The following is a 70,867-nucleotide window of genomic DNA, read 5'->3' as shown; positions in this document are numbered from 1 at the left end:
GGACTTAGTAGATTGTATTATGAGAGATACTGTTTGTCCTGATTGGGTGTTACTGTCCACTTGACACAACCTAGAGTCCCCTGAAGGGGTACCTCAGTTGAAGGACTGCCCCAGTCATAATGACATGTGGCCATGTCTGTGAGAAATCTCCTCGATTGATGATTGACGTGGAAGGGGCCCAGCCCACTGTGGGTGGCCACGATCCTATGCTGGTGGATCTGGGGTGGGGACAAGCTGTCTAAGAAAACCAGTGAAGCATGAGCTGGGGAGCGAGCCAGTGAGCAGAATTCCTCCATGGTTTCTGCTTTACATCCTGCTTGAGTTCTGGCCCTGACTTCCCTCTATCATGGACTAGAAGCAGAAGCCTGGTGCTATCATGACGACAAAAAAACAAATTAGAACAACATTTAAAAAGGAGAAGTTGACGAGGCTAAGACAGACATGTGTGCTGGGTGGGCACAAGGCATCATGTGAGAAAGAAACTCAAGGTAGACCTCAATATGGTGAGGAGATTTGAGAAGATTTGGAGGAGGCGAGGCACCAGCCCAAACAGAGATTTGGGGGAAAATCATCTCAGGTAGAGGGAAGAGCCAGCACTGTTGGCCTGTGGTCTCAAGGATCCACAAGGATGGATGCCAGTCAGCTGGTGCTGAGCATGAGGTGGCTCAAGGCTGAATCATGCAGTGCCTCGTGGGCTCCAGCAGAGGTGCTGTGTGCTCTAGTCAGAGTCTGGAAATGGCCCTTCTGGCTACCTGTACAGGACACAGACTGAAGAGCTAACTAGGAGACTCCTGTGAAAACCGCAGTGGTACTGTGATGGGCTTTGTGATAGAGTCAGGCAAAGGGCAGGGACAGGGATGAGCAGAAAAAGCAAGATTTCTGCCCTCTGCCCCGCTGCCCCAGGACTGGGGGGCGGGGAGAATTCCTGCCACTATGAGAAATAGAATTGCCTTCTCTAGTGGGAGCCAGGGAAACTGAAGAGAAAGAAGCCCAGATCTGTCTCATTCCCAGCAGCTAAAAAAGCATCTTCATCTTGTTTATTAAAATGTACTGTGTGTGTGTGTGTGTGTGTGTGTGTGTGTGTGTGTGTGTGTGTGTGTGTGTGTGTGTGTATGCAGGTGTTCTCAGAGGTCAGAGGTGTTGAACCTCCAGAACCGGTCTTACAAGTGGTTGTGAGCCACTATGTGGCTGCTGGGAACAGAGCCTGGGTCCTCTACAAGAGCAGTAAGTGTTCTTAAACACTGAGCTATCTCTCCAGCTCCTTGGTTTGATTGGTTTTTGGTTTTTTTTTTTTTTTGGGGGGGGGGTTGTTTTTTTGAGACAGGGTTTCTCTGTGTAGCTTTGCGCCTTTCCTAGAACTCACTCTGTAACCCAGGCTGACCTCGAACTCACAGAGACCCACCTGCCTCTGTCTCCCAAGGGCTGGAATTAAAGGCATGGGCCACCACTGCCCGGCTTGGTTTGGTTTTTTAAGACAGAGTTCTTGCTATGTGGTCTAAGCTAGCCTTAAACTCCCTCATACTCCTGCCTCAGCCTCCAGAGTGCTGAGATTACAAATGTGCACATCACCACACTAGACTGGCAGGGCTACTAAGGACTAAAGGCACCACACAAGTGTGGAGGTGGAGCCCAGGGCAGAAAGAAGACCATATTAGCCTCCCCTGTGGGGACCCTCAGCTATGTATTGTCATTTCACTAATATAAAAGATACACACCATCTATTTTACAAGCACTAATCAAATATGCAACACCCTTTACTGTGGAGGTTCATGCAAACAACAGGTTCTCACAGAATATTCTAGATGGTTTCTCCAGAACAAATGGCGTTGTCACCAGCAACTGAACATTGACTGATACTTTCATTTGTATTGCTAGGTGGAAAAGAAAGTGAAATAACAAAAAATATTTATTGGCCCTCCTCTCGTGTGTCAGGGATTTGAGCATCCTCTTCATGGTTTCAGGTAATGGTCCTGTTTCCTCATTTGTGTGTGCATGTGTGTGCATGTGTGTGCATGCTACATACAATGCCATAGCTATAGATATGGTAAACGTTGAAGGTGTGTCGCTAACGTTTTTCTCCACGACTTGTTCAAATCTTGACAAATAATGAAACAATCAAGCCCTGGTTACTGCATCCGCCACTTTTGTGTTGTGAATGTTCCCACCCTGGCCAATTGTGAGCCACTGAGCAGACGCGGCTGAACATGGGCTTGGGAATCAATGCATCACCGCGCCCTTATATAGAAGTTCCACTAGACAGAAGCAGGACATATAAATAACCCCAAGAGCATAGAAAAATAGTAAAAATGTAGTGAAATAATTAGGAAGTAATGAGTTCTGAGTATTTATTGCCTTTGTGTTTAATACAACTTGTTCAATTGTAGTTTATGTAATTTAGTTTTTAGTGGTAGCTGTGTTGAAAACCAGCTTTCAAAATCACTGGAAGTCTTACACTTGACTCATGACCGTGCAGAAACCAGCTCAGTGTTACGCCTGACTACGTGGTATACAGAGAATCGCTCGTCCTCCCAGCTTAGGTCAGGAAGTTAGTACTAGCAAGAACGGAAAAACTAGAGGCCCAGGGGCAGGATGAGCTGTCAAGCCGCTGCATCCTGAAGTGCCCGGATGGGTTCAGGATGTGACAGTCGGGGGAATAGTGAGGATCTGGCAGCGACTCCTCATGTGGGGCGCTGCACTCCACACCCACCCTGCCGCCGTAGTCCCTCCTTCCGGACCCTAGCGGATCTTCATGGGGCTGGATCTACAGAGGGAAGTGCTTCCCTGAGTCTTATGTCTGTGGTTGATCAACACATGGGCCACCAATGACATGCCGACTGCATACCAATCAAGTAAATAACAGATCTGTCCACAGGACACCTGTAGGCTTAGGAGTCACAGACCTGACCTCAAATGCTGATTCCGCCACTAAATAGGGAAGTGGCCCAGTTTCCCCCAGGGTCCTAGCAGAGCAGTGGGATGTCTCTTTCCCAAGAAGGAAGACGTTGAAATTCAACCCAACAGCCTCAGGCACGGAGTGGAAGATGCTAGCGGAGAGAGCGGCGGCCCTGGGAGAAACGAGACAAGGACGGCAGATAAAGTCAGACAACCGAAGTGGGACAGAAGACCACTCACTTTGCAAGGTCTGCCATGAGTCACTGTCATGGCCGCAGGAGCCTCAGGAACCCAGATTCCAAGCCCGGAATGTTCTCTGGAGGGCCAGGATCCCAGCAGCTCTTCGTTCTTCTAAAGAAAAAGTGGAGGCTGAAGGGGCGACTCAGTGGTTAAGAGCACTGGCTGCTCTTCCAGAGGACCAAGGTTCGATCCCCAGCACCCCCATGATGGCAGCTCACAACTGTCTGTAACTCCAGTTCCAAGGGATCCAACACCCTCATACAGACATACATACAGGCAAAACACCAATGGACATTTTACACACACACACACACACACACACACACACACACACACACACACACACAATTTTTGAAAAAGTGGAGAGCAGTGTCCCTTCCCTTGGTCCTGTAGAGAGAGCCTCATGGTGTCTCAATGCCAGGACCACTGAGGTCCCCCCATGCAGGGGTGTGAAGCGCTCCAACGGGATCATTACTGAGTCATTATTGTTCCAAACAGTATTAATGGAAAAGCTTTTGTGAGCCGGGGAACATGCCTGCCCCCGGGGTGTGGTAGACTAGCTAATGTTCTGTGACGCCTCACAGCATGGAGACCACGCACACATATATTTTTCTCATTTGAACCCCACAACAAAGCGGTATAGGTAAAGCAGTCTTTTCCTCTGGTTTGTTTTACAAGCCAAGGATTGCAGGTTGAGGGAGGTGAAAGGTCTCCCCGGGCCACAGAACCAGGTAGCAAGGGAAGAAGAACTTGGACCGGTTTTGTATTTCCAGACCCCACCTTTTCTCTTCTCACTACCCACCCAACGGAGCTGGGATTCGGGTGGGTCCTTGGAACTGGGGTTTGTAGTGAGGCTCCCCCAGTGTGGCCTCGGCTCCCCGGGACAGTGGGCTCATATGACAGCCAACAGCCACTTCCAGAGCTGCTAGGGGACATTAGAGGAAGAGTACAAAAGCCTGGCTAAGCATCCAGCATAGAAACTATCAGTTTGCTATTCCAGAGGTTCCAGCAAGAGTGTGGCCCTCTATGTCTTGCCTGTCATTCCAGAGGCAGGAGGTGGGTACAGGAACCCCACCCCACCCTGGTTCTCAGATCAGAAGTGATTGCTCCTCCCTGTCCCAGATCCCCTCTGTCCCCCACAACACCTGGAGTTTCCTTGAGGGTGGGGTGCTGGACTCAGAGTCAGGATGTGTGCAGGTGGGGACTGACCGGGTCTGATGCTGGAGAGCAGAGAGCCTGCACCCTGTGAAGCGGTGAGCTCTGTTCTGGCTTTGGCCTTGGAGTTGACCTGGATGTACCTTGCCCCCAGAGCGATGATTTGGGAGGAAATGTGGGCTGTGGAGAACATGATCTGACAGACAACCAACCCTGCCTCGGTTTCTTCAGCAGCACAGTGGGGTTACAGGTAGCTAAAACCAGGTGGAATAGAATGTGGCCGTGTGGGTAAGTATGCCTTTCTCCCTTTTCAAAGGAGGCCAGAACAAGTTCCAGGGTGAGCTCTTCCCATCAGGCAGGACTGTCAAGGTTGCGGGGTGGTGGGGAGGTGGTGGGGTGGTGGGGTGGCAGAGTTGGCAAGGTGATCAGGTTGCAGGGTGGTGGAGTGGCGGGATGGCAGGGTGGTGGGGTGGCGGGGTGGCAAGATCGGGTGTTGGAGTGGTGGGTTGGTAACAGGAGCATTTGGAGGCCTCTTCTATCCTCCAGAGCAAGTGTCCCTCCCTGCCTGTGGCTCCCAAACTTCAGACATTACAATGCTCCGTTCCATGGCTGCCCACATGCCCAGCCTCCTTCTTGTGCCATTGTCCTGTCCCTTCACCCTTCCCCAGGGTCATCCGAACCCTTGATGCATGCGGACATCATGAAGCCCTCAGAAACTGACCTCCGCACATGCTGGCACACACAGGCCAGGCTGACATTCTAAGGCTCAAGACTTGGAGGGTTCCACTGCTAAGGAGTGTCATGTCGCCTGGGTCCTGTGTTTTGATTTCACCCAGCTGCGCCTGTGTGCATTTAGACTAATCCTGTTAGCTGGCAGGAGCCGGGCCACCGCTGTTTATCAAGAGTGCTTGTGCAGTTCAGCTTGATGTGCAGCCTCCTTCCTGAGCACCGTGGAACACGGCCGAGTGACAGTCTCTTCAGCTCTCCCCAGCCTGGGGGAGAAGTGGAGGGCCGTGAAGAGATGACTAGGCGCCCCTAGGCGCCCCGACTCTGCCCTGCAGAAGGAGGTGTAACATCTACCCACCCACTACCCTTCTCTGCCGCCCTCATCAGCCCCTGCCCGGAACCACACTTTTACCACACCCAAGAGACTCCTGGGCCTGAGAGGTGCTGAGGGGACCCTGTTACCCCTTCCTTGGAGGAGCTGGTAACAACATCTGTCCACTTATAGAGGTATGCCCTGCAGGTGAAACTGGTGTTCTTAGAAGCATTCTGCCCTGCTGTGTTAGCAGGAGCCAGCAGTGAGGATAGCCTGCTGATACATTTGGAGATGGTCTGGTCCCTCTTAATAGCATGTCCTTTGACATGTACATATGACCGTTCATTTCTTCATCTGCTAACTGGGATAATCTGCCCCTCATCCATTCAAAGGCCAAGGCCTACAAAACAGGTTCCTGTCTGTCATTTGCACTTTGTTTAAATACAGGAGCCCAAGTACCCCAAGCTGATTTCAAAGTCAGTATATAGCCAAGGATGACCTTGACCTGTCTCTGCCTCTCATATGCACCGCCATGCCCGGTCTATGGAGTGCTGGGATCAAACACAGAACTTTGTACACAATGAGCAAGCACTGTACCACCAGCCTTTTGTGGGAGACAGGACTTTGCTATGTAGACCAGGCTAGCCTCAAATTACAGCAAACCCCCTGCCTCTGCCTACAGAGTGCTGGGATGGTAGGTGTAAACCACCACGCCCAACTTTCCTTTGTAACCTTATCATGTGCATTATGCCCACAGTGAGTTGAGGGTAAGGGACTGACACCCTCAGACACCTGGTAGGAAGACTGAGGACAGAGGGTCAGCAACCATCCAAGGCTAGACTTAGTCTCATTGCCTCCAAGCCTGTCACATAATCTTGAGGAGACCTCAAGGTCATTTATGACCGTCATCTGCGCAGGGTCATCACGGTGTGATAGCCTCTACCTGGAGGCAGTGGGTGGAACAGAATACTGCCCTCCACAAAAACTGATCAGAGAAAGTGTTCATGGAGGGGATCCTAGCAGCAACAAGCACCCCACCACTGAGGGATGCCTTCCTGACAGAGACCATGAGTGTCACCAACAGGTCTGGAGTCAACACTTAACCCCGCTCTTCCCCGGGTGTACTCAAAGGCACCTCCTCCCAGAAGAAAGTTCCAAGTTCCACTTACACTCCACCCGAAATGACCGTGAGCAATACCACCACTCCCCAGTCTCCACCGCTCCCCAGTCTCCACCGCTCCCCAGTCTCCACCGCTCCCCAGTCTCCACCACCCCACAGTCTCCACCGCTCCCCAGTCTCCACCACCCCCCAGTCTCCACCCCCCAGTCTCCACCACCCCACAGTCTCCACCACCCCACAGTCTCCACCCCCCCAGTCTCCACTGCTCCCCAGTCTCCACCACCCCACAGTCTCCACCGCTCCCCAGTCTCTACCACCCCACAGTCTCCACCCCCTCAGTCTCCACCACCCCACAGTCTCCACCCCACAGTCTCCACCACCCCACAGTCTCCACCGCTCCCCAGTCTCCACCGCTCCCCAGTCTCCACCACCCCACAGTCTCCACCCCACAGTCTCCACCCCACAGTCTCCACCACTCCACAGTCTCCACCACCCCACAGTCTCCACCACCCCACAGTCTCCACCGCTCCCCAGTCTCCACCGTTCCCCAGTCTCCACCACCCCACAGTCTCCACCACCCCACAGTCTCCACCACCCCACAGTCTCCACCGCTCCCCAGTCTCCACCACCCCACAGTCTCCACCACCCCACAGTCTCCACCACCCCACAGTCTCCACTACCCCACAGTCTCCACCACCCCACAGTCTCCACCCCACAGTCCCCACCGCCCCACAGTCCCCACCACCCCACAGTCTCCACCACCCCACAGTCTCCACCACCCCAGTCTCCACCGCTCCCCAGTCTCCACCACCCCCCAGTCTCCACCGCTCCCCAGTCTCCACCGCTCCCCAGTCTCCACCCCACAGTCTCCACCACCCCACAGTCTCCACCACCCCACAGTCTCCACCGCTCCCCAGTCTCCACCGCTCCCCAGTCTCCACCACCCCACAGTCTCCACCGCTCCCCAGTCCCCACCACCCCACAGTCTCCACCACCCCACAGTCCCCACCACCCCACAATCCCCACCACCCCACAGTCCCCACCACCCCACAATCCCCACCACCCCACAGTCCCCACCACCCCACAATCCCCACCACCCCACAATCCCCACCACCCCACAGTCTCCACCGCTCCCCAGTCTCCACCGCTCCCCAGTCTCCACCCCACAGTCTCCACCACTCCCCAGTCCCCACCACCCCACAGTCTCCACCACCTCACAGTCCCCACCACCCCACAGTCCCCACCACCCCACAGTCCCCACCACCCCACAGTCCCCACCACCCCACAGTCTCCACCACCCCACAGTCCCCACCACCCCACAGTCTCCACCGCTCCCCAGTCCCCTCCACCCCACAGTCTCCACCGCTCCCCAGTCCCCTCCACCCCACAGTCTCCACCCCACAGTCTCCACCGCTCCCCAGTCTCCACCCCACAGTCTCCACCGCTCCCCAGTCTCCACCCCACAGTCTCCACCACCCCACAGTCTCCACCACCCCACAGTCTCCACCACTCCACAGTCTCCACCACCCCACAGTCTCCACCACCCCACAGTCTCCACCGCTCCCCAGTCTCCACCCCACAGTCTCCACCACCCCACAGTCTCCACCACCCCACAGTCTCCACCACTCCACAGTCTCCACCACCCCACAGTCTCCACCGCTCCCCAGTCTCCACCGCTCCCCAGTCTCCACCGCTCCCCAGTCTCCACCACCCCACAGTCCCCACCACCCCACAGTCTCCACCCCACAGTCTCCACCCCACAGTCTCCACCCCACAGTCTCCACCACCCCACAGTCTCCACCACCCCACAGTCTCCACCACCCCACAGTCTCCACCACTCCCCAGCTTCCACATCTTACACTCAGCTCAAGTTCTGATACAGCTTTATCTCTCCCTTTAATAGCTTTCTTTTTTAATCATTTATTTAAATTTATCTTGTATGCATTGGTGTGAAGGTTCAGATGCCCTGGCACTGGAGTTACAGACAGTTGTGAGCTGTCATGTGGGTGCTGGGAATTGAACCCAGGTCCTCTAGAAGAGCAGCCAGTGCTCTTAACCACTGAGCCATCTCTCCAGCCCCCTTAATAGCTTTCTTGCTGTAGAATACCATATAGTTCACTCATTTAAAATGTACAGTTCCAGGCTGGGAGGTGGCTCCATCAGTAAAATGTTTGCCTGAGCTCACACTTCCAGAAGCCGCATTTCAAATGCCAAGAATGCTGGCTCATGCCCATGATGCCAGCGATGAGGCAAATTCCCGAGATTCTCCTTTGGGTTGTGTTTTGGCTATTTGTATCTTCCCTAGCAGGATGGACATCCAGAGCTTTTGTCCATATTATATAATTGGACACTTGCCTTTTACTAGCGAGCTGTGTTCCTTACGATTTTTGGATTGCAAGCCCCTTGGTTCGGATTTGATGTCTAGCCGAGCCCAGTCCCGTAGTTCAGGAGGACAGTCACAGCTCTGGCTTAGAATGACTTGGGCTCAATTTTTCCTTCAGATGCTGAACACTGGGGTGTTTATGATAGACTCATCTACGGAGCAGGAGGAGCCACACATAGCAAGCAGCTTATACAAGGCTCCCGAGTCTGCTTGGTGCTGGACTGTTTCTTTGTTATTTTTATTTTTCATACAATATATCTTATCATACTTTCAACTCTCCCAACTCCTCCCAGATCCTCCATATCCACCCAATTTCATATTCTTTCTACTCTCTCTCAAAACAAAACAAAAACAAAATGAAAATCAAAACAAGACAAAGAAAACCAATTAAGACAAAGAAATACCAAAATAAAACAACACACACAACACACACACACACACACACACACACACACACACACACACACACAAAGTGGAGTCCATTTTGAGTTAGCCAAGTACTCCTGGGCATAGGGCCTACCCTGGAGAGCAGTTGATACCCCAGTGTCAGTCCATTGAAGAAAACTGGTCTTCCCTTTCCTAGTAGGCATCAATTGCAAATGGCCTGTTTTTTAATGGCTGGGACTGTTTCCACCTCCCCTCTCAGAGCTGTGGCTTTGTCTGGTTTGAACCTTTGAAGGTCCTGTGTGCTGTCCCAGTCTCCGTGAGTTCATTTATCTACCAGTCCTGACAACTTCTCCCCTTCCACGGAAGCAGATATGGAACCACATCATCCCTACTTGGCAGGTAAGAAAACCGAGCCACTGCGGACTTGCTAGGGATGGTGGTATGGTAAGTGGCAGAACTGGAGCCTGAACTCCTGTCTGTGAAACCTCAGGGAGGGGTCCCAAAGCAGACAACCAGTGAGTCAGTGAATACCTTCCCCGACGGAGCCCCCACTGCCTCGCACAGTAGTCCGCTCTGCCGTAGGCCGCCTCCAGCAGCCACGGAATTCTTCATTGTTGAGCAAAGACTATCTGTCCCTATCATAACCTCCTCCCATGGGGCCGGGTTCAGCCTTCTAGAGGACACCGGGTGACAGACAGGTGACACCGGGTGACTGACGGGTGACAGGGCAGATTCTTCCCTACTCACACTCAACCACGCCTGAACCGGGCTGAGTCCAGGGAGTGCTGCTTCCCACAGGCCTATGGAGAATACCCAATGTGTGCAGAGAGAGCGAGGGACATGAATCCAGCCTGCAACAGGAGATGGGACTCTGGTCAGTGGTGAGGTAGCCCTGGAAACCTGGCAGCTGCCAGCCCACTTACCAGGACCAGGGCCCAAGCCTAAAGTAGTGGAGATCATGGCTGAAGGCAGGGGTGGGGGGGCTGGGGAGGTGGGGGGCGGGTACTCACAGGGTTTGCTCATGCTGGTCACACTGCAGTCCTGAACTTGCTTAGCTTTTTGAGTTGCACCACTTTGGAGCCAACCCCATCTTGACTTTGAGGCACATATGACCCTCATCTCAGTCTATGGGGCCAGGATGATCTTAGAGGGGACAGTAACGAGCAGTGAGTCAATGCCTAAGTGTCCTAGAAACACCCACCCAAGGCAAGAGAGACCCCCAAGCCCCAGACCAAACCTCCAACACCTACAGCCTCGCTTTCATCTCTGTAAGATCACTCCTGGGGTCCATGGCAAGGGCCCACATGGGAGTTCCTCTCCAGTCCTTGAGAATTCAGGCTCAAAGAGCATGTAGTCACCCCCAGGATTGAATGGGCAACAGGCCAGGCCAGGCCCAAGCTGCATTCTGATAGCAGCAGGAGTTCCCTTTGCCTTGGGGAAAATCAAGTATCATCGGTCCAAGCTGTACCTGCAAGTCCACATCACATCTGAAAGCCTGCGGCTGGAGGACCATCAGGGTGGCCCTCCCTGGGGATCCAGCCTCTTCGAGGAGCTTTGCCACCTGCATTGCTGTGAAATGGGTTAGTGACCCAGGCCTCACTCACCAAGGTGTGAGGATCTATGGGTTTTTCAAGCTGGTCTCCAAAGCTTACACGCTATTGAAGCTATCTATGAAAAACCCAAAATTATAGACATGAACAACAGACGATGAACGGTTGCTACAGACCAGGGAAGAGGGAGGAAAGGGGACATTGTGGCTTGGATTTTTTTTATATATTCATTTTTGTTCCAATTTTAATTACCTGTATATGTGGCTTGGCAGGGAGGGGTACACGCACATGGGTGCAGGTGTTCTAGAAGGACAGAAGAGGGCGCCAGCTCCCCCAGAACTGGAGCTACAGGCCGTTGTAAGCTGTCTGACATGGATGCTGAGAACCACACTTGGGTTGTCTGCAGGAGTACGAAACACACTGAGTCATCTCTGCAAACCCTAGTTTGGATCGTGACCATCCCCGAAAACTTAGGCACTGACAGTCTGGCTCCCAAGCAGCAGCGTTCGGAGTGGGACTTTGGGGAGGTGACTGATCTTGAGGGTTGACCTCATCAGTGTTAATCCATCTCATCCAGGTTTAACTTTCTCATCACAGTTTAACAGGCTGTGGGAAGGGGGTGGGATCTTTAGGAGGTGGGGAGCCCTGTTGGAGGAAGAAGGTCATTTGACCCTGCCCCTCTCCCCCTTAGCCCTCGTGAGATGAGCAACGTCCCCCATACATGAGATTCTAGTCTCTATCACAATTGCTGCCACCCCCAAACCCCAAAAGAAGTATCCAGGGACTGAAACTTCTGAAACCATGGGCCAAAATAAAGTTCTCCTTTTTAAGCTGGTTTCTCTCATGTGTTTTGTTACCGCCATGAAATGCCAACTAACATGGGGAGCCTGTGAAAAAGTGATCCTTTTCCAGCGGGATCCTTTGGTGAGAAAGTTGCCCTGTGTCTCGGCCATATCAACATCAGCATCCTGGACACGATCTTGTGCTGTTTTGCAAAATGTTAATATTGGAGGAAAGAAACCAAGGGCATCCTGGGTCTCCACTGTTTCCCATGGTGACCTGTGGGTTGTCTCAAAACAAAATGTTTAATGCTTGTTTGTTTTTTAAATGGGAGTTACTGAAACAATGTCAAGCAGGGAATAACAATCTACGACAACATTGCCTATTCCCCAAGGGCTCCTTGACAAGATATGTGTCCTGGGAATTTGTGTCAAATAAAACCATCATGGCAAATGAGGAGAGAGGCCAGGTAGGAAGAGCCTGACCATAGGTTTAATATTTTTATTTCTGTGCCTGCCATGAGTGCTTAATAAATGTAGAGGGGGATGAATGAATGAATGAACGAATGAATGAGTGAATGACAGAGTCAGTGACCTGGTGATCGCTCAGGAAATGAAGTGGGTCTAAAGTAAAAGGAGTTGGGGACTAAGCCAGCAGCACCCTCCAGCCTGGGTGAGCCAGCCCAGGTCCTCACTTTGCCTCCTGCATCCAGCACTGGGAGCAGGCTGTGTGTGTGCCTATGAGGACAGCAGAGTGATGCACTTTAATTAGTGCGAGAGTAAATTACATCGGACGAACAGAGCCCCGGCTCCTCCCGACGGCGTGGGGAAAATGGAAGCCTAGCATTTCCAATTTAAGGTTTAGTTAGATAATGCCTATTGGTGCCAGTAGATTACAGAGTGGATATTAAATCCTGCAGGATTTGGGTTCGGAGCGTACAAATGGAATCCATAAGTAGAGGAAAGCAGCCGGAAGGAGCTGGCCTGCTGTCCTCAGCTAATGAGGAGCCTTGCTGTGGCAGAGCAGCTGGCAGAGAACTAAATCCCAAAGTGTCCACTCACAGACGGGTCTGGAGGATACAGTCGTCACGGAACGGCTTTCCTTACTTGCTCCTGAGCAGGCTTGAGTGGAAAAGGGATGGAACTGAGGAATCTGCATCTTTCCCCATTTCCTCCCTCCAAGGCAACTCCTATGCTACCTTCAAAACACCTCGAGCATCTACTTGGATTCCTGTGTGAGCTGGAGGATCCCAGGCTTCCCCTGGCATTGCATTCCCCATTGGTTCTCCTAGACCTTACCTGTCCCTCACCTCTCACCCTCAGGAAAGGTTACTCTCCCACACCCCTTCCCCGGGCCCAAAGCGGTACCCGAGACACACACACACACACACACACACACACACACACACACACACACACACACACACACACACTACACTGCACAAATGGCGTCTCCATCTGATTTGTATTTCCCTTTCAGGGTACTTTTGAATACATAATATATTCACAGACTTCAAAAGGACCTCAGGAGAAAGTCCCCCTGCTGCCCTGCTTTGTGACTTCCAGATCTACCCTGGGGACAGCTATGGTCCTGGGTGCCTGTCCGGGAGTCATTCTCCTCAGCCAATCCAGTGTGTCTATGCTTTTCCCCCTTCCTTGGCAGAACAGCAGGATTCGACAGACACTGTTCAATCTTCTGTCTTCGCTTCGAAACTTTCTGCAGAGGTGGTCACTATGCAGAGGACAGTCTCGTGTTTCCGCTTGTTTCTAAGCCAGCCTCTGCTCAGAGAGAATGGGAGCAGTAGCCAAGGATGGACCCCCGGGGTCTTACTTTTCTTTCAGCTGGTGCACAGTGGTTCCTCAGAATCCAAGAAGGCCTGGTTCCAGGATGCAGTGGATACCAAGTTCCATGGATGAGCTAGTCCTGTGGAGAAAACAGCATGTCCTTTATACACAGCATCTAGATGACTTTCAATGCCTTAGACGATACAAACGCTATGGAAATAGGTGTCAGATGCTATTGTTTAGGGACTAATGACAAGATAAAAATGCCTACACATGTTTAATGTAGATGCCGTTTTTTTCAAGTCATTTTCTTTCCCAGTTGCTCAGATGCCCGGGTACAGATTCTGCAGATCCAGTGAGCCGGCTGCACCAAGGTTGATTGGCATCTTTTGATAGCCTCTGTGGTATTCCTGGACCAGCAGGCTTTGGGCAGCAAAAAATGAGCCGCCTCAAGAATGTGGACCCTGGGCTGAGACAAGGACACCAGCAGGGCGCATGGGCCTCCCCTAGAGTGGAGATGATGTCACACACGCTCAGCGTGAAGGTTCAGGCTCAGGGAAGGTGGATGGAGCAGCTTATTAGTCTGAGCAGGATAAACTGTGTAAATTAATTACCCCCGCCACCCCTGCATGTAGCGGCTGGCCCTGCACTCTGGGAGAAGCCTGGCCTCTGTCCCTCCTGCAGGTTGGTTCTCCTGCCAGATGCAGCTCAGGGGACCTGTGGCTACATGCCCATGGGGGAAGGAAGGGCTCAGGCTCAGGCTGGCCACAGCAGGCACAACCGAGCAACACGTAGGAGACAAGCCAGGCCTTTGCCGACGTGGGGAAAGTTCAGTTGCCAATGCATCGCTGCAAAAGCCGTGAGCAGAAGCCAAAGGCGAGGGGAGGAGGGACAGGGCCACCCTTGTCCTGTGCACCCCTGACAACAAAGAGCAAGGCACTTGGTGCACCAGCGCCTGCTTTTATTTAACCCTCACACTGAGGCACAGTATGAGTCCCATTCTGCAGACAAGAAGACTGAGGATCAGAAAGGAAAAAAAAAGCATCTTGTTCTATTGACCCAACATGCTCCTTCCCATGCAGGCACAAGCAAGGGGTGATCTCTGCGATCTTATTCTCCTTAGCCCCTGGCAGTCCAGACAAAGCACCCCTCACCGGTGCTAGCACCCTTTGCACCTGGGACCTGCTCCCCCACTTGCTGGTCCTGCTTATGGTCCTCCACCGCCTGCAGCTACTTCCTGCCCAGCATGGGTCAGCTTGCTTGTCTGACTGCCCACCCACCTCCACAGTGGGGCTCCTGGACGATGTCTCTCCAGCTGTCTGGGTTCCTGAGGTGCTCTGCACGCAGCCTGTGCTGAGTCCTCCTCTTGGAGCCCCTCCCGTGGAGACAGCCACTGCACTTGGCCGTCAGAGCCCAGCACTTGCCCAGAGCCCAGTTCCGCATGTGGTTGTAATGGAGCCTTGATTCCTGATGGGCTGAGCCCTGTCCTCCTCACACAGGGAACTCGACTGCATGCCAGGCCTGGTTGGTCCCTCCAAAGCTTCCTGCCATGGCTCTCCACAGGGCTGTCTCCTCTTCAGAGAGCTCACCTTCCACAGCCTGGATTGAACTCCCTGCTTACCACACTCCATCAGCTCACCTCCCCCCAGTGAAAGCTTGATTCTGGTCTCTCCCACTCTGCAGCCCCCCACCACTCCCGTGCCTACCTCTTGCCATGGCTCCAAGAATGTCACCCCTTGGTGTCTGACAAGGATTGATTACGGTGCCCAGCCCCCACGATCCACAGACACACAGCTACTTGTGTAAAATGCTGTGGAATTTGCATATAGCCCACGCACATCCTCCTGCACATTTCAAATCTTCCCATTACCTATATCTGATACAATGTAAATGCTATGTAAATAAGTGTATTGTTTGGAGAATAATGACAAGGGAAAAAAGTCTCCATGTTCCGTACAGGTGCAATTTTTTTTCCATAACATTTTTAATCCGTCTTTGGCTGAATCTGCCGATCCGGAACCTCAGCTACAGACAGCCTGGAGGGCGGGCTACAATTATGAATGAATGGAGTTTTATTCTCTGGTCTCATGTCTGTCCACAATCCTGTCCCCTCAGTGAGACCCCTGTACATCTGTCTGACCTGGGCCTAGGAGATAAACCCATCGGGTCCCTCCCATATCTCTTAGCCATTGGTGACATGGCCCTCACCCTCAAAATCATCAGAAGCCTTCTGAACACAGGTATCCCTAGGCAGCCCCCCGCCCCCCACTAATGAATCAGCTTCCTGCAGGTAGGCTTGCAGCCCACCAATTCAGCTCCACCGAAGGTCTTCATGTAACAGTGGACCGACCTTACGGGAATGAAAGACTATGCTAAGGACTGACTGGCCATCAAGGAAACAAACAATAACAACAAAAAACAAAACAAAACAAAACGTGCGTCCGACTGATATTAATGTATTGATAACCATGAATGAGCACAGCAAAAGACCTTCTCCCGCTCCCTCCTTGTCTCCTTCCCTCCCCTAGAGCCCTATCCATCCATCCCGGTGAATCTCAGAGGCCCTGGACGTCCTTTCATCACCTGGGAAGAGTTGAGCTCATGTACCCCTGTAGAATCCTCATCTACCGGCCCCAAAGGGGCCAGCCCACAGTCCCCTCTTCTCTCCCTTAGCCTCTTCTGGGCCTCAGCCTTGGCAAGGTGATGGATTCCGAACCAGAAGTTGGCACATCCACCGAGTAATTATTGTTTATCTCCCTTGTTTATGTGGCTGAACAACAGCTCGTTTTCAAACTTAATAGTCAGTCCTCAGGAAGACAAAAACTGCCTCGGTCACTCTTGGGAGACGGCTTGAAGACGGGATGGGAAAGCAAAGTCGGCCAGAGGGCTGCAGAAAGGAACCTGGTATGTCCGCAGCCCCTGCTCAGGCCAGTCCTGCAGATGCCCCACTGCAGAGCCCCCCAAAATGGGCATCCTCTGCCCAACCTGCTTCCTCTGGGCCAGCTACAGCATGCCCTAGTGGGACAAGGGGCAAGCCCTTCACTCCTGCTCAGGCTGCGGGTTTGCCGTCCAACAGTACGCACCTCATCAAACAAGAAGGGCTGATTAGCTAATGATGAGGGAGTCGGGGAATCAGGCTGGCTCCCTTTGTGGAAGAACTGGCTGAGCAACCCAGGCCGTGCCGCGGCCCCCCCACCCACTCCCGCCGCCGCCGCCCCAGCCTCAACCTCAGCCTAGGCAGAGAAGCCCGGCTTTGTGCCTATTAACTATGATGAAATGCTGCCACCTGCTGGTCAGTTCTAGAACTCCAGGAGCCTGAGTCCAGGAGTTCTAGAGCTAAGAGATTGGTTCATCACCAAATGCAAAAGCTAAAAGAAGAAAAAAAAAAGAACCAGGTGCCGTAATCCCAACATGTGGCAGGAAGATGGTGAGTTCAAGGTCGTTCTTGGATACATAGTGAGTTTGAAGCCAGTTTGGGCTACAAGAGAGTCTCCAAAAAAAATAAAAAGTATTCTGAAAGGTAAAGTGTATGAAATTATGAAAGAATATATAACAGCAACCAGGTTGGGATGTTGTCATTGTTCACTTTGTTGCTTCAATGATTATAATAAAGTTACAATCTCTCGATTATTAATCACTTGTTTGCAAACAGGGTTTTGGTAGAAGTTCTTTTTCCGTGTAGATGGGACAACTTGTCCAAGGTCAAGCAATTGCCATGTGGAACAGCCAGGATCCTAGCCCAGGCCCAGTGGCTCTGACTCTGCACTCTCACCTGGCTCCTCCCATGCAGAGAAGCCCCGACCCATCACTGTACACCTCCCTGGGTCCCCGATACCCTCCTCTTCCACTGCCTTGCTCAGGAGATGGTTTGAGCTCCCGAGCCTACCCGTGTGTGAGAATTACTGTTCCAGGACATAATGGTATTGTCCCTCCGGGATTCTGCTCTGAGTCCTGGGGGCCCAGAGAGGCCCAAAGATTGTAGAGCCCCAGCCTTCTCTTCTGAATGAAAAGGCTTTTCCTGAGTCAAGGACTCAAGGTCTGGAGGTCTGAGTCTGGGATGGTCAGATCTAAAGGAAAGAAGAGGTAATTGGGCTGGGGAAAGAGAGCCCTGGGGATGGGCATCGGCTACCTGGATTCCAGCCCAGCCTCCACCCTAGTCCCCACCTTGACCAAGCACATCTCCCAGTCCCTTCCAACCCTCTTTGCGGTGACAGCTGAGGATGGACGCCAGCAATGACGGATCCAGTGGAAACGCTGGGAAAGGCTGGACCCAGAGAGGGTAAATAGCTCGTCCAGGTACAAGGAAAAGACGGCAGGGCCAGGATGAGAAGTCAGGTCTCCCAGTCGCCCAGCCAGAGCTTCCTATCATCCCCAGTGCAAGCCCGTCTTTCCTGACTGCTAATAGGCATTCCGTGTCCTACCCAGAACTGCCTACAGCCCAGAGTCTGAGAGGAACCTGAAGTGGTAAACATCCTGCTTCTGGGAGAGACACTTCCCCTGTGTCGGGACCTGCCACCGGTCTGTCATCTTCTCAGAGGGAGGTGGCCTGGGAACCGAGAAGAGAGGGTTCCTGGTTGCTTGATAGTCACAGCTCCAGAGACGGTGACAGTGATGGCCTGGGGAGTAGGGGTGTGTTCAATGACGCTGCCACCTGGGTCCCAGCAGAGGGCCCCGGGCCGCCACGCTGCCCTCATCCTCCTTGCCTTGTCTCTGGGCCGTGGGTGACAGCCCTACTGAGGGTAGGCAGTGGCTCAGGCCCTCCCTGACTTTCCCCTGGAGAACTCTGGCTCCTATCCCACCCCCTCCTCTGCAGCGGGCAGTGGGGGCCCTCCAGGACTGGGAGCCACCTGGGGGAGCACTGTTCTCAGAGCCTGGGCATCTCTGGAGCCTTCACTGCATCCCAGGTAAGCACAGGTCCCAGGAAAGGTCCATGGACTTCATAGCATTAAGGACACAGGAGGTGACCTGCTGGGCACTCCTTGGGGTCTGTTACTTAGCGGCAAGATTGGCGCTTAGGGAGCAGCAGCCAAGTGCAGGGAACGCTGTCCTCTCGGCTCTCATGGCATGGCATGGTCCCTTAGCAGTGGCCCGGGACCCCTGCCTCTCCTGAGCTCTTTGAACCTCCTGCGCCCCCCCCTTCTCCCTTCTAGCTCTCCTTTCTCCTGGTTCCCAGGGGCCCCTCATGGGAGGCCTGGCTACTGAGATCTGAAAGCCCCTCGAACCCCATAGGCAGAGGGACAGAGAAGGAGGAGGAGGCATGGTGCTGCCCCAGGCAGACCAGCTGAAGCTAATCAGCTCTTCACAGTGTGTGGTGTGTGGTGTAGTGCCCCCCCCCATTGCCATTTTGACAGCCTGGGGTAGGAGGAAGAGTAAGGACCATTAGAGCTAAGACGTACGATGTCCAGGCCCCACCAGGGGAAAGCTTGCCAAGTTTGTACTCTCTCTGCTACATCATGCTTCTGTCTGGTTTGATCACCTCTTCCAGGAAGCCCTCCATGACTGTCCCTTAGGCCTCTCTGGGGTCCAGGGATTTGGGTGGTGTCATTTCCTTCCTCTGAACCCCAAGCCCAGGACAGTGTTGTCCTAGGGGAACAGCCTCTGTTGTGGCCTCTGCCACCCAGGGCCCCTCCATGGAGAATATCCTTGGGCCATGCCTCTGGTCCATCTCCTCCACAGAGCTCAAGTCACTAGCTCGAAGCACCCATGGAAGACCCTAGCGCATGGTGGCAGAGGATCTGACCACTCGCAGTGGCTCTCGGGCGACTCAAGGACTCCCCTGGCCTCGACCTTTTGTGTTCAGTGTTAATGAAAGTGTGCCTCAGAAAGTTCCAGGTTTCTGTTCCTCAGAGACCCAGACTAGACCCAAAGGCATCATGTTTTCAAGATATAAGAGGGAGCTGGGTGGTGGTGGCGCACACTTTTAATCCCAGCACTCAGGAGGCAGAGGCAAGTGTGTTTGAGGCCAGCCTGGGCTACAGAGTGAGTTTCAGGACAGCCAGGGCTACACAGGAAACCCTGTCTCAAAACCAAAGGAGTAAGAGAGAGGATGACTGGACACCAGCTCCCCACGACCCTGAGGAGCCACCCACTCATTCATATCCGGAGAAGTAAAGAGACAAATGGTTTATTCAGGGAGGGGGAAAGCCCAAGCCAAAAGTACCCCTCCCCGCCCCTGCAAGCTGACCCGAGCGGCCCCATCAGCCCAGAGCGGGAGACAAGCCCCCAAACACCCAGTGCTGCTGCTGATCTGGCCCTCTCAAAGCCTAGTGACATGTGACATGGATGGGGGCTGACTCCCCTGATGTGTGTGGTACCTCCCAAGCGACACCACTCTTACCAGCCCACCTGCTGCCCCACACTGGGAAGAGTACCCAATTCCATATGAGTGAAAGTCTACGGGCAAATTTTCATGAGCGCGCTGCGGTCATCAGAGGACCCGTTCCCCCACCCCCAGCCATGGTGGAGAAATATCTAGGCTACGATCCTCTTGCCAGGCAGGAGGGCCCATTCTCCAGCCTTGCGGCCTCAAAGTAGACATGGTGGAGCCTCACAGCTGGACCAGGAAAAAGCCAGGATGCTGAGAGTATCCTCTAAGGTGTGGCCAGGCCACACAGGCTTGGGTGAGTGGGATCCAAGAGGACACACAGGACCGGTTCCTTCCTGACAGACTCGGGCTACTGATAAAAACGTGAGTCCAAGAGATGGGCACAGAGAAGTTGCCTTAACTGGGCACCTACCGTCCACAGTGGAGGGAAATGGTCACCAAGCCTGGACATGGTAGACCCCAGGCTGGGGAAACAGACTGGCACCAAGCGGACCTGGTGACCAGCTTTGGGAGAGGTTTACAAGAAAGGAGCCCAACTGTCTCTCACCCTGTGCTAGGCAACTTGGCCTCGCACATAGAAATCACAGTGACTGTATGTCATCAAGCAGAAAAGGAACCCATAGGGGAGCAGAGGAAGCCAGAGTGCCCCGGGGTGGGGTGGGGGGCTGCTAGAGGCTGTGGGAGGGCAGAGTGGGGCGGGGCTCCTGCCCCGCGAGTGCGCAGCAGCTTGGAAAGCGGGAGCGACAGGAGAATGGGGTTGCGGGGCTCCACGCTGAACTCAGGGGGCCTCGTTGGATCCCATCCCGCTGCCTTTGTTGACGTAGAATGGCCGGTAGTGAGACTGTGAGGGAAACGGAAACGGGAGTGATTAGCCAGGTGGTAGCAGAACTCCCTAACCAGCCTACCACCCTAGACCTCCCCAAGCAATGCTGGACCAAACCCACAAGCCGCTTGTGCCCTGTGGCCTGCAAGAGCTACCCACCTATCTTGCTACCAGGAGGCGGCCCCTGATAGCATCAGAACTTCTGGGTCCAAAGTCTAACTAGAGCCCATTCCTGTCACTTAGTATATGAGCTTGGATTTCATCCACTACGGACAATGTCCTCTGAGTGCCACCACGGCCACCATGTGCATAGGACTTGGTGTTCTACAAAACTACACAGCACCATGCCAAGGGCTCTCCGTCGACAGACTCAATTAGGTTTTACAACCATCCAATTAAATAGGCTACTGTGACCATGGCCACTTTATGAGTAAGCAAACCAGGGCGCAGAGAGGCTAGGCGACTTGCCCAAGTCACCCAGCTGGTGAACAGGGGGAGCAGGATGGGAGACCCAGAGGTTGGACTCCAAGATCCCATCATCCCCTGCCCCACCCCATTTCTTGGTCTCATTCTTGTGTCTCGGGCACTTCACATGTCGGCTTAGGCTCTCTACATGATTCTCCCTAGCAGATGGGGACAGAATGAGTGAACCGCTGCCCCAGCCCACAGTGTTCCCCAACCACCAACCATAACTGTGGAGTATGAGTCTCTCTGGCCAGAGGCATGAACAGCTTTGCCAACCTCCGCTCTGGGTCATGCATGTCACATGACAATTTCGGGGAAATCGGCCCTTCTCCTTTGGTCCCTTCTCCTTTGGTCTTCCTAATTCCTGCCTCGGGGCTCTGAGAAGTCAAGTCCCCTGGGCTGAAATGGAAGAGCAAAGTGGAGCTGTCCCTGGCTACTAGAGCACCAGTAGCCTCAGGAGGGTCTCGGGAGGGAATCAGCCCTGTCCCTAAGTGGGTCAGACATGGAGCTGCTCTGTGCCTCCCAGACACTCCTGGTCTGTGACTCCAGGAGGCAGGCCTAGGCAATGCCAGGGCAGGAGGGTTTGCAGCCCAGACCTGAGCTAAACCATCCATTCACAGAGGAAGAAACTGAGGCCCAAGAAGGAAAACTGAGCATGGACAGCGTTGTGAGGCCGCTCTAAGAAAGCAGGGCCTAATGCCAGGTTCTCCAGCCCTCAGGTCCATTCCAGGGCCCCTAAAGCAGTCCACAGGGTGAGATGAATGGATTTTCCTTTCAGAAAGCCTGGGTCAATAGCACATATGGATTGCAGGCCAGTGAACATGGCTGCAGTCTGAGAGGCTGGGGCAATGGGTGAACAGGGCTCTCATTTCCATCGCTCCCTAATTAGGATCGCAGTATGTGAGAGTTAGAAGGACTATGCAATCACGCGGGCTGAGGAATTCAAGTTAGAAATGGGAAAACTGAGGCATGGAAGATCAACTCATACACGATCGCATAGCAAGCTGGTGATGGCTGGGTCCCAATTGCCAGGCAGCCTGAGTCTTAGGCTGGCCTCTGTGCACGCTACACTGGCTTCCATCGTCCCAGCACTAGGTGCCAGTTGGACACCACAGCCCTGTCCTGCTGGAGCCCTCAGAGGCTGGAGAGCCTTCTCTATGGGGACTCAGGTCTGGGGGACAGGAATGCATATGATAGGGAGAGGAACGATCTTCTCCCATTATCGGCTTTCCACAGTCCTGCTGCTTCGATGCCCTTGGGCCCAGCTCCACATTACACACGCAATCACTTAGCTCCTCTCGCCCACAAATTAAAGAGTTTTTCCAATTAAACCAGCCCCAGCTGCTCTTTGGAGAACAGAGCAAATCCTGTGCTCTGACCTCAAAATGCAAAAGCAGCGGAAGCCAAGAGCTCTGGCCTCATCTCAACAAAGCCCTGATGCTACCTGCGTGGTAGGCTGCTTAGCCCTCTCAGGAACCACCACAGACCCTGGGAGGAAAACATTAGGGGAGATGAAGTCTCTGGTTACTGCCGTTCCCAGGCCAGGGTAAGATGCATCCAGTCTGCAGGGAACGGGGAGGGGGGGGCACTTCATCTCACCATCGTATTGTAAGAATGAAGAGCCTTGACAGGGGTATGTGGTTCTGAGGTGCCAGCAGGTGGTCTGGGTCCTTGGCCACACACACCACCAGTGCCGCTTTCTAATAATCCCAGCTTAAGGTTATTAGAGAGTAAATCCTGAATATAGGTTCCTAGTGTTCCAGCTCCCCCAAACACACACTATCACCCCTAATGGCCTCTATGTTATGAGAACTGGAAAGTAGCCCCAAGAGAGGGACCCACCTCCGGGATGCCTGTCCAGTGAACTAAGTAATTTACAATCATACACCTCTTGGAGACCAAGCCACCACAGATGCCCAGTTATCGCTTGCAAACGCAAACACGGGCTGTCCATGCTACAGATTCTAAACTGAGGTCAAAGGCCGTGTGTGTTTACCCAGGTCCCCTACATATAAGCCTGTGTGTGTCTCTCTCTCCCTTTGCTACATGCAGTTGCTTAGGCCATTGCCGCCTCCCGTTTTCCCAGCGTGGCCCAGAGAAGTTCTTCTCTTCCCACAGACCCTGAAAGCCTACACCGTTGCCAGGCCACTGGACATGCCCATGCTCCGCAGCTCCCCCACCCCCACCCCCAAAGTGCACCTTACTCACCAGCAAAGTCTGCTTGCCAGATTTCCAAGTCTGAGGCTGGGCCTTGGAAGCCTGGCTCCGGAGGATGGAGGGATAGCCTGGGAAGAAGACAAGATGCTCCAGTCAAGAGGAGCCTGAGCTGGTGCTCAGGGACCCCCCCAGAGAGAGCAGCACAGCTGCCTGCCCCAGAGTCACCCCCAAAGCATCATCTAGCCCAAGAGCAAGTTCAGCCACCTGCAGAGGTGTGCAGCAGCTGGGTTGGTGCAGTTGCCAACTGGAGATCCTGGGAGGCTAGCCAGAGGAAGGAGGCGGGCAAGGCAGACAGAAGGAGGCGCCAGCCAGGGAGACAGGGACAGACAGCAGGAGAATATTGTCTCCCAGTCCAGGGCTCTACTACACTGCTCGGACTACCACCCACTCACCCTGAGGGCTTACCACCAAAGACTCGTCCCTTTCCCAGAGTCCAGGACAATCCTTCAGTCAGCAGCCCCTGCCAGCACTGCCCAGAAGGAAGGACTCCTGGCTCTGCTGGGCTGGGCTGGGCTGGGGTGATGGGTCTCATTTATGGAGCTCCACTTGCGCCAAGTACCATGTGAGTGTCTGCCCCTTGCTTGGAGTCTCCCCCCCCCCTCCCCCCATCTCCTCTAACTCAGCAGTTAGCCTGAGCCACACGTGCCGGCCAGCAGCTATCAGGACTGGAAACCACAGCTTGCCAGATTCCAAAATCCATAATCCCATTCCCTCTGCCTGGCTCTGGCTGGGTCACAGCTCACTAGCAGCAGACCAGGAACCCACAGACGGGCAGCCATTTGCCGGTGTGGCTGTCACTCAAGGTTAGGACAGCAAGCCCAAGATCCCAGCAGGTGGCTCTCCGTCCTTGGGGAGCAGATGCTAGCCCAGGATGAAGCTACCTGCTGCCTCCCTGGCCCTCCTTCTCAGCCCAGGGACCTCTATAAAGAACTTAAGTGCACAGCACAGTGGAAACCCCACTCAGCCCACAGGGCAAACAGCAGTGGTTTTGGGAAGAACCTGGGCTGTGACTGGGAGAATGAGAAGCTGGGGAGATGAACAGCACCTGTCCTTGGCAGCCACTGTCCAGTGAGGCTGCGACTGCATGGGGTAAGCCGTACCACCTGCCACTTCCCACAACAGCCCTGAGCAAGAATCCCTGGGCATGCCCCTGCATCTAGCATCGTCTGGCGTGGGAGCTACCTGAGAAAGAGAAGATTCTATGGGTCCTGAGTGATGATGAAGACTGGGAACTGAGACCTCGCCTCTCAGTTTCCAGAAAGAAAAACCCGTACCAGCCATAAGAGCTAAGGGTAGGGACAGGGGTGGCCCAGGAGAACCATCTTGGCAGCAGGCAGAAGTCCAGAGAGAGTGAGCTGGGACCGCAGGGGCCGGGGACATGCATGTCTCTCTGGGGAGCTCTGAAGAAGAGGGACCAGGACACCCTTGAAGTGGCAGAGATCTCCCACAGGACGGCCCACCTGCCCTACTATGGCAGCGGAAGGGAAGGGATGGGAAGAAGGTGGGTACCGGGATTGTTTTTAAACAGCCCACTGCGGTCCAGTGGCTTGGAAAACTCGGCAGTGGCCTGTCCCAAGGTTGTGAACTGATAGGGGGTTTTCCCAGTGCCTGCTGGGAGAGAGAGAGGTGTTAGCAGCATGCGCCTACTATCCAAGAGGCCGAGACTCTAACACCTCACGGGGTGGGGGTGAGGTTGGGGTGGGGTGCTGTACTCTCCTGTGCCCCACAGCCTTGCTCAGACCTGGGAGCTGGAGCTGGCTTGCCCCCCACCCCACCCCATCCCCGCATTCCCTGTCTGCCTGTGGGCCTAGTAGAGGGGATGGAGAAGGGGATCTCTGGAATTAGGGCAACCTGTCTAGGCCATTTCAATCATCCTGGTGAGTTACTATGCTTGAGGGTAAGGTGGGCTCACTGAATCTGAGAAGAGGTCCTTCCAGGGCGGGCCTTAGCTGGAGGGGGCCCCCAGTCTGATGGGGAATGTGTGAGGCCCAAGAGCTGTTACCCTCTGTGTCAGGTGGCCTTTAGGCTAGGCTTGAGCAAGGAACAGGTAAGCTGGAAGCCAGCGTGCCAAGGTGAGTCCCAGAGTGTCCCAGGCCTGGCCCAGGGGCTGGTCTTCTCCTGGTTCCTACAGGCTGGAACCCCTTATTCATACCTTTCTTCATATTGGTAGCAGCCCACGAATCCTGTCCTCGATAGAGGCTGTGCCCTATCCTGGGCTGGACCACTAAGTGCTAAAGCCACTTCAGAGGCCACTGTTTGCTGTGGAGTTTTTTTTGGGGGGATGTGCCCCAGACAGCTCCTTTCTCTCTCCATCCCAAGAGACCCAGCCTCTGATCCTCCCAGGACAGGTGTTTCGGGTGTAGGGAGAGGTGAAATCCCTACCCATCCGAATTGCCTCTATGGCCTAGAGAGAGAGACAGACCCTGGGCCTGCTACACACAGGTAGTAGTACACACTACTACACCACTCACTGCTACACACTGCTTCAAGCCTAGATCCTCAGGGTGACCCCAACCCCAGGGGTGCAGGAGGGATAGACCATTCAACCAGTTCAAGACCTACGGGAATACGGTAAGTAGGGGTCAAGTATAGGAAAAGAAAGTCACACCCAAGAGGCCTGATCCCACTTCCCCAGAGAGGCGGTTGCAAGATGACTCTTGGGAAACCCTGGGGGGGGGGGGGGCTAGTAAACTGCTGGGAGTCAGTGGGTAAACAGAGTTAAATCAACTCTGTAGCAGAGAGGCTGGGAAAGTAATGCAAAAGAAGCATTTGGGCCAGGTGGTAGGGATGCCTCTCCAGTCACTGAGACCTGTTGTCCCAGCCCTTCTTTAGGAGCCTTATGTATGTCAACACTGCCCTAGCCCGGCCCCTTTCCCCGCCTTGGGATGCACCAAAGGTCCAGGCTCAGCCTCCATCTAGGTCAGAGGCCTCACCTCCAGAAAGCGAGGGAAGAGCTAGCCAGAGAGGGAACAGAGACTCAGCAGGGGCAGCCTCCAGGCAAAGCAAGAGCTCACCTTTCAGGGAGAAGGAGGAGTTGCCTTGTACAGTGGGCAGGTCCTCAGAGTTCTGAACAGTGGACGAGTACTCCCAGACTCTGGAGGTGTAGTTACCTGGCAGGAAAAGAAGGCACGTCAGACCCAGGTAGGCTGGCCTGCAGAAGGGACCAAGACAAGAGCAATTCCTTGACCCTTGGTCCCTCTGCCACCTGTGAGGTCAGCGTGCCCCAATGCCTGCTCACACTTGCCCAGTCGCCCCTGCTGTGGAAGGTGTATAAAGGATAGGTGTGTTCCTGCAGGCCACTGTCCTCAGAATAAGACACGGATTTGTACTTTCCAGTGTGTGTGGTGAGATGTAGAGTGGCCCACAGGAAGGGTCAAGAGGATACCTCTATCCACCTTTACACGGGGGTCCAAGGATCAAACTCAGGTCACCAGGCTCACACACCAAGGACCTTTACCCACTGAGCCATCTCGTCGGATCCTGTCCTCAGAATGGGTGATGGGAGAAGCCCTTAGCACAGTCCATGGGTCTTGCATGAACTGCTCGTTCCCACCCATTCCCACTCACTTCCTGGAATTCCAGCCAAGTTGTGATCTCACTTCCTCCAGCAACAGCGTCTTTCTTGCCTCTGGCTTTGGATCCAGAATGGTCCTTTACTTGGGATGTGCCCTTGCTCCCCATCCTGAGCAAATTCATAGAGCATGTCTCCATGTCACCTCCCTGAGGACCCCGTGTGTGCCTCTTCCTGCTGCCTCTCATCACCCTGCACATCCTGTGCCCTGGGTTGCAGTTGGCTGTTTAATTGTCCATCTCCTGTGGTGCTGGAGACATGCTTGTTTGGCCCAACATCAAACCGGTGCCTGGCAGAGCCTTATTCCTGAAGGTACTCGCTGCACGTTTGATGGATGCATGTGTTAACTAATGAGCAAATAAATCCAAACACATCCTGTCACTTGGGGACAGAGACAGTTGACAGAAGGCCTGGTGGCCTGTTCGTGGGGGTGAACATGCTAACAGACAGCTATGTGCAAGGAGGTTTCTGTGGTGTAGAGAAAGGGGAAATAGGGAGAAACAGCGAAGGCATCAGAAGACTTTGGAGTCCCCATTGATGAGGCACCCAGTGCTTCCTCAGCAGCAGAGAGCCTTGGGTACCCCCCAACTCAAGCTCCCTCTGGAACAGCGCCCACTAGCCCATGTGGTCCTTTTGTCCCTAACAGATGAATTGGGCGAAATGAGGCAAGTAACCACCCTGAAGTTGGATTTGGGGGCCTCCCCCAGCAAGAGTCAGGACGCAAGGATACACCTCTGCTGAGTCATATACTAGCCATGAAGTGGTTGCCGCTGTTGCTACTAACAGTGTTGCTACTGTTCTCTCCTATAGGTGCTTTCTGGGTTGGTCACAGCTGTACACCTTTTGTATATGGAATGAAGGATAGGTGATAGGTGGGCAGGTGTGCATGCATGTATGCACATGTGCCTGTGGAGGCCAGAGGTCAACATCAGGTGTCTGTGGTCACTTATCCACATCGTTGGGGACAGAGTCCCTTTTGAACCTGGAGCTTGCTGATTTGGCTAGAGTGACTAGTCATAACCTGGGATTCCCGCGCCGCCCCCCCCCCCTGTCTCCTAGCACTGAGATTCCAGGCACATGGAGCCATTCTCAGCTTTTGTGCATGAGTGGTAGGAGTCAAACTCAAGTCCTTGTGTTTTCGTGGCAAGCACTTTACCAACTAAACTAGCTCCTTGGCCCCTATAGATATGAATCTCAATGAACAGTAGAGAGGCCCAGCCATCGCCCTCTCCACCAGATGGCAGTGGCCTTCCAGTGTCCAGGGACCTATTCTTCATTGAAGACTCTTCCAAGGGCTGGATCTGGGTGGGTGTGCCTGGTGGAACTAGCCCAACACCCACGAGCTCCAGGACAGAATCAGGGCCCCCCAAACAGAGGCTTCAGGAGCACACAGCCCTGACCTGGAGCACAGTGGTCCCCTTAGCACACAGTACAGGAGATCCCATATTTGACAGCTCCCCTGGGAAAGGCACATCCCCACCCCACCACACTGCTGTCCTAAGGAGATGTGGTGGTGCCTCTGGGATTTCCAGGCACACCCATGTCAGGTCATGCCTTCCTTTCCATTTGCAGCTTAGATAAATCATTTTCGCTACTGCGTGGCTAGTACAAAAGTCAACTCAGGTCTGTCAGCCTTCAGTCCTGATACTTGCCGGGAGAGGCCCCCACAGCCAACCCCACGGTAGACACTCAACCCATTTCCGCTACTCATCCCTCAAGGATAAGAAGAGCAAATGGACTGGGTTTCAGTAGCTTCTCTCTGCCTCACCAATGACATCATGCATTTCTGCATTAGCCAGCATACATGTACACGCGTGCGTGTGCACACACACATACACACACACACACACACACACACACACACACACACACACACACGCACACACACCCTGTGCTGGGTAGTCAAGACATTCAAATTCAATCCATGGCTCAGCCCTGGTACCTGCATCCTATATTCCCTCCTGCACACCTACATGGGCCCCTGCCTACCCTAAGCTGAGCCGCCTCCTACCTTTTGTACCATACAGATTGTTGAAATTCTTCTGGTTGGTCTCCTTGGAGAGGCGGCTGGGCGATGATGGCTGGTAAGATGTCCGGCCCCCACCTGTGGAGCAGAAACATCATTGCCTGTGGCCTCTGACTTATTGAGGGGAATCTTAGACAGGACCCCAAATATCCCCCTGAGATCCCACTGGATCCCATCAGGAACAGTTCCTGGGTCTAGCCTGAGGCAGTCACAAAACTCATCACCCAAATGGGGACCCTTTGGGAAGCAGAGGGGACACTATTGACCATTGTCCCCAGAGCACTAGAATTCTGGATGGTTCTGAGTGTGCTAAGATGCTCAGTCATTCTACTTGGGAGCTTTGAGAGCAGGAGGCTGACAAGCCAACATGTCGTTCCTGAGCCAGTGCCGGTCTGAACTGGACTGCAGAGGCTGGGATCCTGGGCAGTAGGTGGAAAGAGAGGCCATGGCAGTGGTTGAGGAGGCCATGGCAGAGGCTTTGGGTCCTCACCCGACAGACCTAGCCTCCTACAGAAGACAAATGAGCCAGCTGGGAACTTGTCCCAGGTATCAGCACAGCCTGTGGCTTCTCACCGCCCTCCTGCATTGGGTTCCCACACAGTCCTGTGTCAGGGCCCTGCATAGTCTCTACCCCTCTTGCCTAGACACCATACACCACACCCACTGCGGGCTCACCCAGCCCAGCACCTGCCTGCCCGTTCTCTTTCCGTCACAGCCCTGCCCCCACCCTGGACCCCACCTCTGCACTGGCCAGAGAGCCCCTCCTTCCTGAGCCTGAGAACTAACTTCTTCAAGGGAGGGGGGCCATCGTCCCTGCCTAATCCCACTGACTCCAAACTTCCAGGCTTGGCCGGTAGCCTTTAGTGGCCCTGTTCCCCTGGTCCTCTTGACGTCTCAGCAGCTCCTCCCATGCCTCTCCTCCACCCTGAGCCTGGGAGCTGCAGGTGTCCTGCCCATCCTGTCCCTGCAGGGCAGGGACACCAGAGGAACCTGTTTCTTCCACCTGCAGATGTCACAACTGACTCATGGGGCCAAGCCTGAGGGGACAGGGACCAGGCTTGGTGGCAGGTGGCACTCCCCACACCTGGTGGTCAGCAGCGGGGCCACTCTGTCCCTGGCTCTCCCTTATGCAGGGAGAAGCAAGCAGGAGCCAGTGGGGTTGGGACTGCCCCAACAGGCTAGTTCTTGACTGGGGGGAGAGCCAAAGAGACCAGACTAGGACAAGGCAGAGATGGGCTTTTAAGGAGAGGGCTGCTGGAGATCCAGTCCGCACAGTTTGTCCTTTCATGGAACTGGCTAAGAGCAGAGCTCTGAGCAGAGAGGGGACAGGACTGATGTCAGAGCCTGGTTCACCCCAGGAATGTCAGAGGCGAAATCCCAGTACCCCTCTGCCGCCTAGAACTTCCCAAAAAGTCTGCATGTTGTTTTGAAAGGCGGGGTATAGAACTTCCTGTCTGATGAGCTCACTTCTCCCAATCCCTAGCCCTGCCCACTGCGGATTTATCCATCTGTCAGTGACCGCTCAGGGCCTCTGGCTTCTCTCTCTTGAGCTAAGCGCCTTCCCAGACTTTTCCCTGCCCACCCCAGCCTCAACTCTCCAGCACCCCGCTCTCCTCTCCAGGCCCCCTGGCTCCCACATGCACCTGCACACCCCCTCTACCCTGGGCCTGTGACCCGGTCCATCCATCCTTATGTAACAAGCACTGCTGTGGTCTGTTGCTGGAGTCTAAGAATGTTCAGATGATCCTGAGCCAGGGACAGGCAGGCCTGGCCTACGTCCCCAGGCTGTCTCCCTAGAGGGTAGGGCTAAGGAGGCAGGTGACTCCAGGGAAAAATACAGAGGGGCAGACTGGAGGCAGCACACAGGGACAGGAAGTAGGTGCCAGACACACTGAGTTATATGGTCACTCGACCCAGGAGGGACCTGTCTGAGAGGGACTTGGGACCTCGGCCATTGGTAACCTACTCTCCCTCACCCTTGGGTGTGAGGTACATGGAGTATCTCTTCATGGTGTCAGGCGTGCTCCACTCACTCCCGTAGCTGCTCGTGTAGCTGTTCATGTAGCGATGGTCACCACCTGGAAGAGAGGTGGGTCAGCAGAGGGTCAGATGGGGACGAGGAGCTGGCTCACAGGGAGAGCCAAACTCTCACGGCCTCAGAGAAGGTGGCAACACTGTGTCCACACCGGCCCTGCTCCTCCAGTGAACCACCTCCCAGACACACAGTCTCCTCCTTGCAAGGGCAATTGTGTGCACAGCAAGGAGATACCCAGTTCTGGTACCCATTTCTTGTTTGATCCGTACATCAACTCTTGGGCAGGTATGAGCATCTCCATGTGACAGAAAGGGAAACCAAGGCTCAGGAGGTGAGGGCAGTGAGTTGCCCCTGGTAATATGACAATCAAGGTAGAGTTGGGATTTGATACCTGGCCCCCCTTCATACCTCAGCCCAGCCACTGCAGGCAGCATTGGGTGGTTGACTGAGGTCCTGTCTTAGCCTCTGTGGTCCAGCGATCTGGCCAGCTGCGAGCTGCACACAGCTGCAGACCCTTAAACCCCAACTAACCTGTCTCTCAGTGCCCAACTCCGCCTCTTACCCTGGTGCCCTCCACCCCCTCTCGCCCCTTACTACTTCCTGACTTCTATTTCCTCCATCCTCCTCACTGTCTCTCAGGTAAGGAGTGAATGGCTTGCACCTATCCCTCATCTTCATCTCCATCACCAGCATCTAGCAAGATCCTGGCACACAGTAGACTAAAAGTGTTTGTCTAGCCCTGGTACCTCTAAATCGAAGATCTCTGGAGGTGGCCTGGTGCCTCTGAGCCCTGGGCCTGTGGGGGTGGGAATGTATGTACCTCTGGTCTGGTAGTCCAGCCATCAGCAGGGAGCAGCAGAGAGTCAATCCCAGGCCTGACTCATATGCCACCCATCCTCTCTCTCCTACAACAGATACCATCATCTAGCCACTAGGCCACCGTGACAAAAACATGACAGAGACAGAGGAGGCTTCCCCTGGGCCCACGGCATAGGTGCAGGGCAGCTGAGTCAGCACACCGAACCTGGCTCCTGGCTACCACCTCACTACACACCTTACACGGGACGCCGGACCACACCTGCACAGAGACACCAAGGCAGGAGCCATCATGACCTAGAAATGGGACAGCGAGCCGCCCGGAGGCTGGGTGGTTCCTACAAGGTTCACAGGCCACCCTAGCCCAGTTAGGACCGTCCTCTCGCATCTGTCCAAACCATACCCAGGTACTCCCCTGCAAGGTTTGCACCACAGAGACGAAGACGGTCCTTCCTCAAACCACTGATGCTGCTGATATCTGTGGTGGTGGCCTTGCTTGAGATGAGAAGGTACAGCAGCCGGACTAGCAGGGTGAAGCCCAACAGCAGCCCCTCCCCATCGGCTGGGGGCCCTTGGAAAGGCCGCTTTTCTGAGTATCAACCTGGACGTCCGCACCCAGCAAGGGAGCAGGGAAGGGGTAAGATAGGCAGGAGCTCAGCATACTGCCTGCGTCCTGGGAGCCCTCAATCACCTCAGCTGTCACCATCCCCATTAGGATCATGGCGACGTCATTAGGAAAAGGATGGCAGGATCTGAGTGTCATTTTTAAGCCAAATGATTGTCTTGCTAAAATGGCATATCTGTCCTTAGGTGTGATTGAGCATCCCCCATATTTCACAGGGACACTGCATGGTGTCATACACGGGTGGTTTCCTGCACACTCCTAGGCCCCTCTCCTCTGGGAAGAGTGATGTGCTCCACCCAGGGACACTGCATGGTATCATACACGGGTGGTTTCCTGCACACTCCTCTGGGAAGAGTGATGTGCTCCACCTGGAGACCAGACAGAATCATTTCCATTGTGTGTCGATGGCTAAGAGGCCTTAATCAGGCTGTTTTTGAAGACCTTGCACAGGACCTGAGCCACTGGGGTGTGGCCTTGGAGAAAGTACCTAGGCTTCAGGCCCTAAAGGGATCGGGATTGGGTAGAATGGGGCTTAATAGGGCAGTTCCTCAAGTTAGGAGGCTTTCTGTGAGATAATTCAGTTGACCTCTACAGGGAAAACATGACTCAGAGAAGGAGCTGATTTCAGGGCAGGTGAGTCAGAAAGACACGCCATGCCCCATCATCTCCAGCCTACCACCAGGCCAATTTCAGCCTGTGGGCTCAACACTATTCAGCACAGCCATGGTGACGGGCCTCACTCCAAGCTCAGATGGAATTCTAGGTTACTTCTGAAGCCTGCCACTCATCTGTTCGAAGTAGCAGCAGTATGCAACTGCTGGGTTAGACCTGACTATCACATGGAGATCTGAATGAAACCAGTCCTTGATGCTAATGAATGGCCCAGAGAGGAGGCACCTGTAAAGCAGTTCCCAGAATCTCACTGCTCTAGAGGCCTCTGGTAATACCTGCCAGTTCAGTGGGGGTGTACTAGAATCCCTAAACTCTAGTCTGAGCATGGTCCCATAGTTGAGTGAACGGGGACCATGAGGAGTCAGTTATGTAGGTTCCTGTCTACATCAAGCAGCAGAATTGACTGAGAAACACTCACAGCCTCAACCCCGTGGACAAGGGAGTACCCACCATTCTCCATATGGTTCCTCTCAATGAAGTTGCGGCTCAAATCAGCCTTGCACATCTTCTCAACATGGCGCATGCACACATTGAGCAGGTCATCCTTGAAGTTGCCAAGTGACTGTCCCAGACCCTCTCCCTCCAGCAGGACATGGTAGGTGGGCAGAGGTGGAGGAAGGGAGTAATTGCTCATCAGTGCACCAAATTCCTACCAAGAAAGAAAAGCAGCCATTGACTTTGCCAGTCTTTGTGAGTTATGGGGACCTTGGTCTACAAGGGAGCTCTCGGTTTAGCTGGAGACTCTGCTGAGAGCCAGAGGGCTGAGCTCTAGGATCAGCTCACTAGCTAGCCTTACTTTTCCTCACTTGGACAGACGAGTCAGCTAAAGTCAGCCTTGATTGAATTAGCATCCCAAGGAGTGACTCCACGGCTCCCCGCACTGGTGTGTACATAGCACACACACACAGGAGGTTGTGAAAGTGGCACAAGCTGTGTATGCTTGGGGGACTTTTGTAGACTAAAGAGGAACATGAAAATACTAGGAAAGTGCGGGTATTTCCATCTTTACTGTCCCACCCAATCCTGCCTCCACAGCTCCCTTCTCCTTTGCTGGAGCATCCCTCCTCCTTCTCAAGTCCTAAGCAGCCTGCAAGACCCTATCCGGACTCCACCGCCTCCACAAAGTTGTCCTTAGATTGCTCCAGCCCGCCGGCCCTTCTCTGAATTTCCATAGGCACTTATCTCCTGAGCCACACGCTTTATCATTTAATTACACACTTTTCCATATTGTTCTCTAATTGTACATGTCTTATCTTCCCAGCTGGATTGCAGCTGCTTGGGGGCAGAAACCATGTCTTATACTTCTCTATTCACCATGGCACCTGATAGAGTCCTGCATGCCCAGGAGTACCAAAACATTCTAGCAGACAGAAAGATGGATGCATGAATACACAAACAGACTAGATCAAAGATAAAAGAAATTTGCAACACTCTTATGCCATTCCTCCCTTACCCAAAGCAGGCATTACTAATTAATCACAGAACTCTTTCTTATCAAGCCTGGAGCACTGCTGGTACATAGCAATTGAACTTGGTACAAGGTGACATTTGTGTGCCGTCCTTAGAGTAGTAGAGAGTAGACTGGATAGAAAATTAAGCAGATGGAAGGATTAGTACTGAACGGATAGATAAATGGTGGGTAGATGGGTAGTGAGTAGATGAGTGTTGGTAATGAGTGGATGGACGGTGGGTGGGTAGGTGGGTGGGTAGGTAGGCAATGAGTGAATGGGTGATAGGTGGGTGGATTAGTAATGACTGGAGGGGTAATGGATGGATAGATGGATGGATGGTGGGTGGATTGATGCTAGGTAGATGAATAGTGAGCATACAGGTAATGGGTGAGTGGATGGATGAATGAATGAATGGTGAGCAGATAGGTAATGGGTGGGTGGATTGGTGGGTGGATGGTGAGTGGATGAGTAGTGAGTGGATGGGTAGTGAATGGGTAGATAAATGGATTGATAGTGGGTGGATGGGTAGTAGGCAGGTAATGAGCCTATGTATGGATAAATGGATGGATAGTGGGTCAATGAGTGGTGGGTAATACATGCATGGATGAATAATGAATGAGAGCCTGAGAAACTGGACGAGGTGAGTGAGAGGACTGAGAATCTGAACGGTGGAGTCTGCTACCTGCAGAAACAGCACCGAGTCACTGATGCTGTGCAGCTGCTCTCGGGTCTGCTTGTCCTCATGCAGCACCTTGGCCCTCTCATCCAAAGCATCCACGATCACTTTCACTTGGTCCACAGCATCCTGCTCCCGCTGCTCCAGCGCGGCTCTCACTTCCTCCTTTTGCTTCTCCAGGTCCCTCACCAGGTCCCTGAAGTTCTGCTCCAGGATAGCCTTCTCATTGGTGGTAAAGCTCTAGGTCCAGAATTGGGGGAGGAAGAAGAGTTGCATTAAAGAAAAAAAGAAAAAACTAGGTTTCCAACAGACTCAAAGAGCCCCCAGGGCCCTAACTTTGCAAGCCTTCTTACCCACAAATCTCATTCAAAGGCACCATTGAGGGATGCCACTTACTGATCACAATGCCAGTGTTTGGGTGGTTGATTTGGGTGGATTGCTTTGTTAATGCTGTCTTTTGAGACAGGATCTCAAGTATGCCAGGCTAGCATCAGACTTACTAAGTAGTCAAGGCTTTGAATTACCGGTCCTTCTGCCTCTACCCATTAAGTGCTGAGATTACAGATGTGTGTCACCACGTCTGTCTGCAGGTGTTTCTTATTGTCTACTCTTCCTTATCTACCGTGACTCTTTCCCCTGGGTGGGTCAACATGAGCCACTATTCCATGCTCAAGTGACTCTCTACAGGCCCAGACAATCTCCTTCAAGTCAGGGTATGCTTGCTGAAACTCCAACCAGAGCAAACATTATTTGCAAAGTAAATCAGTTGGCTGTTCCTGCAGCCAGGCTCCACACTCCGTAACTTCGTACTAGTTTGCAATTATCGAAGCCACAGCAGACATACCACTTACCAAGCTGGCCCAAGTAGAAAAGAAATGGCATGTATTTAGTAGCTGGGTAGTCTGGTGGGCAAAGCAGGCATTAGAGGACATTGGAAGACTCATTGAAGAACGGGTCTAGGATCTTTGTTTGCTGGTTCAGATGACAGGCAAAATCCCAAACGAGGAAGAATGGGGATCACTGTGGGCCAAAGCCTGGAGGTCTGCCTTCTCCCCAGCAAGGTAGGCAAGTGAGGGTGCAGCAGGGGAGCCTGAGGCTGCTCACCTTGATCCGGTCCTTCTCCTTCTGCCACTTCTCAGCCTCATCTTCAATCTCAATGATTTTTAGCTGCAGCTGCTCCTTCTGCAGTGACAGCTCAGTCTGCGGGGAAATATGGGGGTTGAAGCTGTCAGGAGCAGGGAGAGAGGGGAACAGAACCAGAGACCCAGACGGGTGACTCACCAGAAGAGCAAACTCGGGAAGATTCAACACTCCTCCTCATAGCCCTTCACTCAGCAAATGGTATCAGTGCCCCAGATCTGCTGGGCTTTGTGCCAGTGGCCAAGAATCCAGCAATGCATGGAACACCATACTTCTGTACTCTTGGACCACTAGAGCTGAGCAGCTCGGCCGTGTCCTTATAGGGACTAAGCCTCCTAGATCCTTCCCACCTAATGAAGGGCGGGAGGCTCTTGCTCCTTTCCGTGGGCCTGGGGCCATGGGGGAAAGAGAGGATCTACACTCAAGCCAGTCCCGCAGAGCCCTGCCCAGGGAGCGGCTTGCAACAGTAACCCAATGCAGCGTCTCTGTGGCATGACACAGGGCCTTGTGTTGCAAGCAAGAGCTGGCCTTGCCGCCGGCACAGACTCGGTTCAGGCAGGCACAGCTGTAAGCCTGTTCCTGAGAACGGGAACACATCTGCAGTATAGGCAAGACGGGGACTCTTCCCCAGGCTCTCTGAAGGAAAGCATACAGCGTGAGGGTAAGGCAGGGGAGGAGAGGACCCCTGTTTAGAGGCACACAGACTGTTGGATCCTGAGGCATCTGGAAAGTGGCTCTATCAGGGCACAGAGACATCAGCATTACATCCATGCTTGGCTTCCGCGTGGGGGAAGGTCCTTCTCTGAAAACCCGGCTGTAACTGGGGCAGATTGGAAGGCATGATGCTAAAGCTAAAATCAAGGATATCTCTTTTTTTTTCTATTGGGCCCCTCTGGAGTTCCTAAAGCCCTGTCTAAAGCATGGAAGATAAGGGGGTGATCATTCAGAGAAGTCTTACATGACTCAGAGCTCCCCACAATCACTGTGGTTTGAAACAGACTCTTTCCCCTTTTCTAGCCATCTCCCTAAGGAACCTATAAGAACAGCCAAGGTGAGGAAATCACAAACCATGAGGATGATGAGCTTTCCCGGCAAGGAGGTGTGAGCAGCTGGACCTGGAGCAACATCGGCTGCCTTTGAACAATTCACCAAACAGAAGGATGCCCACGGGGTGTCTGCAGCAGAGCCTGAGGGGATACCTGGACGCTTGCTACAAACCCCCAGAGCAGGGCATCTAATTGTAGACAGGCTCCCACTGGCCTTTTAGACATGGTGTCCAGAGGTGAGGAAGGCAGGGATGCGGGAGCCACAGAGACCCCCAGATAGGAAGTCCTGCTTCCATGGTCTGCCCATCACCTCCACACTCCCAGGCTCTCCGGGCAAGAAGAGTCTAAGATGTTCTGCGTAAGCACCTACCCCACCTCCAAAGTCTGAAAACCCCACGGCATGGAAAATGTCATCACCAGAGAGGAAGAGCGGCTTTCAAGAAGAAATGAGGTGGGGACTGGGCCAGGTCTCTGGAACGAGGCTTGGGAGAAGACAGTGAAGGGAGGGAAGAGAAGGAAGAGAGTAAGGCCCCACCCTCCAACTCTGCTCTCTGAGGGTGAAGAGTCAGAGAGGCCAGGAAACAAAGGCTGGCCGACCTAGCGATCTGAAGACTCTAAGGTGGTCCAGGCCTGAGCAGCAGATCTGCATCCCGGGGGACAGAAGAAGAGAGAGGATGGGCCCATCCCAGCAACTTTCCCATCCCTGAAGAATTCCTGGGGAGACCAGGGTCAAAGTACAGCCGGAGGGGGCCTCCCATCTTCTGCAGCTGAACCTTTTGAATTGGTTACCCCAGAGCTCACAAATAAGAATCCAAGATTGAGACCCCTAACCACCACCCACAGGCAGGCTGTGAAGTCTTACTAAGTTCCTTAACTTCTCTAAGTCTCAGTAGTATCAGCTATGCTATGGAGGTAACCTAAGCACCCACACCCACTACAGAGGATGAAGGAGAGATGGGAATCTGTAAGCAAAACTCCCAGAAAGCACCTGGCACAGAGAAAGCACTGAGTGAATAATGTCCCCATGGCCACATCTCTATGGCACCTCCCAGGTGGGGCAAGGCAGTAGGCGTGACAGGTGTGCTCAGGTGACTGTGCTGTGTTGGATGCTGAGGCTGGTCCATGGGATCTGATGGAGTCCAGATGTGGTATGGACACAGGATACAGAGGGCAGGCTGAGGGATGGACAGTGGCTGAGACATCCGACTTGAGATGTAAGATATCGTGAACACTTGGAAGTGGAGGACCCTGAGGGAAGCAGGATCGAGGTAGAAAAGGCTAAGGACAGAAAAAGTTCTGCAACTGGAAGAAGGTGAAAACCAGACTCTAGAGCGAGGGGTGAGCAGTGGCTCCAAGAGACGCCTCTCCGGGGCTGTAGGGCCAGCCCACAGCTGAGTAAAGGGCCCTTCCTAGAAGAATGGATTGGCCAGCCAAGAGGAAGAAAGGAGGTGCTGAGTCCAAGGGGTAGAGATCAGTGTGGCTTAAGCCAAGAAGCATCTAAGCCAAGGATAAAGAGAGATCAGCCCTGGGAGTCTACTCTGTGAAAGGGAGGGGGGAGGAGGTCAGGGGCCATCTGAGGTCTGGAGGGAAGAGTGGAGGTGTTGGCCAGCCACCTATGTTGGGAGGAGGAGGGGACCAGCCTGGACACGTGCAGGGGCAGGATCAGAAGTGGAGACGAGCTGTCTGCAGCAGTGGGCGGTGGGATGGATCAGGGCAGAGGAGAGACAGGCTCAAAGGAAGCTGGACACCGGCTGGGAGGCACCCGGTACCCGCTCCGCAGTCGGCAAGACCAGACCTGCAGGACACAGAAGGGTCCTGGGGCTGGGAGCAGGACCACAATAATGGTCCCTTCTCTCCCCTAGGAGAAGTCCTGCCCACTGAGGAGAGGGGTTCGGGTCAGATCTCTAGGGGGATGTGCCTCAAATCTTAGCGCTCGTCAGTTTTTTCCGTACAGGAATTAACAACAGGGTGTCCAAAGACGCCATAGCCACAGGAGGAAAGTCAATGGAGCTGTTGAGTATCTCCTACAGGTCAAAGCACCTGGGAAAGTCAGTGGTGTTAACCATGCTTTGAAGGTGCAGCCACCGAGACCTAGAGGGACCATGCAGCTGGCCTGAGTGTGCACAGTGAGAAAGACAGACGTAAAAACCAAGAAGCAATCACGGGGCACACTTCTTATTCTGTGGCCCTCAGAGGCACCTCTCGGGCAGTCTAGACAGAGATCTTGTCCTTCTCCCGTTTTCCCATCTCCTTGAAGCTGGTGAAGTTCAGCAATTCTCCCCTTTCTGCCTCCCCCCACCCACAAGAGCTCCAACTTCCTCTCTTCCACTCTCCCTCCTCCCACAGAATGTAGAGGCGAACCCAGATGTCTGCCAGGCCTCAGCTCCCCAGTGCTCCACCCCTCCCCATCCCTCCCACTCTTGCTTCTTTCGCTTTACCCTGCCCAGGCCTGTCCCTAAATGCTTCCTTTGTTCCCTTCTCCCACACTGTCTGGGGCCTCTCCTCTCTGATGGCAGGGATGGCCCTTGCATGCATGCATGCGTGGGTCACCCAGCACGGAAACTCTTATGGCCTTGAGTGAGTAGAGGTCCCCTGAGAGTAGAGGGGTAGTGGGCGCAGTCTGTGGTGCTCCAGCCTAGATTGGCCATCAAGTGTAGACATAATCAAGCACTAGACAGGTGGACCGGTAGGGCCCCCCGGGAGAGAAAATCTGACTGGCCAAGATCTTCCGTCAGCCTGAACTAACTGCATGGGCCCTGGGCTGTGACATTTGCCAAATGAGCCAGTTAATTGCCAAATTTGTACTCCCAGACACATGGTAATTACCTGGATAAGAATCTGAAATGCCGAATAGATTTCGTATTTCTATGCTCCCACGTCAAACAGCCCTGTATCTGTCCATGGACTTCAATGAGGTCCCCTTCTCACTCCCTCTGCTTCCTCACAGCCTTGGGTCAGAGGAAGATGCTGCCTGGGGTGAGAGGCTTCATCCTGGCATCTGCAGACCAGCAATGAACTCTGCAGACATCACCACCACCCATCTCTTAGCCTCAGCTTCCTGGTAGTTGAATTGGGCTACCTTCCCTTGCCCAGCTATACATTAGAATCCGTGTGACCCAGAACCTCCTGGAGCAAGGCCTGGGACTCTGTGTGTGAACAAGTCATGGAGTAACCCCAGCCTGCAGCCTGTTGTTCAGAGGCCCTTGGAGTTGATGGTCACAAGAAGACTCTTCCAATCCCGCTGGGAAAAGAGGTTTGGAGTGATGGAGAGAAATCCCAGCCCCTCTGCTCTGTTCCCCTGGCCTTTGTGTGAGTCTCTGCACCTCTGAGCCTGGTGTGGTACCCCACCACACCAGGCTTCATTTGTAACCATGCAAATGCCTAGCCCAGCCCTGGCCCACACATGAGCTCCATGGAGACTGGATCACCACCCACCTGCCTGGTTCTCACTTTCCCTCCTGTTTCCTGTCTCTAAATCTCTCATTTGATTGATCCCCTCAGTATGCAACTGAGCATGCCCCTGTCTCCTACTTAGACCAGACGTTCTCTTTGAAAATGCCCAGAGAGAGTCTAGGCACCCTGGCTTTTAGTCTGGCTCCTCTTCCTGGATCCCAGTCCCCAGTATCTGCCCAAAGAGCTTTCTTCCCCAAACCAGCAGGGCAAGAAACCCAAGGACCAGTGGCTGCATTAGCCACCTAGTGGCTCAGCCTTGCTCAGAGAGTTGGGCAAGAAGATGAGAAATCAAGCCAAGGGGCACAGTAAGAGAACTGAGCCAGATAATGTCTAAAATGTGGACAAGTCACTGAATACAATCCCCTTTAGGGTGACACTCCAGTTTGAATGTCATCAGGACATTGTCAACTCAGAGACCATGTCAAATATGCCTTAAAACAGGGCCATCTAGAGCAGGCAGCTATAACAGGAGGGACTTGGGATGGATAGGGAAGTCAGTGGGTAAATAGGATGTCCATGTCCCTCTTCATCTATTTCCTAACAGAGCTTGAGAAAACCCAGAGGGATAAGCTAGACCAGTGAGCAGTTCTGGGACCACTTGGGGCATTCAGAGTGGAGAGGGAAACACTGAGGTCCACTAGAGAAAGGGATCATCATATGGCACACCACACACACACAGTCTGTGCTCCAAGTCTGCACATAGACTGAGGTCCAGAGTGCCCGTGGCCGTGGGTGTCGCCTTCAGTTTTGAGCAACCACCCCAGCCACTGCTTAGTGACCTCACCTGGCCTCACCACCAGCCCGCAGAGCTGGTTCTGCCTGCTTCCTCGCACGAAGCCGTGTGGGAGCCGGTGTGGGAGCATTTCAGATGCCTTCAGAGGATGCCAGCATTGACACTCTGCTTCACACCAGTCCATCGTTCTGGGTCAAAGTCCCCCAAGTCCAACATCCCATAATAGCAGGCCCTAGACAGACTGCTTCAGTGCTGTCTTCTGGCGGCTCAGTCCCACTCCTCTCATCGATCCTTGTGTTGCAAGAACATACACAGGCCAGTCGTGTACACACACACACACACACACACACATACGTTACCCCAAGTTCCCACGGTAGCAGTCACTCCAGGATCCCATCCCCTTCCAAGGTGATCTCAACTATTACAAGAAGACCTAGGCGCATCTTTCCCCAACACTAACATTAGCCAGGTTCCTTCCTTTCCTTGGGTGTGCCGTAAAGAGTAGACTATGAGGCTGTGAACGCTCATTGGGTCTGGTACTCTCCTCTGCAGTTCCGTGTTTATGTGTCTGTACACTTGGGAGGGGTGTCCCATCTTGTCTGTCTGTCTGAGCCTCCACGTCCTTACCCACATCGCAAGCCCTGGAGGTCAAGGACTCTCTGAGCCCTCCAGCAGCCCCTGACTGAGAACAGCAAACTTAGAGCTCTTGGGGTCTCCGGGTCAGGCTGCCCACACCTTCCTGCTGCCCCAGACCCAGCTCTTCTGCAGGCCCTCACCGTGAAGCCAATGCATAGAAAAGAGACCCGTGTGTTCACCTGGCTCCCAGGGGAAACAGGACCTGAAATATTTGCTTCCTGGGCCCACTTTGTTCCCTTCTCACCCCCAGAGTCCTCACAGATGTTTCTAAGAATCCTGGGGCATCACAGAGATGTCTGTCCCTCAGTTTCATATGGAGGGAAATGAGCCACCGTCTTACAGCTAGTGACAGCCTCCTAGCAGCCAACCTGAGACTCTGCTGCCTCATTCCCAGTGCCCGCCATTCTGTTCTGAATTCCAAGTACAGTCCCCAGGAATGAGCGTCATGCTCCTGCCCTCTGTCTCCCATCATGAAGCTAAGAGCTGAGCTGGGGCCAGGAGATGCTGGGGTCAAGGGATATTGGGATTAGGGGATACTGGGGTCAAGGGATGCTGGGGCCAAGGGATGCTGGGGTCAGGGGATGCTGGGGCCAGGGGATGCTGGGGCCAAGGGATGCTGGGGTTAGGGGATGCTGGGGCCAGGGGATGCTGGGGTTAGGGGATGCTGGGGCCAGGGGATGCTGGGGCCAAGGGATGCTGGGGTTAGGGGATGCTGGGGTTAGGGGATGCTGGGGCCAAGGGATGCTGGGGTCAGGGAATGCTGGGGGTCAGGGGATGCTAGGGTCAGAAAAAGCTGAAGACATCTTTGAGAACCAAACGAAGCTTCTAAGAGAGGGTGTCTGAGTCTGTTCCCACCTGTAACTCAGCACCTGCTGAGTAGGGAAAGAGACACAGAATGAGAGTGACCAGCAAGCACATGATCAGGAAGCTGGGTGAGGAGACACCTTCTGCTACTTGGGGTACAAAAGCTAATGAGAAAGTAAAGCCCCTGCACTGGCCACCAGGAAGATTTGTCCCTGGGGAGGGCCACATGCAGCTGGGGGAGTGAGCTCAGCAGGGACAAGGCCAGCGGCCCCAGCTGGGCCCTAACCCAGAATACCTTCCCCAGGTGCATCATATCCACAAGTCTCCACTTGCCCCTGCCCCTCCTCATGCAAGTACCGCCTAATCACACCCGGGGAATTCACACAAACACACTTACGTAGCCCACACACAAATATGGGCAGACACCCACGTTCGCAGACACCCGAGTGCATATAAAACACACATTTACATCCACCCACCCACACATGCTCTGCCTCCAGTGCTGTCCACCCACAGGCACAGACCTGTCGGCTGAAGCCACACAAAGTACACGGGGGGGGGGGGGGGGGGGGGGCACTGAGAGCAGAGTGAGGGAGGCCAAAGTGGGGGGTGGGGGTGAAAGGAGTGGCTTTGGGACCAGGTAGAGCAAGCAGAGTAAGAGTCCCAAGGGGGTGGGGTGTAGGGGGGGGCTTCCAGGTTAGGGCACAGCAAACCTGGAGCCAGCAAAAAGGGAGCCCTTGAGTCCCCTCTTAGTGTCATCCTCACTCTTGAGAGTCCAATCCTGCTCTGTAAGGAAGAGTTTGAGAGAGAGAGAGAGAGAGAGAGAGAGAGAGAGAGAGAGAGAGAGAGAGAGAGAGAGAGAGAGAGAGTAGAGGCCAGAAGAAGAGTTCAATACAGTTCTGTTTAACACTCTGGCCTGACTTAGATTTAGTTCATGAACTTGGTCCAGCTTCTTCTAATCTTTCTGGAGCTTCTATTCGCTCACTTAAGGGATGCCCCTCTCCCAAGATCTTTGGCGGTTAGAGTGACCTCTGACACCACCACCACCACCACCACCACCACCACCACCCGCCCCCAGGCTGGAGGTTGGGGGTGATGAGACTTGTTTTCTAAAAGAGCGGAGCACAGTGGAGACTTAAGTCCCCAGTGAGGGTCCAGGTGGGAGGGGTAAGCGGGGAGCAGCGAGGGGCCTGGCAAATCACCTCCTTCTCAGCCTTGGCCTCCTCCACGGTCACAGTGCTGTGGTTCTTGTGTTCCTGGAACATGCAGAGGTAGCAGATGCAGGTCTGGTCGGTCTGGCAGAAGAGCTCCATGGTCTTGCCGTGCAAAGGGCACTTTCGGGCCTCGAAGTCCCGGATGGGCTCGAGCAGCTGGTGGTCACGGAAGGCGGCGCCCTCCAGGTGGGGCTTCAGATGCAGCTCACAGAAGGAAGCCTGGCACACCAGGCAGGACTTGACGGCCTTCTGCTTGTTACCGATGCAGGAGTCGCACAGCACCTCCTCGGAGCCAGACTTAGACCGCAGCAGGAGGCCGGAGTCAGGCCTGGGGTAGCTATTCCTGCGGACCTCCCCTGGCTCCACGATGGTCACCGTGGGTTTGCGGGGCTCAGAGAAGATGGACTTTCGCAGCTCCCCCTTCTCAGCAAAGGTCACAGGCGGCTTCTTGGAAGCTCCCAGCTGGAGCCCGGCATAAGGAGACCGCCTGCCTTCCGCAGAGTCCATGCTGAAGTAGTTGGAGCCCTTGTCGTCCACGGACTCCACAAACTGGATGATAGGCCTGCGCCACTCATTGCTGGAAAACAGGGCACTTTTCCCCTCCCCTGACTTCAGGGCACTGCCCAGGGTCTTGCCCTCCGTCACCTCCCCACTGTGCCCGTTGGTTGTCTTGGTATCCTTGCTGTCTGCTTTAGTGCCATTCTCCAGGCTGCCGTTGGGACCCGATGGGCTGCGGGCGTCCCTGGCTTCCGGGCTGGCCCCATTGCTCCTGGAGGTATCGGCACCTTCCATGGCAGGTCACTTGCTGGCCTGTTTCTGGGGCTTGGGGTCTCGTGGTCGGTGACTTCAGCGGGTGTCTCCGGCAGGGAGTGGGGCTGGCAGCCAGAGCCCAGGGACACACCTGTGGGGAGGAGAAGGTGGGGCAGGAGGAGGAGCCATAGGAGGAGCAATCTGACACAACGGGCCCAGAGAGACAGGCGGGGCAGAGTGGCTAATGACCTGGGCCACGCCCGCACATTCACGCCCAGCCTGGGATTTTTAAAGAAGTGTTTTGTTTTGTTTTTTCTCCCACTTTTATTACTTCCCACCATGGACAACCAGTTCAGCTGCTTCCATCTGATGTACTTCTAGCGGGGAGGCGGAGCCTCTGTCCTCACAGGTGGGCAAGCAAGCTTTGAGGAGGCCCGTGCCCCTGGGGGCAGAAGGTGAGGTGTCCACAGAGATCCATGGGTCAGAAGGCTCTTAATTGGGTCACACAAGCCAAATCGCCTTGTAATTTGCGGGCTGGAAATCAAAGGAAAGTCTCCACCCTGGGACAGCACATCCTGAGAGAAGCTGTGCGCTGGGTGCGATTTGGACGTTAGGACATGACCGATTCTTACCAATTTGCAGCTGGTGTCTTAGGGACTCTGCATGTCAGGATTTATTTAAGCCTCCCTACAATCTACAATCATGCCGTGTGTGTGTGTGTGTGTGTGTGTGTGTGTGTGTGTGTGTGTGTGTGTGTTTCTAACATCTTCCCCAATTGCTCATCACTTTATTTTTTGAGACAGTCTCTCACTGAACCTGGAGCTGGCCATTGGATCTGCCTGTCTCCTTCCTGGCAACGGGACTACAGACAAAGACATGACATCTGGCTGTTGCCTGGTGCTAGGGATTGAACCCAGGGCCTCCTGCTTGCAGGCAAACACTTGGCCCACTGAGCCATCTCACAGCCCCCAGCTGTGACTTCTAACAGAGAGGAAATGTAGGTGCTAAGAGGACCCTGGCTTCAGCCCATCACAGGGCTGGAGCTTTTGAGATTGGCCAGTCTCTTCTTCTACCCCCGCTTCTTGGAGAAACCTAACATCTCATTAGAACACAGTTGCTGGAGGTTTCCCTGTGCCCATGGCCCTGAGAAAGTACACATGCTGGCCTTAGGTACCTCCTCAAAGCAAGTCGGAAGCTGCTTGGGGTCCCTGGGCCAGAGACATGGCAATAAAAGGAATCTGAGCAATGGCGGCCAGGTGGAGGGTCCTCAGAACCCAAATACTTCTCTCTCCCCTTTCTCTACAGTAGGTTTGCGGTGTGACTCAGAAAAACCTGCACACCTTCTCAGAGCCGGGCCATGTGGAATAACCTCCAAAATGAGACAGTACAGTGTGAGACTCGGATGACTCTAGAGACTTGAGAAATGCCAAGCTCTCTTCCTCCCTCAGCCCCCAGGCAAGCACCAGAACCTTCTGTTCTTACAGGACATCTGGAAACAGCTGCCCCCACAGAGTACAGGAATGCCCCATTCCCCTTAGTGATGGGTGGATTGGGGTAGACTGTGAGTGTGGCTGGAGAATAAGGTTCTGAGGTGTGTGCAGGGGGAGGGTCCCCTTTCCTTTCCCTCAAATGCAGGTTAAACCTTGGGAACCACACCCCTTGACTCAAGAGGCTGACAACTAATCCTTTGTTATCACAGCATGGGAACAGGGCAGACACACTTGGCTCACAAGGCAGCTAGAGCTAAGAAGAGGGGTGTGTGTGTGTGTGTGTGTGTGTGTGTGTGTGTGTGTGTGTGTGTGTGTGTTGGAGGTGGAAGTGCTGGCCTGTTCTTGTCCTGGAGCCTCAAGGAAATCCCTCTTATCTGAACTCACTGATGGCTTACCTAAGAAATTCTAAGGATTTCTGGGTTGGGGAACCTATTGTCAAAAAGCCGGACCCAAATCTATGTAATGGCTCAGGGTTGTCTTAGCCATTTGGAGGTAGAGGCAGAAAGATTGCCACAACTTTGACTCTAGCTTGGTCTACATATGAAGTTCCAGGACACACACACACCCAAAAAAAATCCAAACAAAACAAAATGAAAATGAAAAAGAGGGCTGGAGAGATGGCTCAGGGGTTAAGAGTGCTGACTCTTCTTCCAGAGGACCTGAGTTCAATTCCCAGCACCCACATGGCAGCTCACACCTGTCTGTAACTCCAGTTTCAGGGGACCCCGACACCCATGGCAAAAACACAAATGCACATAAAAATAAAATAAAATATATTTTTTAAAAAAGAAAATGAAAAAGAAAAAATGGAAAGGCAGAGAAGAGAGGGATGGGAAGGAAGGGAAGGGGGAGGGAAGGGGGGAAGAGAGAAGGGGAGGGAAAGGGAGGGGAGGGAAGGCCAGGCCAGTGTCACTGCACTGCACTCTTGCCTGAGGTCTAGGAGAAGCAGGGGAAAGGAAGAGGCCGTCCTTGTCTTCCGGTGGAGACATGCCCCCTCCTCATCCCCTGAGAGTCCCCCTCATCCTGAGGGGCCAGATGAGGAGGATGGAAAAGGGGAAGAAGAGCAAAAAAAGAGACAGAAGTAAAGACCCTGGGTTCCCTATGATCCAAAGGCTGCTCTGGTCCTTGGAGTTCATACACCTGCCTCCCAGAGATCCGGGAAGTACTCTGAGCCTTAGGATAAGTAGATACACAGACCCAGACCAAAAACAAAACAGAAACAAAACAAAAAACCTCAAACCCACCGTCCAAACAAAACAAAACATCTGTGGGTAGGTGGATGGACGAAAGAAATCGAAAGATGAATATGGATGGATGGATGGATGGATGGATGGATGGATGGATGGATGGATGGATTACTAAACAAATAAATAACCGATAAAATAATTGGGGAAAGAGGTAAGAGGAGGGTGGGGAGAGGAAGGAGTGGATACAGACAGTTTGCAGGTGAGTGAGTGCCTTGCAGAGGTTTGCCAGGGGGGCAAAAGGAGAAAGCCCTGGCCCGTGGAGCTTGCTGCTTCCTCCCGCTCTGCTGCCTCCATCGTGAGGTGTCAGTCAGCCGCTCATCCCTCAAGGTGCTGACAGCAGCACCTGGTGCTCTCATGAACCAGTATGAGCCTGCTCTAACACATCCCAGGCCCTGGGCTGGTGGACGGATGGTGGAGGTGCACAGATGGACCGGAGGAAGGTGGGTAGATGGCAGATCCTGGGGTAAGCCGTTCTCGGTTGTCCTAAGGGAGGGGAAGCAGGTTCAAAAGCTTCAGTGTACATGGGAGGAAGAAATGCCATTCTCTCTCCCAAGAGACGTTCCCTCTGATCTGAGGCCTCAGTCCAAGCACCTGCTTATCCTTCAGAGACATCTAGCTCAGACCTGCCTAAGTTGGTTAGTGCTGGTTCATTTCCCACCTACTCCTGAGCACTACTGTGCACCTGGCCTTGAACAGGGACCCATCACCCAGACAGGAATGATGAGTTCTTGAACTGTACTGGGTAGCTTTCAGTGTCATAGGAAAAGAATGAAGGAATCCATTCAAATTTGGGGTGAATGGCTCATAAGAGAACAAGTACAAGAGGGCTAGGGATGCCCAGAGGAAGGAGAGCTCAGGCCTTCCTGAAAGTGACCTCTTACCCACCAGGTTGAGCGGGTTTCCGGGTCCTGCTCAAAGCACCCTCCCTGCCCACCAGGCATCTTCAGCTTCCCTAACAGGTGTCTGCAGAGCTGAACCAAGGAGGTGAGGCTCAAGCTGGGACTGGAACTCAGTAGGGAGGTGCTTGTCTAGCGGGCGTGAAACCCTAAGTTCCGTCCTCAGTGTAAACTGGGCATGGTGGTGTAAGCCTGTAATCCCAGAACTCAGGAGGTGGCAGAGGAAGGATCAGAAGTTCAAGGTCTTTCTCAGCTACTTGGGGAGCTCAAGGCTAGCCTGGACTATGTGAAGCTCCCGCACTGAGGTGACGGAAGGACCCAGAGAAAGGTGACTACTCCTTCACTCTCCCAGGCTTCCCACTGATTCGACATTTGTGCCCACCCGAGGGCTTGATGACACCCAAGCGCCTCTCTTCCTTCGGCAGCCTAGAAAAGGTCACTTCCTGATAGCCCTCAGAACCTATGTGTCACACACAAACTGCGAAAGGGCCCCAAAGGACCAAAGCATGGGGACTTTTGTATTTTAAAAAGTCTTAAAAGAAAGGAAAGGGACCAGGGGTGGGCCTCCTCTGCTGTTCATTGCCCATTATTTTTTTTTTCCCCGGAGCTGAAAAAAGTGCTGGGCACTTGCTCTACCACTGAGCTAAATCCCCAAACCTCATTGCCCATCTTATCCTGTCCTCCCTCTGGTCTAGCTTCAAGCCTATAGTAGAGTAGAAGTCAATGCTGGACTCTCCCTCCTGGCTTCCAGAGAAGTATCCGTATGGAGCAGAGGTGACTCCTGCGTCTTCCCCTTGGCTGTCTCGGGACAAATGCCAATCTGCCCTGTCTGCCAGCCCCCACAGGGCTGCCTACTCCCACACCCACCTGCAGCCGACCCCGGACTCCTCACAAAGTCCTTTCAAAGAGGAAGCTTGAAGCGGGCCTCCCTCCTGCAAGTCTTGATTCAGTGGGTGGAGCAATCTCCTCAGCCCACGTTTGGTGGCCTGACTGCAGCTGACTCTGCCATTAATCCTTCTGTCATAACTAAGGAAACCCCTTTAAAAGGAAGAGTCTCCTCCACCTTCCTGGGAACCCAGGATGGGAGGGGAGTGGCCACAGGGCCCATCCTCTTGCCTCTGGACAAGACTACCTAGAAAGCCTTTTATGTGTGTGTCTCTTAAAGGATGACAGACCCTTAAAAACGTGGGAGGAAAACACTGCTGTCTTCCCCAGCCACTCATTCCAAGCTCTGGGGCCATCTTTGCTTCAGGCAGTTCTTCTTTGAATCTAGCTGCAGTACACTTGTGCAGGTGGAGTGGGGGACCCCAAGTTTCGGCTCCACTGAAGGTGAGCTAAGTAGCCCTCAAGGCTGTGAAAGAAGGGTCCGGGCCAGTCTTAATACAGCTGTGGTTTTGACGTAGGGGTCGCTGTTTCCTTCTGTTCTGTCTGGTTTTCATCTATGTCTTCTTAGTCTTTTTTTTTTTTTTTTTTTTTTTTTTTTGGTTTTGAGACAAGGTAATCTCACTCTGTAGCCCAGGCTGTCCAGGAACTCAGGGTCCCTCCCACCTTAACCTCCTGAGGGCTGAAATCACAGGTGTGCATCTCCAGGCCCAGAAATCAGCTGACTGTAAACAAAGACTACTCTAGATGATGCAATGTGTCTCCTCTCACGAGTCCAAAGGCCGGAAGTGCTAAAGACATGAGCTTCCCAAAGAAGATGCGGTCCAGCCCGAGGCTGAGACAGAGCTCTTGCCTTATCATCCTGCCTTTCAGGCGTCCACGGTCAGTCTCCACAGCCACTGGGCAACTGGTGGGGATGGGGCCCTCCGTGAATTCACGTCTATATTCTTGGTTCTGAGTTGGTTTGGGCTCCTGATTCCTTTCTCTGGGCCTGAGCTGTTTTCTGAAGAGACCAGGGCTGTGCTCAGGGCCTGTGTGAGAGCAAGGAGTTGGGGCGGGGTGGGGGATAGGGATAGGAGTGGGTGGGGGCAGAGCTTGGGTGAAGGAACCTAGAACCTGCATTTTACCTCATTTAATTGTGTTCTATTGTACTTTACTTACCCCAGGCTGGCCTTGGTTTTATCACACAGCCATGCTGACCTTGTACTTGTGACAATCCTCTTGCCTAGGTCTCCCGAGTTCTGGGTTGCAGTCATGTTCCACCAAGCCCAACAAGGGATTGTTTCAGTGGGTAGATTCGGGCAAATTACTTACCTTTCTGAGGCAGTTTCCTTATCTACAAAGTGAGGCTGAGCCGAGATGCCCAGAAGGACTGCTGGAGCTTAAGGGGGCTAGCTCTGGCTACAGATGCACAAGAGCCCATAGCAGGTTGCTATTTCCTTACAGAGGATCCAGGCAAGGTTCTCCTCCTCTGCTGGAGAAGCCATGGGAAGGGCTGAGGAGGGCGAGCGACCCGTCCCCTCCCCTGTGGGTGGCTGGGGAGGGCAAGGCTTGCCACCTCTGCTGCTGGCCCTCCTCCAGAGTACATCCAGGTAGCTGGGAGCCCTGAAGTTCTGTGATTATAGGGCTGTGTCCTGAAATTTAGACAAGGGCAACAAAAATAATTAGAGACTTGGAAAACAGGACCTGAGAGGAAAGGGTTAAAGGCACTGGGATTGTTTAGCCTGGAGAGGAGCGGCATAATAACACCCTTCTGAAGGAAAGCTGGGCCCTGCTTCCCTCTCCCCCTCTAGACTAACTGCAGCTAGAGGGATTGAAGTCAGACAGCTAGGTGAAGACGGCCTTGCCGCAGAGCATCGCACCACTGGAGTGCCTGCCGGTGGGGGTGGATGCTCAGGGTGGAAAATGGATTAGACAACATTTCCTCCTTGACATTCGGACTCTGGATCTTTATTTTGTAGGATTGTGAGAGAAAGGAGGAAAGAGAGCAACTTTTAGGAGAGTGAGTTCCTGGAAGTGAGGCAGGACAGTGACAGAGAAAGGAAGTATGGTGGCAGGGGCAGGAAGTGGCTGACACATTTCCTCCACACACCGGAAGTAGAGGCGAGAATAAAAGTGTTTGAAAATGCAAGCTGAACAGATATGAGGGGGTAGGGAGAGATTGGAACAGCAGTCAGGGAACCATGGGATGTCCCCCAGAGAGGCCTAGAGGTCACAAGGGACCACAAACAGACGCATGGAGTCCCTGCTGGCTCCTCGGAGCCCCCAAAGGCACCTTCTAGCCCTTCCTGGGACAACTGCCCAGGTGTAAGAAGGTACACGTCCGAGGAAGGCCGGGAAGGGGACGTTTTGTCCTGATCCTGCCGTTCAGCCAGCCCCAGCCTACCCCGACTCAGCTTGTCCATCGTCGCTGGTGCTCTTGAAGAAACAGAGCCAGACACTGCTTTGGGTTTGGTGCATACTCTCTGCCACGAACTTTGTATCGACCTAGCCCTGATTGCAAAACTGCCTGCTACAAAACACAGGTAAGGAATCAGGGGCCCAGAGATTACAAAACAACCCTCCCAAAGTCACACAGCAGCCAGGACTCAGTCAGAGTCAGTCACCCAGGCCATCTGAACTTTTCTCTTAACCATGAGAGGACAGTATCTCCATCTTACAAAAAGAAAAAAAAAATGGAAATTAAGAGTGAGAAATTGGGCTGAAGAAATGGCTCAGAGGTTTAAGAGCACTGGCTGGTCTTCCAGAGGTCCTGTGTTCAATTCCCAGCAACCACATGGTGGCTCACAACCATCTGTAATGAGATCTGGTGCCCTCTTCTGGTCTGCAGGCATATATGTAGGCAGAACACTGTATACACAATAAACAAATCTTAAAAAAAAAAAAAAAAAAAAAAAGAGTGAGAAATTGAGCTGTCACCCTCACTCACCAAGTGAGGGCCCAGCTCCGAGCTTGCACATTCCTCCCTCAGGTGGAAGGGAAATCCCTGCAGGGCCCCCAGGAGGTGACAAGAATAGCTAGAAATCTCACCACAAATGGCATTACCAGCATAGGTGCAGTGTTTACCAGATCCAAAGGCCACACTAAGCCTCGGCTGTACTCATCTCCATCCAGCCTCTCCTGGTAAGAAGTGGATGGGGTTGTTGTTGTTGTTGTTTTTCATTCTCCTCATTTTAAATATGAGGAAATAGACAGAGGTTAGGAACAGGCCCAATGTCACTAGGTTAATAGCTAGCAGAACTGGGTTTGAAGTGCACGGAATCCAGCCCCGGAACTTTCTCTTTAATCCCCTAAACTCTGCTAGTGATTTGTCCTCCTGACTGGGCAGGCCAGGAGTACTCTGTGAAGTGGCTAGCAAGCCTTTCTGTAACTCCACATTCCTCCAGCAGCCCAATGTGGGAGGCCTCTGCACCCCACCCATCATCCCAGGGCTGCCCAGTGCCTTTCTATCTCAGCTCAGGAATGTGGGGTCCTCCTCCTCTGGTATCTGTGAGGTCAGACTCTCCCTCCAACAAGGCCTGGCTCCCTGGCTCTGTGCTTCTTGGAGGACACTGCTGTACCCAGGGCCAGCACCAGAACCAGGGCCACAACCAAAAACATGACCCAGATACAGAGACAGAGTCCCAGAATTCCCCAGAAGACAAAGAAAACAGAGGAGCAGGTGAGCCACAGAGGCAGAGGCGGGCGTCCCACGTCAGGGCCAGCTCCTCCTGAGTCACTGCCCAGCCCAAACTTTGGTGGGGTAGGGTGGGGTGGGAAGGGCTGAGGGGATGGGAAGATGGGGAGTAGGGGGGTGGGGATAGGAGGGTAGGGGCACCCAGATGGGAGATGGATGAGGGCTAGGCACCGACTCTACTTTACCCACTCCAGGAAAGGCCAGATCTGAGTGAGCACAAACACTGAATGCTGACCTGAGAAAGATGGACATGGCCAGTGCTGGTGGGGAGGCTGTGGGCATCCCAGGCTTCCTTCATCTCAGCCCCAGCCTCCCTTTACCCGAAGAGTCTAACCACCTGCCTGCTGGCTGTTCCTAGGGAGCCCCGGCCCAGGAGAGCTGACCCCACCGCCTCACAGGCTGAGTCCAGGCCTGCTTACCCACTTTGGGTCTTAGCTTCATTGGTGTTTTGTCTAGAAGGACGTGACCTGCCCACCCCAATCCATGCTGCATACGAGTCCTCTTGATGTGCCCCACAGCTTCCCCAAGCACCCTAGGAGCTGCCTGGCAACAGTGTACCATAGCCCTCTGTGTTACGCCACTTCCCTTACCAGCGCTATGGCCACAGGGCCTAACAGTGCCTAGCAAGCAGCAGGTGCTTGTTAAGCATCGTTGAGCTCATGGGTGGTTAGCAGAGAGAAGAGTGCAGAGGATCAACGTCTCATGAGACTGTCCCCGGCTGCTGCATGGCAAGAAAAACCAGAGTGCAAGGGCTGGGATGCTGACAGAGAAGAGAGGCTGTCACCCAAGTCTGTCTGAACAAGAGCCAGGGCGGTGTAGAAGGTTGGGCGGGGTAGGGTGGCTTCTGCCGGGAGATGAGCCAGGTCTCAGGGCTGGGAACCAGAATCAAATTTCCCCTAATTTGAGAGTTTTCGGGGAAGCCAGATAGAGCCAACAAGTGTGAGCCACACAGCCTGTCCATCCTGTTACAGGTCGCTTGACTTTCCGACAATGAGGCCTGGACGTCACCAGCCTCTTCCGGAGGACACACGCCAGGATCAGATGAGCGGAGTGCAAAGGCAGGGGGAAGACAGAGCCTCAAAGGGGTCCCAAGCCCCCCCCCCCATCTCCCCTAAAAATGGACACCTTTGTCATGGTGCCACCCTGGTGGACAAAGGACCGACCGTAGGGAAAAGGCAACGAAGGTTCAAGGCAGGAGCTAGGCAGCTAGAAAATACTGGAAAGAGTGTCAGGTCCTGTGGTCACACCTGTAATCTCAGCACTCAGTGGCTGAGGCAGGGGGACACCTGGAGTAGAGGACAGCCTGGCCTAGATAGTGAGACCCTGTCTCAAAACAAACGAAAAGGAACGGGAGGGAAGAAAAAGGAGGGGGAAGACAAAGCAAAGAACTCAGCCAGAAGGATGAAGAAGAGCGCAGCAGAGAGAGCAGGAGCCTGGGGAAGGGGGAGAGGAAGGCAAGTCAGAGCGCACAGACTTCACAACGTTCTCCACAGCCTTCCCAACCTTTCCCAACCTTCGCGGGAACTCAAAACAGCCCCTCAAGGTGCAATTATCCTTTTCTTCCCCTTTATTTTATTTCACTTTTTATTACAGAAAACTTGAAAAACACACAAAGTAAACATAATAGTCTAATTGGAATCCCTGTGTGCCCATCACCCGGCTTCCACAACCATCACAATGCGCCATTCCCGCGTTGCTATAATTTCACCCACTCAATTCTCATTCTTTTTTTTTTTTTTGACATAGCTTTTCTAGGAAAATTTACATACATAAAATGTGCAAATATTAGCTGTGTGGTGCTGATAAGTGTTTATATCCAAGTGCCCACATCTCCGTCATAACACGGTACGTTACCACCTTACTGGGAAATTCTCTTTCTTTCTCAAGCCATCCCACTGCCTACCTCCAATCCAAACTAACACCATCTCCAACTATGGGTTTGCTTTGCCTCCCCTTAATCTTGGAGTAGGTAGAATTACACAGCAAGCTTCCTCACAGGCTTGCTTTGTTCCCGGGCATCACATCCTGGTGACTCACCCATCTTATGTCCATAGCTTTTTATTCCTCTAGATGAGGACATTGGAATTCATCTCAAAGTTCTGCTGCTGGTAAACATTTGGATTGTTTCCAGGCATGACTATTGTGTATAAGGCTCCTGTGAACATTTGTCTTTGTGGGCATGCTTTCTTTTCTCCTGGGTAAATACCCAGAAGTGGAGTCACTGTGTCAAATAGTGTGTGTGTGTGTTTAACTTGAAAAGAAACAGACAGAAACTGGCCAGATGGTTCGGCAGGAAGAGGCACTTGCTGCCAAACCTGAGAACCTGAGCTTGGTCCCCGAGACTTACGTGATAAAAGGAAACTGATTCCTGCAACTTGTCCTCTCACCTCCCAATGAACACCGTGGGGCTTGCGGGTGCCCTTGCACTGTTTTTGCTCATTCACACATACGCAACACACAAATAAATAAGGAAGGAAGAGTCAAATCTTTTGCAGAAGTGGCTCTCCCATGTGACATTCCCGCCAGTGCATATACACATTCAGCTTTTGTAGTTTCGCCAACTTCTTATTTATAGACTTTTCCTTTTTTTTCTTTTCTTAAAACAACAACAAAAACTTATTTTTATTTTATATGTGTGACTGTTTGCTTACGTATATGTCTGTGTACCATGTATGTGCCCGGTGCTGGAGGAGACCAGAAGAGGCATCAGATCCTCTAGAACTGGAATTACAGATATCTGTGTCATCATGTGAGTGCTGAGGATGAACCAGGGCCCCCTACAAGGACAGCCAGTGTTCTTTCTTAACCACTGAGCCATCTCTCCAGCCCTGTAGGCTTTTTTAATGCATCCACCAGGAGGTCTGTGGTGATCTCTCATAGTTGCCTAATGACTAATGAGGTCAAGTGCCTATGTGCATATGTTTTCCTTTGTGTGTGAAGACTCTCTTGAACTCTTTTACCCATTTTTAACAGGGTTACTTGACTTTTTAGGGGGGTGCATATATGTATTTGTACATATATATTTGCATGTGGGTGTGCACATGTGAAGGGTCTCTGTCAGGGGTCTTCCTGGATCACTCTCCACCTTCTTTTCTGAGGTAAGTGAGCCTGGAGCTCACTGATTGGCTGGTCAGTGAACCCTTGGGATTCCCTTATCTCTGCATCCTGGAGCTGGGGTTTTAGCCAACTACAGTCATGCACAGTCCTCACATGGGTATTGGGAGTCCGAAAGCGGTCCTCACACTTAGGTGGTGAGTCCTTTATCAGATGAGCTGTCACCATAGTTCCTTGCTTGACTTCTTGCATCCTTATTATGATTAATGTTATTAGTGCTTAGGATCGACCCCAGTGTTTCACATGTGCTGAATTTCACCACAGAGCTCTGCCCCAGCCCCTTCCACTGAATGAGAGGACTTTGTTGCATATTTTGGTAGCAATAAGTCCTTTTCAGACATGCTTTATGGATCTTTTCTTTAAATCTGTGGCTTGCCTATTGAGTTTCTTAATAGTATGCTTTTTTTAGACTTATTAAAGCATACTTCACATAAGTTATATAAAATTATATAAGTCAGAATGTACCCAAACCAACTTAAAGTATGCCAACCAAAGAGCTTTTGACCAATGTATTCACTCATGAGAAGCAGCGTACAGAAGTCTTCATCACTCCAGAAAACTCCTTTGGGCCGCTACCAGGCTCTGGACATCACTGACCTGCTTTCTGACTTTAACTTTTCTAGACTTTCATGTCAGTGGGGACTCGGAGACTGTCATCTTCTCTGCCTGAACTCTTTCTCTGACATAATGTCTTGAGAGCCATCCAGGCTTTTGTTATTCGTTCCTTTTCCATGTCCATCCCTGGATGAACCATGACCGATCTATCTATTCAACTCCCGATGGACACTTGGTCTTTGTTCCAGTTTGAAGTTGTTATATTAACTGCTATGAACAAGCCGGGCATGGTGGCTCACACCTGTAATCCCAGCACGTGGGAAGCTGAGGCAGGAGGTTTGCCCCAAGCTGCAGTAGGTTACGGAGTGAGTTTCCAGGCCAGTCTGGGCTATAAAGTATGACCCTGTCTCAAAAACAAAAAGAAAAGGAAAAATAAGAAAAAGAGAAGGAAGAATGGAAGGAAGGAAAGAAGAGAAGAAAGGACAGAAGTTAAATGAAGGAAGGAGAGGGAGGGAGGGGGGAAAAGAATGAAGGGGAAGAAAGAAAAATGGAAAAGAAAAATCATACTATGAAGAATTACGGAAATGTCTTTTTTCCTTTATTCCATTTTCACGCGTGTGGCATATGCATGTGTGTATGTATGTCTGCATGTTGTGGGTGCACACGTGTGGGTGTGAGGGCACATGGTGTGTGCACATGCCTGTGGAGGCCTGAGGATGATATCAGGACTCATCATCCTTGATCCACTCCTCCGCTTTCTTCATTGAGCCAGGGCCTCTCAATCAAACCCAGAGCTCTCAGACATGGCTAGTCTCCCTAGTCAGCTTGTTCAGGGATCCCCAGCCTCCACCTTCTGAGCATGGAAATGCAAGCTGGCTATCACACCCACTCAGCATAAACATGGATTCTGGGCAACCAAACACCTGTCCTCACAGGTCTGCAGCTAATGCTTTAACCACGGAGTCACCTCTCTGGTCCCCAGACATGTATGCTTTTTCATTTCTTATGGGTGGATCCTTTGCTCACAGAACCCTGTAAGCAACCTTCAGACTGTTTTCCAGGGTGGCCACGCCGTCTTGCATCCCTCCAACACGAGTTTTTGTTTCCCATCTTGCCCACACAGGGTTTAATCAGTCTTATCCTACTGTGGCCATTCTAGGCGCGTACGGCACCCCCCGTGTGATGGCGGTGCACGGCACCCCGTGTGATGGCGGTGTACGGCACCCCGTGTGATGGCGGTGCACGGCCCCCCGTGTGATGGCGGTGCACGGCACCCCTGTGTGATGGCGGTGTACGGCACCCCTGTGTGATGGCGGTGCACATGCACCTAGTGATCAAGGACATTGAGCTTCTGCTGTCTGCTTGCTGTGGGACGGTCTGTATGTCAAATTGCTCTGATTGGTCAATAAATAAAACACTGATTGGCCAGTGGCCAGGCAGGAAGTAGGTGGGAGAAGGAGAGAGGAGAATTCTGGGAAGCGGAAGGCTGAGGCGGAGAGACACTGCAGCCGCCGCCATGATCAGCAGCATGTGAAGACGCCGGTAAGCCACCAGCCACGTGGCAAGGTATAGATTTATGGAAATGGTTAATTTAAGATAAACGAACAGTTAGCAAGAAGCCTGCCATGGCCATACAGTTTGTAAGCAATATAAGTCTCTGTGTTTACTTGGTTGGGTCTGAGCGGCTGTGGGACTGGCGGGTGACAAAGATTTGTCCTGACTGTGGGCAAAGCAGGAAAACTCTAGCTACATCTGCTCGCCATTATTGGCTCAGCATCTCTCTACCTTTGGCCCAGTTCTTACACAGGCCGTTTGCGTTCTTATTGAGTGGGAAAAGGAGGTGCCGGTATATATTCTAGACCCAAGTCCCTTTGCAAGACGAAGATTTTGCAAATATTTTCAGCCCCCATTATGGCTTCCCTTTCCACTTTCAGAACCATGTCTTCTAAAAATTGAATTTCCATTTTGATAAAATCTAAAATATTCATTTTTTTCTTATAGGAGTTGTCAAGTTGTGCTTTCTACATTAAAAAAAATCTTGGCTAACCTTAGGTTTCTTGGTTTTGGTACAAGACAAAAATCCCCACACACACAATTGTCCATGGACTTCCAGTCTCTACAGCACCCTTTGTTAAAAAACACTTGCTGAAAAAAAAAATATTTCCCCCATTAAATTATAATGTCATCTTTATGAAAAACCCATTCACTATATTTACACAAATCTATTTCCAAACTCTCTTCCTCTCTTCCAGTTATCTAAGTAACTTTTCTATGTCATAAAACTACCTTACAACAGCCCAGGTATTAAAATACGGCATTAAGTTCATTAAGCTTCTACTTCTCTCCCCAAAGTCAGAAGTTCAAAATTCATTTTATGACTCAAGGCAGGTCTGCATTCCTTCTAGGTTTTAACTGAGAATCTCTCTCCCCCTAGTCTTGTAGCCCAGGCTGAGCTCAAACTTGATACACAGTCAAAGATGACCTTGAACTCTCCACCCTCCCACCTCCATCTCCCAAGTGCTAGAGTTGCAAGTGTGTGCTACCACATCCGGCTCCCGAGATTCTGTGAATCAAACCCAGGGCTTTGCACCTGCTAGGTAAACATTCTACCACTCGACCTACAACCCCAGCCTTTGCTGTTACTGTTTTCTGCAAGACAGGACTACATCCTTGTAGTCCAGGTTGGCCTGGAACTCACAGTAGCCCTCCTGCCTCAGCATCCCAAGTGCTGGGATTCTGGGTGTGAATCACCATACCCAGCTAAGTTTCATGTATTCTGGACAAAAATGTTCAATTATTTCTTCACCAGTTGTGGAAGATGTTCTCTTCTCCACAGAATTTCTTTGATACCTCTGTCTAAATTCAATCAACTATGTGTAGTGCCAGCCTATGTCTAGAATTCCTATTGTTTCATGGATCTGTCTCTTCATCTGCCAATACAACCCCATCTCAGCTTCCGTAGCTTTATTTACGATCTTAAAGCAAACCTGTCACTCATCCTTCCAGATCTGTCTTCCTTTTTTATGTATATTTTGGTTATTTATACTTCCGTATGTTTTCAAAATAAACCTACCAGAAAGACCCCCGGGAGTAAGACTAGAATTACATTAAATCTATAGATTAATTTGTCAAAATTTATCTTCTTGATGTCTTCCCAATCATAAACAGCATATCTCTCTGTTTGCTTGACTCTTCTTGGTTTCATTCAGTCATTTTGATGATTTTCTTCTGAGCACAGTTCCTACATATCTTTGTTAGAGACTTTCCTGACTATTTCGGTGTGTATAATATTATTGTCACTGAAATATTCCCTGTCTAGTCAATGGCTTTTCTGACCACTAGCATGGATAAATACAGCTTGTTTGTATATAATGACCTAGTATCCTGCAACCTTGCTAAGTTAACTTTTTGATCGTAATAAGATTTCTAGCCTCCTAAATCATCAAGCCATGTGTTAACATACAGTTTAATTTCTGCCCATGCTATCTATTTCTTTTTCCTGCCTTGTTCTGGAGGCTATGAGTGCTAGCGTATTTTGCAATAGCGTAACAAATGTAAACATCCTGTTAGTTTTTCCTGAGCTGTGACTCATGGGTTAGGGATTTTACCAGTAATGGTAAAATATTTAGCTATATTTTTAAATAAATACCCTTTATCAGACCAATTGCATTTTTATAGCTTCCCAAAGTTTTGAGTGGATGGAATTTTTTTCAAATGGTTTTTGAACACTTACTGGATCCAGTCAGGATCCAGCTTAACCTGACTACAGCCACTGTGATTTTAACTACCATTCTGTCTGCCAAGCAACTTTGGCATACATTCCACATGCTGGAAGATAAACAAAGTCATTAAGAGTCAGCCCAAGTAGTCCATGCCAGGCCTAGTTTGTTGCTTACCCAATACGTGCCATGTTCATAGGTTTTGAGAAAGCCCAGGTACATTTCCATTGGCTGTGACCCTGCTTTGTCCAACTTGGTATATAAACCTCTTTCTTCTGCTTCAAGTTACAAGAATCTTCGTTTGCTGCCATGCAAGACACACTTATAAGGGGCTGGAGAGATGGCTCAGTGGCTAAGAGCACAGGCTGCTCTCCAGAGGCCCCGGGTCAATTCCCAGCACTCACATGGCAGTTCATGTCTGTCTGTAACTCCATTTCCAGGGGATCTGACACCCTCACACAGACAGACATACATGCAGGTGAAAAAAAAACAATGAACATAAAATAAAAATTAATTAATTAATTAACAAAAAGACACACTTATAAGTGTTTGCAAGTCTCTTATAAGTTATGCTTTGTGCAACCCCCTCTTTCTTCAGGCTCTCCAAGCCATTTGCCTTTCACAGCTAGTTCTTATACACAGACTTTTTCTAAAACAAATAGTAAGACTTTTCACTTTGATCCTGTAAGGAAGGTGGGTTACAGTAACTACTCTACACATTTAATTCGATATGGACTGTTTGCATGGACAATGTCCTACTTATGAAGGAGAGAGTCCTGCTTCTGATTTTCTTGTCTTACTTTATGTTGGTGGGAAATATATATATATATCAGTCCAAATTCTGAGTTCTGATCTTCTCCTGGGCTATTGGCATCCAGTACCGCAGTCTTCCATGACGATGGGCAGCCTTGGAGAGCTGTGCTCCCCAGTCAGCCACTAGGATCACAAGAAGAAGTAGCCAGCATTCTGATGGGCAGCCACTGTGTTATTAAGCCACCATGGTCAGTAGGTTAAGTATATCAAATATATTTTGTGTTGTTTTGCTTTTTGTTCTGGGTTTATTTGGTTGGATGGTTTTGATTTGAGATTTTTTGCTTTATTGGAGCTTGAACTTAGGACTTCAGTCATGCTAGGTAAATGTTCTACCCTGACATATAGCCCCAATTCAAATGCTTTTTGTGGGGAGGAGTATAGGGTTTCAAGACAGGGTTTCTCTGTGTAGCCTTGGCTGTCCTGGAACTCACTCTGTAGACAGACCAAGCTGGCTTCAAACTCAGAGATCCACCTCCTTCGGTCTCCTGAGTGCTAGGATTAAAGGTGTGCACCATCACCACCCAGCTTCAAATGCATTCTTGGATTATAATTTCCAATTTGTGGTTGAGCTATTGGATGAAAATCCACTGTGGAGACTGGGAAGATGGCTCAGTTGGTAAAGTGGACCCCTGAAGTTCATGGGCCACTTAGTGTAGCAGAATTGGTGAACTTCAAGTTCAGTGAGAGACCCTGGGTGAGAGCAGAAAATGAAATGTGAGCAATCGACTCCACCAACACACACACACACACACACACACACACACACACACACACACAAATAAAAAGTATTAAGAGCCCCATTGTTTGTGTATTGCTGGATTTAGTTTGAAACTAAATAATATAACTTGGCTGAGTGTGGTGGTGCACTCCTCTAATTCTATCACTTAGGAGGAAAAGCAGGCAGATCTCTGCGAGTTCAAGACTAGCCTGGTCTACATAGTAAGTTCCAGGATATCTAGGGCTATGTAAAAACACCCTGTCTCTAAAAACAGCAACAACAAAGACAAATATAATATATAATAATAATAAATTATATATATATATGCCTTAAATAATTCATGGTAAAGGAAAAACTAAAACAGAAATTTTAAAATACCTTAAACTAAATAATAACGATAAAACATGAATATTTGCTAAAGATCTTATAGATTTGAATTCAATTCCACTTTGGTCAAAAACACACTGAATAGCATTTCTGTTGCTTTTATTGTTTTGTTTTGCCTTTTGGGGGTTTGAGGTGGGGCTATCACTCTGTCACCCAGGATGGCCTTAAATTCAGTATGTAATACAAACATGGCCTTGAACTCAAGGCCATCCTCTGGACTTCCCAGTTCCCTAGTGCTAAGATTATGCCTGTGAGCCAACATGCTGTTCAGCTTGAGAAATCTGAGACTTTTTCTTTTATCCAACATGTGACTTGCCATGATATTTTTGTTTGTTCCTTTCTGTTACATTTTTATTTTTGAAAACTCTCTTGTATATACACCAGGACTCACTATGTAGCCAGGATTAGCTTGAATTGATGGTCTGGCCTCTGCCTCCTGAGCGCTGGGATTACAGTCATGGACCACCGACCTAGTTTTATGTGGTGCTGAGGATCAAACCCAGGACCTTGTGCATGCTAGACAAAAAACTCTACCAACTGAGCTGCACCCCAGCCCTGGATGCATCGGGCCAGTGTTCCATGTACTCTTGGGGGAAATGAGTTGTCATGTGTAATATTTCTAGAAATATCAATTCTGTCAAGGAAGTAGGTAGTAGTATTCAGGTTTTCTGTATTCTGACTGAATATGTGTCCAATTACACCATCAATTACTGCAAGAAGAATAAAATCTGCAGCTGTAATTGTGAATTTCTCTATTTCTCTCTTTGTTCTGTCAGTTTTTGCTTCATGTATTTTGAAGCTCTGTTATTAGATTTGGTACGGATTATAATTATTATTATTACTAGGCTTTAGAACGTGTTGGTAATTATTGTGATTCTTTAATGTATTGACCCTTTTATCATTATGAAATATCACTTTCACTCTGTCTCTAAATCTGTTTCATCTGATACAAATATAGAAACTGCAGCTTTTTGAAGAATTCTGTTTGAGTGGGATATTAAGAGAGGAGGGGGAGTGGAGGGGAGAGAGGAGAGGGAGGAGAAGAAAGAAGAGGAAGAATTTTAAGGACATGGCACGTTAGAAATGTGTGAGGGGGGCCAGGCTATCAATGCTAAGTTCTCGGCGGAAACTGAGGCTGCCATCCTTAGGCAGAATTCGTATTTCTAGGAAAGTTCAACTTGCTATTCAGGCCCTTGACTGTTGGGCCTCCTTGACTGTAAGTCGGTGTTGGCATTAACCATATCTGTATTCAGCAGCTCTTACAGCACTGTGACAAATACCTGAGGAAACCACACAAGGGAGGAAGTGTTCTTTTAGCTCACGGTTCCAGAGATTTCCATCTGTGGTTCTTGTGTTCATTGACCCCGGGGCCCATGGTGAAGCTGAACATCAAGGCAGTGAGAACACACACAGAGGCTGGCCACCTCCAGTGGACAGAAAGGGGGTCAGGAGAATGCCCGTGTTGGTGGGCTTCCTCACATCCAGGTCCCCCAGCTTAGGGGAATGATGCCACACACACTCAGCGTGGGTCTTCCTCCTTGGTTAAGTTACTGTGGTCATGCACACACAGACACACCTGGAAGTGTGCTTTAGCAACCTCCTAGGCACTTCTCAATGCAACCAGGTTGACAGACAGCACTAGCCACCGCAGCATCTTAGAGGGTCCCAGGGATGCCTGTGTTACTGTATGACTGAGTAGCTGGATACCACAGCCAAGCCAAGTGTACCCATAACCAACGCAATGGCATATCTTCTCCCTCCTTTAGCTTCCAAATTGTGTTTCAAGTGTATCTCTTGTAGTCTGGGCACACTTAGCCTTGCTTCTATCTCCAGTTGGATAACCCACGCCTTTTAATTAAAGTGTTTAATTCATCCATTTTGTATCATCAACTGTAATTTGATGTAGTTACTGATAAATTTTCATTCAGGCCTGCTATTTCCTTGTTGTTGTTCTGTTTTTGCTCTTTATATGGGCTGCCCTGTAGCTCGGACTAGCCTCGAACTCTCCGTGTAGTTTCTGACTTTCACCTCTACGTCTCAAGTGCTGAGATTACAGGTGTGTGCCACCACCCCAGACTCAGCTCTGGCCTAACTAGCTGACTGATGTTAGTTAGGCAGGTCACTCACTTGGTGCACAATCCTTGCCAGGGATCTACCTACAAGTCCACTAACTCCGTTTCCTAACATCTCCACTCTACTGCTAAGCCTATCTGATGACATTTTAACTGTATTTTTTAGTGGTTTTTCAGCTATAGAATTTCCACTTGGTTCTTTAGTACAGCGTCTATTTCTTCCCCCAGGCTCTCCTGCCTGCTCGTTCATAATCTATATCTTTTCCTTTAAATTATCAAACACATTGTTTCACTCCGCAACATAGGCTGGCTTCAAGCTCTCAAGCAGTCTGCCCCAGTCTATGAGATTGCAGGCAGGGGTGCGCTGCCAGGTCCAGATGTTGAACATGTTTTAACAGCTGCTTTCAAATCTTTATCCACTAATCACAAAAAAAAATAGGTCATCCCGGGGTTGGGATCAACCAGTGTTTAAAATGAGTGCAGGTGACATTTTGATGTTTCTTTGTATGCCCAGTGACTGCCAATTAGATATTGAGCACCGTGCTACGTCACAGAGGACTCTGCATTTTATTATAGATCACTTTCACTCCAGATGTCAGTTACTCTGGCTGGACTCAAACTCCAAACCATCTCCACTGTATTAAGCAAGGCATGCCATCTTGGCTTGTTTCTTTCTACTTAAATCCTACATGTCACTTTTTTGTGTATGAGATTTCCCTCGCGGGCTTGATAATCTAGTTTACTAGCTTAGTAAGCAGCAAGGATTTGAGATAATTTTTATACAAACGTATTTTGCATTACTTTTGAGGTTCAGTCCCTCTTCAGCACCTTTTCTTTGAAAGCCATACCCCAATGTTCTCGTGGCCCGACCTTAACACCTCAGACTAGCAGATCTGCAAACTTCACTGACAAAATCACTCCTTGCAAATCAAATTTCAGTTTCTGCTTGCTTTTGATTATTCTTTGACGTTTGCAAGTACTTGCAAAAAAAAATTGTGTATAGAACTGAAGAGATGGCTCAGTGGTTAAAAATCGAACCCAGGTTCGATTCCCAGCACCCACATGGTGGCTCACAACCATCTGTAGCTCCAGTTCCAGAGGATCTAACACCCTCTTCTGGCCTCCTCAAGCACAAGACATCCATGTGGTACACAAAGATTCATGCAAGCAAAAAACTATACATAAAAATAAAAAAAAAATCTTTTTTTTTCAATGTATTTGTCTAGGGCTGGAGAATGCAGTCAGAAAAGTGCTTGCCCGGGCGGTGGTGGCGCACGCCTTTAATCCCAGCACTCGGGAGGCAGAGGCAGGCGGATCTCTGTGAGTTCGAGGCCAGCCTGGGCTACCAAGTGAGTTCCAGGAAAGGCGCAAAACTACGCAGAGAAACCCTGTCTCGAAAAACCAAAAAAAAAAAAAAAAAAAAAAGAAAAGAAAAGTGCTTGCCTTGCCAGGACTAGGACCTGAGTCCAACCCTCACAGTTCATCTGAAACAGGTGAGTTCAGTGTCATACCCTGCGGTCCCAGCACTGCAGAGTTGGAAGCAGACTGATGCTGACCTGCCTGCCTCTCCAAGTCAGCACATTTAGGACCAGTGAGAGGCCCTGTTTCAAAAAGCAAGTTGGATTTCTGGGGCGGGGGGGATGGGTAGCTTAGTGGTAGAGTGCTTGACCAGCACATGTGAGATCCTAGTTTCAATTCCGCATGGTTGGAGGTAGGCAAAAACCAGGTGAACCGTGTGGATGGCACCTGAGGAACAACACTGAAGACGATCCTCTGATCTACACACTTGTGTACACACATCTGCGCCCACCCACTTCGTGTGTGCGTCCAGGTTTTAAAACTGCTGCCTTCCATGGCTGATTGAGGTTGGGGAATTTATCCAGCCAAGCTATTTTTCCATTACAGAAGCCAAAACTTTATTATTCCTTTTGGCCCAGAGGAAATGGAGGGCTGCCATAGAAATGATGTGACTGGACCAAGTCATATGACTAATTACCAACTTTAGCATCCAAGTCCTGCCTCCACGTGTAATGGGAGAGAGGGTTCTGTTCTAGTTTGGAATGCTCCCATTTCTCTCCCTCTTCTCACCCTACAAACACTTTTACTCCATCTCTGTTGTTGGATATGAACACACCATGGACCAGCCATTCATGAACTGAGTTTGTCTTATTTCAAGACAACCAATGTGGTGTCATGGTGGCTTTGGCTACACCAGTGTGGTGTGCTGATGGTGTCACTGCCGTCAGCAGCCCCTGGACATAACAGTTCATTTTGGTCACACATTGTACAAGAAAGCAGAGGGGCGCTGTAAATAGGGTTCTGGGTCCCGAGTGTTTCATGTAGTTCTGAATCTGCTATACCACAGATATGTGCTGCTATCATGCCAGACATTACTCGGAACTTCCAAACTTCTGTTTCTGGTGTGTCAGGATCGATGTAACTCACAGAGTTATTGTATTGCTCTAAAGATCAAATAGAAGTATGTAGTTTGCGAGCTGTGAGGGCCACACATGTGAGCCCTCCCCTCCCCCTCCTCTTCATCATCATCATCATCATCATCAGGCCCAGGGAAGGTGGCTAGCAGTAAACCTAGCCACACAGAATGGGTTTGCCAGCATTTGTGGCAGGGTGACCTTCTGAGAACCAGACTGAGTAGTAACCACACAAGCAGAGTAGAGAAGTGAACCAAGGGACTGTCCACGAACAGGAAGCTGAAAGGATTTGGAAGCCCGTTATGTTCAGGCACAGGAACTAAGATGAACGATGAGCAGCCGCTGAGCAGCAGGGTGGACGGTGCAGAGTGAGAAATAGACAGGTGTGGTGGCTCATCTCTGTAATCCTAGCACCTAGCACCGGAGGCTGAGGCAGGAGGATTGCCACGAGTTTGACGCCAGCCTGGGCTGCATAATGAGTTCAGCCTGAGGCGCTGTCTCAAAAACAGGAAGGAGAGAAGCAGTCTGTTTGGAGAAAGACAGTGAGAGTTCAAAAGCAATCAGTGTCAGGAAGAAGAGACCAGAGACAAGATGTTTGCTGTCACCCAGCAGATCCTGGGGACAGCTACGAACACCCCAATGCTCTGGAGAACAGAGACTTCCCAGATGCCAGAGAGGCACTTTCTAGTGGGAGGCAGAAGAGTTCATGAGGCCTCCCCCAGGGACTTCCGGAAATATCAAATGAGGATGGATGAGCCGTCTCTAATTCTGAGAAGATAATCCACACACCAGACACATATGCACGGCCAACCTAAATCCTGCACGTCCTCTACATTCAGTGTGGCCATAGCCAGTGTGCTGGACACCAGCACTGTTCTGATCTCTGTGTGTCCTTGCCATATCACCATAATTGGGACTGTGTCCTGCAACTCTATGAGACCTTTATCGACTACTTTACCATTATGCTTTCTTATTTGGGCTTCTAGAAGTTTATCATGAGTCAGTTCCCTGGAGATGGATTGCCTCTGATTGTGCCTTGGATCGGAAAAGCAAGAGGGACTGTAAATTGGAACCCTATCATCCCCCGCATACATACACTAGGTGTAAAAGCCTTTTGGGGTTGGCATGGGGGTCTGCCAAGAACTACCTCCACGGCTCCACAGGCGTGGTAAATGTGGCTGTGTTCACAACCTAGTGGTGGTGTGGCCCATTTGAATGAAGCTTCAAGACAAGCTCATCCTGGGGACAGGTCCTCTGGAGGGGAAGAAGGTCTAGGATCCAACAAGGGACGACTTGAGGTGGCTGTGGAGAATGAGAAGAGGCTATATGGCCTGTCTCCTACCAATAAATATGAGCCATTGGGTTCTTGGTTAGTCAGTCACTTGGTCTTCTTTGCCTATTTAAGTTTTCTGACATAGAGTGTCACACTGGAGCCAGGGCCAGCCTTGGACTTGCAGCAATCCTCCTGGCTCAGTCTCCCAAGTGATATAATTACAAGAATGAGCCACAATGCCGAGATGTTTTATGTGTTGCTGCCTGGGAGAGGGAATGGTTTGTTTGTTCATTTGTTTTTGTTTTTGTTTTTGTTTTTGAGACAGGGTTTCACTCTGATGCCCAAGCTGATCTTGAACTTGTTGCAATCCTCCTGCTTCCGCCTCCCACATGCTGGGATTTGTAGGCATGAGCCAGTTTGCCCAGCTGGTGTTTTGGGGTTTTTGTTTGTTTGTTTTTGTTTTGTTTGCGTCGGGGTCTTGCTATGTAGCCCAGGCTGGGCTTGAGTTTGCAGTAACCCACCTGCCTCTGCCTCCAGAATACTGGGATTACAAGAGTGTGCTACCACACCCAGATACATGCATTGGCTTCTATAAGCACGAGCCCTGGCACCATCACCACTGGGACCTCTCTAATGCGGTGGCTGCTGTCTCCACAGCACCCTGGCTCACTCAGCTTCATTCTCCACACAGCAGCCTCATCCACCACCTCCCTCCGTCACACCCTGCCTGACCTAAGTCCCTGCAGTAGCCTCCCATGGCTCTCAGGAGGCAGACCCCCAAGTCCAAGATGACCCACAGCTGGGCAAAGTGTCGCTGGCCATCACAGGGGAGCTCCGCACAAAGTGAGTAGGCGTTTTAGTGGATGGACAACCATCTTCCACCAGCGTCTTGGCTCTGAGCGTCACCATCATGGCTCCTAGATGGGAAAACAAGTCAAATGACTCAGTCAAAGGGAAGAAGGCACTGTTCCAGCCGTAGGCATCTTTTTGGCTTGAACGAAATGCAGAAAGAAGACAAAAGGCCAGAAAAGGGGATTTGAGGGGGGAGGGGGGGGCGGAGGAGTGGGAGGGCGCGCGCCCCCGTGCGGTGAGGAGAGGCACTGCAGCAGCGTGGCTGCCGAGCCATGGGAGCGGTGGGAAGCCAATGCCTCCACAGCTCCCAGCTCTGGCTGGCCTGCCCCGGCTCGCTAGGCTTTGATGACCGCTTCCCACCTCCCCCACAAAAGCCTGTTTCTTGGCCAGCGCCGGGATGCATTTTATGATCCCCCTCGGATTCTCTGTACCAGACAGAGAGCTGCTCTGAAATTCATATTCCAGCCGGGGTCCTGTATTAAAACAAGGGCTCCTCTGGTGCATGTGTTGGGGGTGGGGCTTCTCCCTGTATCTGCTGTGAGCCTTACTCAGTGAACCCCACCACCGTTTCTATCAGGTTCAGTGTCCTTGTCTCTAGAGGAGTGGCCCCTCCCTGGGGTAGGCATCAGGCTGAATTCGTACATTTCTGTAAACCTGCAGTGATCAGGAGCAGGCAATCAGCAAGAGCTTGCTACACGGACATAGTGTCTCATTTTCTGCTCCCAAGTACCTTCTGAGGTGGGCATCTATTATCATCAATCTGGTGAAGAACCAGGGGCCCAAGAAACCAACTACCGAAGATCAGGTGAGGGACAGGTGCCAGAGACTGGCAATTCCCTAGCTAGAGGGACTTTAAATAGCCAGCTCCAGGGCAGAGCCCACCGAGACAGACAGGCCTAACCCACCCACAGAGTGCCAGAGCAATAGGTAGCAACAGCCGGCCTCCGCCTGGAGCCTGAGGCCAGTGGCTGCAGAGACAGCTGCTGAAGTAGCGTCTGCCGTGCCTGGCAGGGTTCAGATACTGAATGACACCCCACCTCTCGCCCTCTACTCCCAGGGTGCCCTAAGGAAGATCTTCCTGACCCTTGTCATGGTGAGAAAATTCAACCTCCATGACACACTGAACAAGGTGGCGGGACTGGTCAGCCAGCAAAGAGGGTCAGGACCAGTTACATACTGAGCCTAGGGTGGTCTCTGTCTTGACCATCTGCTCCTAACCCTGTCGTGGTAATCTGTGTACTAGGTGTCCATGGGACTTTGCTCTCTGGAGGTGGCACTTATAGCCTCTAACCTCTGGCCAGGAATTCTTGTCCCCCATGGAAATCACCAACCACACTGGTTCTGCTCTTCCCAGCCTGCCCCATTTTCCAGAGTCCCCACTGCCCACCAGGACTTGTAACTCCTTTCCCTGCCCCGGCTCTCCCCCAGCCCTGCCCACAGCCCCACTTTCTGTTCAAAACCAAACACAAGGACTACCAGGGACCATGGCAATAAGTATGGACTCAGTCGGGCTGGGTTCAAATCCCACCTCTACAATCCTTGGGGGGAACAGATATCAGGAGCCTGGGATCCAGGTTAACGCCCTGCAGCGCAGGCTGGCCAGCCCCAGGTATGATCCATCAGGGTGGGCTGCCTGGCATATTGTGGCCGCATCTCAGTCTCCTTACCCATCACAGATATGCACAGACCACAGGCAAGCCCTGCCAATGTTTGCAAAAGGTCTGGGGGCAGATGGGGCAGGGAGCAGGGGATCCTGAGCGCCAAGACACTGGCCCAGGAGTCCTGTCTCCTTGGGCCAGCTCTAGCATGTTGTATGGAGAGGTCCCACCCTGATTCTGGACAGGATCCCAGCCCAGGAGGCCACCCTACCCCCAGGGGCCTGAATCACCCAGCCAGTGGCTGCTTGATTTACCCAGCTCATTCTTGGCTCCTG

General features: G+C 51.8%; 1 protein-coding gene across 3 annotated transcripts; it reads right to left on the bottom strand.

Moving 5' to 3' along the window:
- Positions 1-19,438: 19,438 nt before the first annotated feature.
- On the bottom strand, positions 19,439-44,961 carry Trim29 (tripartite motif containing 29). 3 transcript variants are annotated; one of them, XM_076576067.1, is made up of 10 exons: positions 44,047-44,956; positions 36,137-36,232; positions 35,039-35,272; positions 33,356-33,554; positions 30,734-30,835; positions 28,743-28,835; positions 26,175-26,270; positions 24,670-24,771; positions 23,152-23,228; positions 19,439-20,496 (listed from the first exon to the last, which is right to left on the bottom strand). In XM_076576067.1, the coding sequence occupies exons 1-10, from the start codon at positions 44,848-44,850 to the stop codon at positions 20,434-20,436; spliced, it is 1,866 nt and encodes a 621-aa protein (XP_076432182.1). In that variant the 5' UTR covers positions 44,851-44,956; the 3' UTR covers positions 19,439-20,433. The 3 variants fall into 3 exon arrangements, with proteins under 3 accessions (XP_076432182.1, XP_076432183.1, XP_006981305.2); XM_076576068.1 differs by having other exon boundaries at positions 24,670-24,768; XM_006981243.3 differs by lacking the exon at positions 24,670-24,771 and having other exon boundaries at positions 44,047-44,961.
- Positions 44,962-70,867: the final 25,906 nt, after the last annotated feature.

Source organism: Peromyscus maniculatus, chromosome 7 (assembly GCF_049852395.1).
Source record: "Peromyscus maniculatus bairdii isolate BWxNUB_F1_BW_parent chromosome 7, HU_Pman_BW_mat_3.1, whole genome shotgun sequence".
NCBI classification, from domain to species: Eukaryota; Metazoa; Chordata; class Mammalia; order Rodentia; family Cricetidae; genus Peromyscus; species Peromyscus maniculatus.
Note: the sequence above shows the minus strand (reverse complement) of the source record. Positions and strands in the feature narration are given on the sequence as shown.

Bases quoted from the DNA above. Each gene is read 5' to 3' on its own strand.
- Trim29 (XM_076576067.1), bottom strand. From the start codon at position 44,850: ATGGAAGGTGCCGATACCTCCAGGAGCAATGGGGCCAGCCCGGAAGCC. The intron at 36,233-44,046 runs GTGATTTGCCAG...ATTTCCCCGCAG, and splicing joins AGGCCAAGGCTGAGAAGGAG to ACTGAGCTGTCACTGCAGAA. The intron at 26,271-28,742 runs GTAGGAGGCGGC...TTTTCCTGCCAG, and splicing joins CAATCTGTATGGTACAAAAG to GTAACTACACCTCCAGAGTC.